At 46.0% G+C, this 71,584-nt stretch overlaps 1 protein-coding gene and 1 pseudogene across 1 annotated transcript; one reads left to right on the top strand and one right to left on the bottom strand.

Annotated features, from left to right (window-relative positions):
• The first annotated feature begins 27,996 nt into the window (after positions 1-27,996).
• On the top strand, positions 27,997-53,958 carry TRIB2 (tribbles pseudokinase 2). The gene is made up of 4 exons (XM_064571794.1): positions 27,997-28,783; positions 28,940-29,684; positions 34,435-34,727; positions 51,484-53,958. The coding sequence occupies exons 2-4, from the start codon at positions 29,415-29,417 to the stop codon at positions 51,950-51,952; spliced, it is 1,032 nt and encodes a 343-aa protein (XP_064427864.1). The 5' UTR covers positions 27,997-28,783; positions 28,940-29,414; the 3' UTR covers positions 51,953-53,958.
• On the bottom strand, positions 49,107-49,214 carry LOC123852253 (U2 spliceosomal RNA; annotated as a pseudogene).
• Positions 53,959-71,584: the final 17,626 nt, after the last annotated feature.

The following is a 71,584-nucleotide window of genomic DNA, read 5'->3' as shown; positions in this document are numbered from 1 at the left end:
GAGAGGGAGAGCCAGAGTACAGGTTCATGGGGAGCATGCTGGCTGACCCCCTCTGCAGCCACACCCCCCACCTGTCGCCTCCTCAAGCTCCCCCTCCCAAGGCCCCTTCCTCTACACACTCAGAACGTGTCATCTCATCTTCCCCAATAACCTGGGCACCTTCCCGTTTCCTACCTTACACTTCAATTAGGAATTACATCCTTCCCACGAGAGATTCTGATTAAATTAGTCTAGGGTGGAACCCAGCCCTTGCATTTTTAAAAGCTCCCCAGGTGCTTTTCATGAGCAGCGGGGTGAAGACGCTGCACTGGGCCACATGCTGCTTAGAGCGAGGCCATGGCTGCCTTACCAGGTGTCCACCATATTTGGTTCAATGGGTGCCCCGATAGGCGGGGGTTAGTGAGTTGCATCCCAGGTGACAGGTCAATACAAAACTGCAATGCTCCAGACCGTATTGGACCCATCTGTTGGTTGTGTGAACTTGACTATGAAAGTTGTCTGACTCCTCAACACCACTCTCCCCTCCTTTCCTCCCATGCTCTGTGCTCTACAGGGCTGCCATCCTCCTTGTATCAGATCTCACTTCACTGTCGCTCTCCACCATGGGGCTTTGATCACCATACCTCCATGTTTTTTTAAATTTTTTAAATTAAAAAAAAATTCCCGTTTATTTTCATACCTATCCAGAAGTGAATGCAAGCCCTAGTGTGGCCAGAGTGTCCTTTCTGAAGTATAACAGTAATAATAAAGCAATCAAGAGTCAAAAAAAAAAAAATCATCTCCCTCTTAAAAACAGTTGAGTGTCTAGGGCACCTGGGTGGCTTTACTGATTGAGCATCTGACTTTTGGTTTCAGCTCAGGTCATGATCTCAGGGTCGGGGGTTGGTGGGGAGGATTGAGTCCAGAGTCAGGCTCCACACGCATCAGGGAGTCGGCTTGAAATTCTCGTTCCCTCTCTCTGGGCCCCTCCCCCCACTCATGAGCTCTTTCTCTCTAAAATAATTAAGTCTTAAAAAGAGAAAAAATTTGAGTGTCTCTCCATCACATACTTCAAAACGTTCAAACTCCTTTTGTGACTTATCACACCTGTTGCTATTCTCACCCTTTTCCCGCTTGCTTCTCTGAAACAAGCTGAGATTTGCTGCCCTAGTCAAAGCTCCCTTTCCACAGCAGGCTTTCTCCTGCCTCAGGGCTTCACTCCTGCTCTTCCTTCTGCCTCACAAACCAACCACCTTTCCAACACTTAGCTCAGGAACCTCCTCCCCTGAACCTGGAGTCTCATAGATGCTCCACCCCTACGGCCCTCCCAGGCAGGGTAGCCCTTGGAGTTCCTGTTCGCTCTCTTGGTTTGGCGACTGTGATTATGCATTCATATTATCTGTCCCCCCAACTCTCTGCAGTCCTGGGAATGTTGACTGTCTTTTTCATGTCTGTGTGGCCATTGCTTAGCCCAGCATCTGGTACAGACTAGATGCCCAGCAAATATTTGTAGAATGAATGAGTAAATCATATTAATTGATATTTACTAGTGCTTTACAGTTTACAAAGTGTTTCAAATGGCAAGTAGTAGGGGTGAAAGGGAAAGAAAGATCATGTAGATCTAGTGGCCATTTCTCCGAGGCTCCCACCAGCCCTGACTCAATTTTTCAATGAGTTACTGTTCTCCAAGGGCCTGCAGGGGGCATACAGCCATTAGGGGAATGTGTTGGCTTTTGGACTTGGACAAAGAAGGATGAGTTCACACATCCTGGTGCAGAGTGGAACTGGCTTCATCCGCCTGTGACTGGATTGACACCATGACCCCTGGCCACTCCATACTCCAAGCAAGAGCCCTGAACGCTGCCATCTACAAGGACAGGTCAGCACAATTAACAGATGTTGCCAATGGCCATGCAAAAGGACAGGTGGTAGTGTGTCCATCTGTCTGCAGAGGCCACATCTTGAAAACAAAAGGCTGTGGTTCCTTGTGGTTCCTTCAAGGGAGTCCTTCCTTATCCATTTTGAGTGCTAAGCCCATTGTCAAGACTTCTGGCGAAGCTATTGGGAAGTGCTGAGGGACAGGGGATTAGGGTCACACAGAAGAAGGACTGGCTTTGAAGTAGCTCCTGGGCAGGACCTCCCTCCTGGGAGCCCCAGAGAGACTAATGGACTGATAGGCAACAGGCATAATCCCAGGCCTGTCTACTGTTCAACTGCTCCATCTCCTTAAGTACACCCCGGGTGGGCCTCCAAGTCCACGTGGTGCCGGCATTAGAAGTCACTACCGTCACCCACATTCTGCCTTTGGGATTGTGCGAGGCTACCTCGCATCCGTCCACTTTGCTCCTGCTTCCAATCTGCTTTCCTTCCAGGATTCATACCGCCTCTTATCTTCATCTCCTTTTGGCTCCAATTCTGAGTCAATCTCCATGGATTGGCACTTGATTTCTGGCTAGCAGTCCCAACTTCAGTGGCCACCGCCCCGCCCCCGCCTCCCACCTGTGCCTCCAGCACACCCAAGGGCAGATCTGCCAGGCTCTGCTCCTGGCTTCCAGTGCTGAAAACAAAGCTAGAGGCTGTAGATTCTAGGTAGTCCTCTTTTGCTCCTCTCCCTTCAGGAACCCCTCTGGCTCTTTACAATCTGTGTTACTATCAATCCTGTCCACATTTCCATCCTTGAGCCCACTCGCTCCTAAAGCCCACTTCTAAGTTAACACCATTCATTGATCGCAGAGCCATGGCGTGGAAAGACACAGTGTGTATTATAATAAACATGCTACTGTCAATAGAAATATATGGGGAAGGTTATTTACCCAGTTGTTTGAGAGAAGAAACACTGTCTCCTTTGTATGATACAAAATAAAATAATAAACTGCCCTGTTAGGCATAAGCCAGAGGCAGAGGTCTTGGGCACATCCTAGCATCAACCCCATGAGTTGTTTGAGTTACCTGGTGAACAAATTGAACAGATACAGAGTGGTGGGCTGTGATGAGCACACAGATGCCACTTGAATCCTGTGCATATGGCAGCCTTTTTCCAGGCACTTTGTTTCCTTTAGCCCCAAAGTCTTCCCGATATTTCAGATGCACGCTGTGATTTTTTAGTGAAATGAGATTACAGCAGTCCAAAATTATAGCAATAATTATATTCTGCTCAGATGAGAATGAGTGTGTTCCAAACTGCTAGCGGGACATCTAGCAACCATCAGGAAAGCAGTTTCTTTGTGCCAAATAATTAAGTAGAGCATTTTAGCAAAAAAAATTAAGAGGAAAGGCTGTGTGTGAGCTCACTCAGACCTGAGGAATTTTACCTCTGTCATCCACTAGCCAAGACTTAAGTCTTTGAAACCTTAGTTCTCTTCTTTGTAAATGAGAAATGATGCTACACTAGCATATGTAATTGTGATGATTGAATGAGGGATACATTGTTACGTATATTATAAATTATATCAGGGAAGATGGTGCATAAGAAATAGTCACAAAATGAAAGATGAAAACTCTTAACTGGGGCTCCCCGGGGATTCCCTGGGTGGGAGATTGAGTTACTATTCAAAAATATTAAAAATTTTCTCTTCTAGTTCCAAGAGCAAACTACCTCTTCACCCCTTCACTCTGGGATTGGCTGCAGGACATGCTTTGGATTATGAGATGTTAATTGGTGTGACGTAAGCTTGAAGAAGAGTGGCAGGGCTGTTCTTGTCTTCCGCTGGTTCTGTTATTGCCCTGAGCAAAACTCTATGCAGGCAGAGCTGCCTGGCGGGTGGGTGTGGGGGGAAAGAAACACGGATCAGAGCCCAGCCACAGTGAGCTGATCTCAGTTAACTGTTAGAAGCATGTGGAAGCCCAGCAGAAATAAGAACATCAGCTGACCCACAGAACCGTGAGAATAAGTGATTGTTATTTATTTGAGGCCACTGAGTTTGAGAGTGATTTGTTTGCAGTAATTTTGTGACATTAACTAACTTTTCCCTTCTCTACCTAGGATGACCATATATCTCTGTTTATGCAGAACGGCCTTGGTTTACGTCTGTTTTAGTGTCTCGTCTGTTTTAGTGTCGCCTCTGTTTTACATTTTCCTAGTCTTTCTTCTTTCTTTCTTTCTTTCTTTCTTTCTTTCTTTCTTTCTTTCTTTCTTTCTTTCTTTCTTTCTTTCTTTCTTCCTTCCTTCCTTCCTTCCTTCCTTCCTTCCTTCCTTCCTTCCTTTCTTCCTTTCTTTCTTTCTTTCTTTCTTTCTTTCTTTCTTTCTTTCTTTCTTTCTTTCTTTCTTTCTTCTTCTTTCCTTCTTTTAAACAAAATATTGCTATTTGTTGCACTGAAATAAGCTCAAATGGGTTTGGTAGACCTTGACTTTGCACTTGACCCTTCTGCATGATCTATCTATTGGAGTTGAAATGAGTGCACTCAAGAGAGACCCATGTTAACATGTGATTAAATCTGAAAGGTGGCTAAAAAAACACATCTCTCTTTTCTTGACCGTCCCAGACAGAATGTAACTAACACCTCTCTTTCAGTGACAACATGCAAGGGACTTGCAAATAAAGCAAAATGTGCTTGGGCACTAGCAGCTAAGGACAGCTAACTGTTTCCATCCTTGAATGGTAGTGGGAGAGAAGCTGGAGCTCCTGCCACCGGTCAGCTGGTATACCATCCATCCAGCTGTGGTAGGTCCACAAGGAAGCTTGAAAGCTGCACAGAGCTCCTAGGCCACTAGTCAGAGGCGTGTGTAGGAACGGGTAAAATACAGGTTAGATGTAGATGAAGTATGTGCAAGAAATAGTTTGGGAAGCCTGCTTTAGAATGTTGTAGGAGAGGAGGATGTCATCTATTAGTTAATACAAATCTACAACTATATTTTAATGGTTTTATTTGACACACTTTTTTTCTTTTGCTATTAATTATGTTGGCACAAAGAACCAAAGAAAAGTGTGTAATTAGTGAAATATACATTATAAATTTCTCTTTTCAAGAAAATTAATTATGCTAAGTCACAAAATGCTTGCAGACATTTACTTTCCACCATGGAGGGCTGCTGTGATGTCACTAACCACAGGGAATCTAAAAGACCAACTGTACTGAAGAAGCATCAGTATCCATTTCAACATAATTTGAGAAGACAGTGCCCAACCACCATGATTTAACACACGAAGTGGCAGAAGGTGTGTTTGTAATCACTGTATGAAGCATGACTTTGAATTTAGATCAAATCGCTCTTCAAATTAAATTGGCTCTTGTTTCATCCTGAGTTTTCTTGTGCACATACCAAATGTGAAACTATGATGGCTTATGTGTTGTCTCTATGAGCAGAAGAAGTTCACAGAGTGTTCAATGATTCCAGTTTTACTGAATAAATACTTCAAATGGAAAGTCAGATTATTTCAATAATTAATCTTTTTTTTTCAATTCATGAAATCAAGGTAGAGCTATTTAAGCGTTACTGCAAATTTAGCATTAAAATTAAAGATCAAGTTATTTGTCTTTACAGGGTAATGTAAAAATAAGATTAAGAAACCTGTTTGACAGAAGCTGGCTTGGAATTGGCTGTGAGGCAAACATAATTAACAATGCCATTCATACACACTGGAAACTAATACAACGTTTTATGTCAATTGTACCTCAGTTTTAAAAAAGCCATTCAGATAAATTATAGGGAATCTACCAATCAAAATAAAAGCTGTAGTTGTCAAAATGTAAAAATAAATACATACACACGATATGTACACCCACAGGCAAATAATCATCCCTAGTAGCTAAACTACAAAATTGTTGACTCAGCTAATGTTGAATATTTTTTTAAAAAATCAATCTATGTACGTCTACATTGTTTATTCCCTTTCTTTATTCAGATTTTAGAAACGTTTGATTTTTGCAGAACTACTCCGTAAATCAACCCAAATGTCCTACAATGCCATTAAACTTTTTGCAAAAAGACCTCTACATTTTGGTTATATTCTGTTCAAAACTAGGTGGAATCTTGAATCAAAGTATTCGACAAATGGCATGCACATCACCACTGCCCAAAATAAACAGCAAAATAACTCCGGGGGCTTCTGAAGCTCTTAAGTTGCAATTAGTAAAACAAAGCTTATAAACAAGAAGATCTTGAAATATCCCTCCAAAAGCAAGGGAAAAAATTAACAATGTCGAAAGTGTAATTTACAAGTTTGCATTCTGAAATTTCTTAATATGTTTGACAAAAAATTCTAAAGAATTATGAACAGAAATAACCTATTTGAAGAGTTTTTTCTACCACCACATCTGACGAAGAAAGGTACTCTGAATGAGGCAAAATTAGGCCCAGGGACAAATTTTGAAGAGTGAAATACTTAGACTTCTCAGTATCAAGGGAACTTTTTAAAGATTTTATTTATTTATTTGACAGAGAGAGACATAGAGAAAAGGGATCACAAACAGAGGGAGTGGGAGAGGGAGAAGCAGGCTTCCCACTGAGCAGGGAGCCCGATGTGGGGCTCAATCCCAGGACCCTGGGATCATGACCTGAGCCAAAGGCAGACGCTTAATGACTGAGCCACCCAGGCGCCCCTGAAGGGAGCTTTTTAAAGTGTGTTCTAGAGAAATGAGTCAGTTGGAAGTGTCAAATGTCAAATTTTTAAATTTTAAAGTAAAACTTTGAAGAAGATTAAAAACAATTTTATTAAAATGAAAGATAAGACTGTCGAATAAATTTTCAGGAAAGTACATAATTTTAAAGACACTCTAAGATTGTTCATTCAACTTAGATTATTTTTTGTTTGAGATAATCAGTGTAAAGAAGTTTTGACATTTGCTTTAATGTACATAGATATATATTGTTTTTTTCTGAGTATGTTATTTTTACTTAAAAATTATTTTTAAAAATAGGTTTGACTAGAATTGGGTTATAGATCATCAATATCATACAGTTAATTTGTCAGTCAATAAATACATTTTAAGGGGTACCTGGGTGGCTCAGTTGGTTAAGCCTCCGACTCTTCATTTGGGCTCAGGTCATGATCTCAGGGTCCTGAGATCAAGCTCCGCATGGGTCTCTGCACTCAGTGGGGAGTCTGCTTGAGATTCTCTCCCTCTCCCTCTGCCCCTTCCTCTGCTTGCACTCTCACACGCATTCTCTCTCTTTCTCTCTCTCAAATAAATAAATAAATCTTAAAAAAAAAAAAAAAACATTTTAAAAAACATATTTAATTTCAATTCTTCCAGTCTCAAAATTTATCCTGGCTCCAACAATAAATTGGAGAGTCAGTGTATTTCAGGTCTCTTTCAGTGTCATATTGTTTGTTTTCTAAGTAAAGCCATCAATGAGCACTTCAAAAGTCCCATTTTCACTGTGCAGAAGAAAAGATTAGAGAACAGTGTTTCAGTATTCAGCTACACTGGGCCCAGTAACCCGGAATGACAGAAGCTTCTGGATGAAAAATCCAGGATTTGGATCAAGAAAGTTCTGGGTAAATACATAGTAGTGCAATAGTTCAGGATTTTGATGTTCTTTTTAGGTACTACTTGCGTTCTTTCAAATGTCCTTAAAAATCACTATTCATGTTTACTTAGGAGAACCTCTCTATTAAGTAGTGAGAAATGTCCAAGTTATGGTTAAAAACGATACTCTTTTGTTGTCACAAACCAAAAAGGTTGGTTACCAATGTGCTAGCTATAAAATAGTATCTCATGGGACAATCTGTCATGTCTGTTGCACTGGCCTGGGGAAGAGACATGTTTCAAGGTCTTTGCTACAGCACGTGGGCAGAGAATGTCAGAATAAAATGGTCACAAAGGGTTTTAGAGAATATTAGGATTTGCTTTCGGCACAAAGACCAAGAGGTTTTAGTGTTTCCTTATTGTTCAAAGTGAACCTGAGTTGTCAGAGCAAACGAACGTGTTACAAAGTGTTTTCTATACACCGTGAATCATGTATGGTACAAGAGTGTACTTCCTTATGGCGTACTTCTATTAGTCATTCCTATCTTCATTGGAGGCTTAACCATTAATGCCTCGGGGTTAATACCTTTAAAAATAGCTCAGACAAGAATGTTGAAGCCGTTTTAATGTGACAGTGTGTAAGTCGTCACACATGTGTCTTTGGATCCCAGGATATGTTTCCTAGTTATAAAACACATATGTTCCAAAGGTCACAGATACTTGTAAGAACTTTGCACCTAAGATGAAGGCAACATGAAGCAATCCAATAGCAAGCATTCATGTGATTCTCAGAACATTCTAGATACAAAAAAAAAAAAAAGAACATTCTAGATACAGCGTTGGCACCTGTGAGCAGTGTCATCACCATTCTCACATGGATGGCTGTGATCCTTTTCACTTTAGATAACTCTCCTTGATATGTCACTTCACTGGATTTAGGAAATCAACTGTGAGGAGGATAGACCAATGTTATAATTCTCTAATATTTCTATAGAAAAATTCAAGAGTCAGATTTCCCTTTTTTCAAGTTTTTTACATCGCTTCATTAGATCCTGAAAACAATCTGATGAGAAAGTCAGCATAAAAATTAGACCCCTTCTCTGCCCCAGGCTGTTGGAGTTGAAAGTAACATCTTGCAAACTTGATCAGTTGAAAGGGAAATTTATTGTAAGGATTGCCTTTCCAACTCACATGACATCCCACCAGCCAGAGGAAGACTGTTCTCTCCCTCCAACCACGGGTCACCTTGAATTTTCTATTTCTGCTTTTCTTCATCTCTAACTCAGCTCAATTGATTTCCTCAGGACCCACAGTGGCTGGCAGCCCCTAGGTCTCTGTCCAACTGCATCGTCCTCAATCCACCACCATCATCTAAGAATTTTCAGGGTCTCCTAAAAACATAGAAAATCTGAATGACCCAACCCTTCCTGTGACCTGGTTCCCTTGGGTTAGAGCATCACCCTCACCCAATCAGCTATGGATGGGGGTGTGGGAACTTTCCAGAAAATGTTGGGAAGTTAAGTATCTAATTAATATCTGTTAACACTCTCTATCTGCCAGACACAGGGATAAATATTTTATATGCATTTTCTTATTCTATCTAGTTAACAACTGTATGTGTAGGTAGTACTATTATTTTTATTTTACACATGAAGAAACAGATTCACTGACTCGTCAGATACCACAGGTTAGAAAGTTGCAAAGCCATTCTTTTCATTCTGGGCATTTGAATCCAAAGCTGTGCTTTTATTCACTGAGCCATATTGCATTTCATAATCTCTAAATTTAGTACTATCTCAACTTCAGGAAATCATTCTGAGATGTTGATGGAGCTTAATCTTAAAGCCTAAAGTTTATCTGGCTCCTGAAATGTCTAAGGATTACTGAAAAATGCTGGAAATTAAAGGAAGACAAATGTGGGATACACACACTCACAGACACACACAGATGAAAACAGTGTGGCATTGTTGCAAGGTGCAAGGTAATAAAATAAGGATTTCAGAAAATGATCCATTTTACATATGAGTACTTGGTATATGAATGAAGCTAATAATTCAAATCCCAGAAAAAGAATAAACTATGTACAAAAGGAGGCAAAGATATTAGCTACCAGGATAGAGTGATACTTCACAACACATAACATTTTTAATTTTAAATTCTGGATGCATTAAAGGCACACATTATTTATTTAATGCATATTTATGAAACATCGCTATTAGCTAATGCTACGAGAGGTAGCAGTAACTCATATCCGAAATGGTTCTTATATCAGTTTTGTTATGTCAATTCTCCTTGAGCCCAAGTTTTTCATTTAGCAAACACATGCTAAGCACTTTTTCTGGGTCATGCAATAGGATTACAAAGTTAAAAAGCACCATCTCTGCCCTTAATTATCAACTGTGTTATTCTTCTGTGCTTCTCACAGAATCCAGTTCAATTCTGGTCAACAAAGAGTTTTGAATACTCATTGGTGGCCAAGAACTTTGCAATACTCTGAGTAGAGAGTGGAAGAAGAAGAAGAGGAGGAAGAAGAGCAGGACCAGAAGGAGGAGGAGGAGAAAAGTAAAGGAACCAGGAAGAAAAGAAAGAAGAACGGGAGGGAGGGAGCTATGATTAGTTCCTGCATTTAGGAAAAGTATATTCCAGTTGGAAAGATGTACAAACAAATTATTTCAATATAATACAACAAATGCCATAAAGGATGTCATGGCTGACTGCTATGGATGCACCAAGGAAGGGCATTTAGCCGGGTGTGGGCATCCCAGGAAGACTTCCTGGAGGTGGTGATGCTAGAGCAGGGAGAAGGCCAGCAGAAGTCAACCGACAGCATAAAGAATTGGTACATATTGAATACGTACTGAATTGATTGAATAAACAATGAATGGTTCATTGAACAGTAAGTGGATGGAGGAATCAAAAACACCTAACATGTGATGTCTGACCTCTAGGCTTTTAATTCCCCACTGGAGAAAAGAAACAGAAGCACAGGAACTCAATTATTCTTCCAGAGCAAATCTGAAGAGAACTTGTCTGTCAGAGTGTTTTTGGCAGCCTGGAACAGAACACAGGACTGAAGCAAGGCACAACCCCGAAGTGTTCGTAAATGAACCTCTAGGCACATGAATGCTCCCAACAGGGGTTTGGTTTTTTCACAGCTCAATTAGACCAGGGCAGCTCTGGGCAGCTTCTCTCCGGTTCTTCTGGACAGGAAAAAACAGCACCCCTGGGGTGTGTTTCCTTTGCTCACAGGACTCTCCCCCAACACTACTTCACGTGACACTAGAGGTGTAGATTATCCACACGTCAGGCAATTCTGTGACGCAAACTGGATGTCCCTACTATTGAACTCAATTCTGACCCAGAGATGGGGTCAGATTCCACGGATTCAGGGCTCTCTTCCCCAAGATAGCCCCCACCCACGCCTGACTGCCATACACACACACACACACACACACACGCACGCATGCACACGCTTCAGATGCCAATCCCAAGTCTGGTAGTCAGTCACCAGTGCTTCTGACAGATAGACTATATAAATCAGAGGTTCCTACAACCCCCTCCTAGGTTCAATTTAATTTGCCAGAGTGACTCACAGGACTCGGGAAACCAGTTTAGTTACTAGATTAACCGTTTATTACAAAGCATATTAAAGGATACCACTGACCAGCCAGGTGAAAAGATACATAGGGCAGGGTCTAGAAGGGTCCTGAGCACAGGAGTTTCTGTCCTCATGGAGTTCAGGGTGCACTACCTTCCGGTACACAGATGGTTCACCAACCTGGAATTCTCTGCATCCACCTTCCTGAGTTTTTATGGAGGCTTTATTACATAGGTATGGCTGATTAAATCATTGGCTATTGATGATGAACTCATTCTCCTTCCCCTCTCTCTTCCCGGGAGGTTGGGGGTGGGGCTGAAAGTTCCAACCCTCTAATTTTGGCTGGTTCCCCTGGCAACCGGCACCCCCCCATCCTTGGGGGCTTTCCCAAAATCACCTCATCAACATAAACTCAGGTGTAATTGAAAGGGGCTTATTATGAATGAGAAAAGTCACCCTTTCATCTTTATTGTTCTTGCAGCTATTTCAGGAATGGAGGACAAAATAAAATATTCTAACAGAAGATGCCCCTTTGGCTCTTGCATAGGAAATTACAAGAGTTTTAGGAGCTGTGTGCCAGGAGCAGTGGAGGAAGACCAAATGTCCATTTCTTATTATAAGTCCCACTATCCCAGCTTGGCTTTCTTCCCTTTGTGGTCCAAGATGCTGTTAAAGCCTCAAGCATCACATCCTCACACAGCAAGACAAGACAAGAGAAGAGCTTCTCCTTGTGAAGCACTCTTTTTTTTTACCAGAGGGAGAGGAAAACCTTTTCTGGAAGTTTTCTCGAGTATACCTTTCCACAGTTCCCCTGGTCAAGATTACATCCTATGGCCTTGTTTAGTTGCAAAGAAGGCTGGGGAAAAAGCATCTGGCTTTTCAGCCCCCAGAAAGAGAACCCTAGAAGAAGGGTAGGGGAATGGCTGTTGGCTCTGCAGACAATGGTGTGTGCACATGAGCTAAGCAAACACTAACGAGAATTGCCCGTACCTGTGATGATGCTTTGCATGCTAAGGGGACACAGGTGAACATCAGTTCTTAAATATGAACAAGTAATAACAAGTCTGTAATTTATACTAACTCTTCATGTTTCTTTTATGCACAGAGTTGTCCCCATAATAAAAGAAGGGTCTTTCTTTTAAATATCCTATCCATAGCAATGCAGAAAACACCTTTTCTCTTCCTTGGTCAATACCTCACTTCGACTCCAAAGAAATCACTGACTCCACTAGAAACTTGGAACTGAGAAGAGATGAACATCCATTCCATGCGGACTCTTTACTAGATGCCTGTCACACAACCTGTCACTCCTCATTTGATGGAAATTTGATGCAAACTGTGGCTCACTGGGTCAAGTACTTGTCTCAAGTCAGAGAGCCGAGAGATGGCATAGCCTGGTGTCCATTTTTGGCTTGTCCAACTCTGAAGAGCATCCCTCCGTTGGAGCACCTGCATGTCCGGAGGTGATGTCATGAGGGTTTGAATGTGCCAGACATCCTTCTCTTATAAGCACTCCTGCTAGAAAAACTGATGGTAGGCAGAAGATGTCTCCTTTAAGCCCACTCTTGCTTATTAATTGATTACATCACTGGGCCTCACACTGTGGCGCCCATTTTCACAGCCCAGGAAATTTACGTGGATTGTGCAATGACAAACATAAATCATAGTCGAAACAACTCTGAGAACAAAAACACCAAGGGTTTGCCTGAGGTTTGCAGAACCTTTCATCTGAAAGATTACGTAATTTGTTTTGAACCTACACATTCATTATTCATTCAACAGATATTAATGAAGCATCCACCGTGCATCGTGCTCTGTACATTTGAAGTTGTTTATAAATGCAACACATATTTCCTGATTGTCCACTACGTGCCAAACAACGTGATAGATTCCACTGGGTTAAAAAATGAAGCAAAACCTGGTCCCTGCACTCCAGAGCTCTGTCACTTGAGACTCATTCTTCAATCGCTCCAGGAAGAAGAAATGTGTTCTGCCCTTTTGCCTATTGTAGAAGCATAACGACATGTATAACGTCATAGAATATGTGCTGGTATTTTTGTTTTCACCCCCTCCGGATGTATTCTCTCCTCTTTTTTTCACTTCTCTGTGCCACAGGAGGCCAGTTCCTATGTGAGCTCCCTTGCCTGATGTCATGGGGTCTGAGCCAGGGGATGCACCAGTGACAAACTGGACTAGGAAGGGGATAAGATACCATTCAGGTTATTTCTTCTCTGCTCAGTCCTGGCATCTATATTGCGTGTCTGGGAGGGGCTGTGTGACCCTCTGGACTGGGGCTCCTCCCAAGTTCTGAGTGGGTCTCCTCCAGAGTTCCAATTCTCATCGGGCTTCAGGAACCCTGTTTTCCTTTTGTCCTTTGGCCGTGGGAGTGGTAACTGCCTCCTGCCTACTCTCCAGTGGTCCCTAACTAGTTTCTGGGTGCCTAACTAACTGTTCCTTATTTGTTCTCTTAACCTGGCATGCACATCTACAAGGGGTCCCTGTCCTAAAAAAATCTCTTCCGGTGAGCCATCTGGATCAAATTCTTTTCCTTACTGGGACCATGGCTAATCAGAATATCAAAGCTGATGAAAATTTAGAACTCATCTGATCTCTCCTTTTCATTTTACAGGGACAGAAATCAAGTGCCAGGAGAGAGCACAGCTTGCCTGAGGTCACTGCGTCTGTGGGGAGAATGAGCACCGGCTCACCTGCGTCTCCAGCCAGTGTTCCTGGAGCGGCATCCCAGACCACCTCTCCGTGTGTGGCTAGTTTCTCTCTGGGGTCTGACCTTCCAAACTTTGGACAATGGCCCCTTCTGCAAGCTTTTGAGCTTGCAAGCTAAGGACATGAATGAACTGAGTCATCCCCACAGAGCTTCATTAATTTTAAGGCAATTTAAGATTTCTGAGTCATAGGTTTCAGTCATTTAGACTTTCCCAGCTGGTACTGTGCTTGCCCACACACATTTTTCTTTCAAGATTGCATCTGTGTCTAGATGTGTGGCTCTGCCCACTCTTCATCAGTGTCTGAGAGAAACGGCCTCGTAGAGCAATCCGTGCTGGGCTGTGCTTTTTCCATTTGCATGTGCATTTTAGTCTCTGCATGTCTTTAGTCTTTCGTCTTAATGGAATTAGCAGTCTACAGCTTGATCCAGACTCTATCCACCAGAGACCTGCCCAAGTCCAAATTCTATATCCAACACAATATTTTACCCAGCCTCCTGAGGAAACTCAGTTATGCCATATGGCTGACTCCACTCACTGAATAATATTTAGCAACTTGATGAACAAGGACTGAATCATATCTTAACCATCTTGGCCAAATATTGTTTTATATAGCAACAGCATTAGTAATATATATGTTTTATTTTTTTTTACACTAGTACTTCCTGCTACACCCACTGAAAATTAAGAGCTAGACCTCACTGAAAGTAAACTGCACAATAAAAGAGTCCTCACTCATTAGCGATCTTCAATTCAATATTGCATTGTATGTATGATACATTCAGAATGTCTGCTTTTTCTTTTCCTCCAGAACAGCTGCTGGGATTGAGCAATAGTCTCCCGGGGTAACGCAGCAGGGAATCCTGGGGCATTTCCCAGACACTGAAAACAAAGGCTTTGTATCCATGGGGAGGACAGGGCTCAAGCTCTCTCCCTCCTACCAGGGAGAAGTCCCAAATTCTCAGGATGTGGGAAAGAATATTAGCAAGCCTCTGTGTGGGGGCCCCTTTGTGTGTGGCTAGATGATCTTAAGAAAGTCACTTTCCTCTTTGAGCCACGGTTCAATTGTTTAAGGGGGATAATAAAGAACACCCTTTATAAATTGTAACAGTGCTGGGTCCGTCAGTTATAATGTGCAGGCACTGTTCAAGCCTTATAGATGCAACCATGAGTAAGATGCAACCCATGCTTTCAAGGAACTGACAAGTCGAAAATAGGAATATATGCGGAGGTCATCTCAACAAAATATGACTGGGCTAAGATAGAGCTGTGCACAGTGGAAAGACTCTTAGCTCTTCCTGAGAATTCTTGAAAGAGATGGTGCTCAAGATGAATCCTGGCAAGATTTATGGAGATGTGAAGGGTCTTCCAGAAAGTCAAGACCATGGGCTTCAGTTACTGGAAAATATATTGCATTGCACAGAATGATAAAAAAAATAAGCTATATTTATCGCTATTAGAAAATATTAGTTATTACTACAAACATCAGTATTTTCTGAAAATCAAGAAGGGGATTTTGGGGAGAGTTTTCATACAATGGCAGTTGCAACTCATCTTCCCCGGCCCCCACGGCAACTACTGTGCCCATCTCCAAGGGAAATTGTTTGCTGTAAAATGCTGAACTTATTAGAATTAAGAGAAAGGAAATCATCCTACTTTATCTAGATTCTCCTTAGTACGCAAATCCCTAAAGAAAGGAACCCACTATCTTCATTATCAGAGAAACATGTGTTGCTTTCCATGATCTAGTAAAGTTTTGTATGGCAGCTGGGCTACCAATGTTTGAAAAATGAATGATTAAAAAAACTCCTTGTTGGAATACAGACTGTTAGAGATAGAAGGAACTTGAGTGTCATTTAATCTCATGTCCTTATGTTACAGATGAGGCAACCAAGCTCTAGTGAGAAAAATCATCTGGATCACAGACCCCTGATAAATTAGTGGCAGAACAAGAGCAGACATGAGGGTCCCTGAATGATGTCAAGGCTCTTCTAAGGACTGGATGAATTCTAAAACCTCTAGACCAAAGCAACCGTGGTTTTCTTGATGGATTTGCATTATCTTGGCATGCATATGTACCCAACACTGTGACAAGTGCAGAACGGAGGAGAGGAGAGAAGAAGACTGGTCCTTGCCCTCAGAGAGCTCCTGATCCCCTGAAAAAGTCATGTTCACTTCCTACAAACATGACAGATTAATCAGGATTCATTATAAAATCATTGTCAAATGATGATATGCACATCAGGAAAGAAGATATTTCTTTAGCAGATTTGTCAGGAGAAGGAAGGCTTAAGATTCATTCAGCCTATGTTTATGAAATATTCTCTCATTATAGGGTTTTTTTCTCCCCCCCCCTCTGGATAAGTCTTCCAGAGGAATTGCTTTAGCCGACTGAGTAAGAGGACTATACTACATTGTTCCAGTTTTTTATTACTGAGTAAAAAATACCAACCTGACACTTAATGCAGTAAAACAACCACAACTTCATTAGACTGTGTTTTTGTAGGGAAGGGATTTGGAAAGATGGCATAACTGGGTCATCTTTGTGGTACTCTCTTGGGTACTGCTCTGGTGTGGAAGAGTCAAGTCAGTTTCTTTCTTGTGCCTGGAGCTTTGTCAAGGTTTGGTTGGAAGGCTTGGTTCCATTGGGCCCCCTCCCTCTCCAAGTAGTCTTTGAGGCCTTTCTGTATGGTTTCTTCAGCAGGATAGTCGATTGGACTTAATGCATGGTTGCTCAGGGCTCCAAGAGGCCAATGAGGAAGCCTCCAGTCTTCTTGAAGGCAAGACCTGGGCCTGGTCACCCATAATATCCACCATTCTCTGTTGGTCTAAGTAGTCTCAGACCAGTCCATATTCAAAGGGAGGGGAATGAACCCTACCTCTCAACAGGTGGAGAGTCAAAAATGCGTGGACATCTTTAACTGGCACGTTTATCTTTCTACTGTGTTACTTCGTGTGTGTAAGAAAATCTTGGTGATTTATGGCCCAAGTGAAAATGTGATAGGAAAAAATGCAAAATCTCAGATGGGAAAGCAAGGTCATGTTTGAGCAGCTTCCGTCATTAAATTGTGAGTTCCTACCTGATCCACTGTGCTCAGTCCAGCACCTAGCACTGTGCTTGACACATAGAAGGTGATCCATCAACAGAACTGAGCTAATGGACAGGCATTTGTTACTATATTTCTTGTTATGTGAGTGAATTTCTCACACTAAACCTCCCAGGAAAGGTGCCAGGGGAATCTTATTGCAAAACTAGCAGTTTATTGGGTTGACAAAGAGAACATTCAATTAAAGAGATTTTCAGAACACAATGGAATCATTTTAGTTGTGAAATGTGGACTTAAAAAGTAATCATTTAGAAACATCCATAAAGTATTTGAAGACTGGATGACACCATGCGGCCCCTTTCGCTTGAGCACAAACAGCAGATTCTGGATGGGCACAGACATACAAAGGCACAGACAGATTTGGGTCACTCCCAGGTCCCTCTGCCCCACTCCGAGGTCCGGGTTCTTTTCATAACACCAGGTTTCTAAGAGAACATCAGTCCTGGATTGACTTATTGAGAACACAATGATAACAACCAACATCCATCACTGTCCTAGCACTATGAGTATAGAGGGAAATAAAATATGGCCCTAAGTCTCAAGGACCTCCATGTCTCCAGATTGGGGCATTCTCTGCCCATTCTTAGAATCCAGGGAAATTTTCAGGTGTCTCGAGGTAGATCAAGATAGTAGAGGGGTAGAGAAGCTGAGATAGTCCATTGCCTAGCCATGGAGCCACCATGTCAGAGGGAAAAGTCTTTGAAGGATATCAGAGGGCTATCAGCTCTTCCAGTGTGGGTCAACAACTTTTAGCTTTCACCCCTTCCAGTTAAACATAATAATCTCCATCCCAAGATTCTGATATGTCCCCCTAGAGAATGCCAAGGCAGGCAACTTCTAAAATGGCCTCCACTTATCCCTGTGCCCTGGTATTCACATTCTTGTGTAATTCTCTCTTGTCATTTTGGGGTGGCCCTGGTGGCTTGCTTCTAATGAGTCAGATATGACAAAGTGACATGGGATATCACTTCCAAGATTAGGCTAAAAATGGTTGTGACTTCTGTCTGGCTTGTCCCCTCCCTCTAGCCCTTCTCAAATATTTGCTCTCATGAAGCAAGCTGCCATACTGTGAGCTACCCTATGGAGAGGCCAGTGGCCCAAACTGAGAATGGTTTCCAGTCAACATCCATGGAAGAAATGAGACCCTCAAGCCAACAACATACAAGGGCCTGAATCCTGCCAGTAACTCCATGAGTGACCTTGGAGGCAGAAGCTTTGGGGAGCTACTGTAATGCAGCCATAGATAATACAAGTGTATAAAAGAAGAAGAAAATTCAACTAGGTCAGTTCTGAAGCTAATGTGTTTTCTACTACACCATGCGATTTCTGGCTAATAGGGATCTTTCATCCAGAGGCCAGGGGACCATCTAGCCAGTGGAATGATGTCCAAGCATTTTAGCTCAACATTCGTATTCCCCCATGGTCTGATAGCAGCCGTGTCTCCCTCCCTGTAGCCTCTGCCTCTGCCTTGAGCAAACCTGGCTGTCTTTGCCTTCCTCCCTCCAGGACTCCGCATGGTACCTTTTCCTAGACACTCTTCCATCTTGACCCGCTGATGTTCTGCTCAGACTTCAAGGCCGGTTCAAATGCTTCCTTTGCTTCATTTCCTGGTGGGAGAAATTATTTTTCTTCTCCAGAATTTTATATACGTATGTATCCCCTACTTTGTGCCACGGACTACTCTAAAGGATGAAGGGGCACACAAAATCCCCTGTTCTTTACTCTAGTTTATATTTTACAATTATAGTTTTTAGGACTGATTGTATAGTACAGTTTATGTATACCTTGCATGCCTCAACTCAAATTATTAATTTGGAAGCCAGAGATATGATTTTAGTAATCTCTGTGATGTTTATGGTAACAAAATCCCAGAGCACAGTGACGGCCTGTTAGGGCCTAAACTGTGTCCTCCCCCTCCCCCACACCACCAAATGCATACGTTGAAGGTCAGATCGCCAGTGCAACTGTATTTGCAGACAGGGCTAGTAAAGAGGAAATAAAGGTTAAATGAGGTCATCAGAGTGGGGCACCAGTCCAATAAGACTGGTGCCCTTATAAGAGAAAGAGGGGAGCCTGTGTGGCTCAGTCGGTTAAGCATCCCACTCTTGGTTTCAGCTCAGGTCCTGATCTCAGGGTCATGAGATGGGGTTCGGCATAGGGCTCTGTGCTCAGTGGGGAGTCTGCTTGGGATTCTTTCTTCCTCTTTCTCTGCCCCTCCCCCTACTCACTCTGTGTCTCTCTCTAAAATAAATAAAGAAATCCTAAAAAAAAATTTAAAAATAAAAAAGAAGAGAAAGAGACACCAGGAGTGTAATACACTGAGAAAAGTCCACAAGAAGACACAGGGAAAAGGTGACCCTGGTCAGGAGAGAGGCCTCAGGAGAAACCAACCCAGCCGACACCTTGATCTTGGACTTCTAGCCTCTACAACTGTGAGAAAACAAAATTCGGTTGCCGAAGCCACCCAGCCAGTGGAATTTTGTTATGGTGGTCTGAGCAGACTAATACACTGTCTTTTGACAAGAACTCAGCCAGCACCTCAGTAGGCTCAGTGGATCCATAGTGGTGTGAAAAAGTCAGAAGCTGTGGGCTCAGCCTCATCTGAATTTGAATTCTCTTTCTACCTGGTGCCAGTCCAACAAGAGCAACTCATCCTTTTCCTTTCCCGTAAATGCGGTTAATCATGCCTATTTTACACTGGAATCTCAAGGAAGACAGGAGATAGTGTTTGCAAAGTGCTGGTCATAAACTAAACGCAGAAAAAATAAATAAATAAACTACTTGTTTCCTTTCTTTTCTTCCGTCTCCTGGGGAAAGCCCAGATCAATCAGTAAGAGGGCCAGAGAAGCCTTTTGGAGCCTGAGGCAAAAGGAAACATCACAAATTCTGATCTACTCTTTATTTAAAATCTGTATATATTTTTCATCGTGGATTTTTTCCCTTGATTTTTATTTTTTTAAATACTGCCTTAAAATATTATTTCTCTTGATTACTGAGGTTTTTGGTGTTCTTTAAATTTTGTACCTGAGATAAGGGCTTTACTCTCCTTACTTAGTTTGGGCCCTGGTTACATAACTCACAAAGAAAGCCTCCTTTGGCCTGAGCAGAAAGTTGATTCAAATTCTTTGGGGATTGTCCCTATTTTTGAAATAGCCCCCCTCCGGACTCCGACAGGCTGTGTGAACAACACTGGTGTCTGGAGAAAGTGCTGACTCTGTCTTGTCATCTGGGGATGAGGCCTTCCGACATACACTGGGGCATTTTTTTTTTTTTTTTTTCCCTGAGAGGGGCCCTGCAAGTGGGGAAGATGATGAGCTAAGTAAAGGTTTTTCAAAATGTGATCCTTTGCCAGTTTTACCTGAGGAATTTTAGGGAACTTTGAGAAAAGGAATGGGTCCAAGCTGTCAAGGCTTGGCCGGCTCCCGATGGAACCAAACTGAATTTCTGGCTGGGATTCCCAGCGGTGCCTTTGGTCTTTATACCTGTCCCTGAGGTGCTGTCTCCTCACCAGGCTGACAGCAGCTCAAGGGGAGGCAGGGGACCTTAGTGTACCTTTACCGGTATGGTCAGAGAGGGGTCAGCGAGGAGAACAAAGAGGAGGGGGAGGCAGGGAGAGAAGCAGGGGGAGCAGGGGAGGGGGAGAAATGGGACCTGGCAGTACTGAGTAGTGATGGTGGTGGTGGCGGCCCTGTGGTGAGTTAGGGCCCACCTGAGCACTTCACCTACATCACTGAACCCTCATGACGGCCGCCATTTTATTTATTTTTTTAATTTATTTATTTGAGAGAGAGCGAGAGAGAGATCATGAGCAGGGGGGAGGAGTAGAGGGAGAGGCAGACTCCCCGCTGAGCAGGGAGCCCGATGCGGGACTCGATCCCAGGACCCTGGGGTCATGACCTGAGCCGAAGGCAGACGCTTAACGACTGAGCCACCCAGGCGCCCAATGGCGGCCATTTTAAAGAAGCAGAAACTAAGGGTGACTTATGGATGTCCCGGAACTGACCTAAGGTCACAGAGCTCCTGAAGTTCCAAATAAGGGCTCACTAAATGTCTTCTGGACCTATTGAGGGAGGGTTGTTTGACTTTTGCACTGAGCTCTTTCTCAGACGCTGTTTCCTCAAGTCTGTCAGGGATCAAGCCTCACAGTCACTGAGCAACCCTGGGGCCCATACAGAAAACGCCTTACTTCCCTGTGGCAAAACCCCCTAAAAGTCATATTTGTTAGCAGGCTCTTTTATCATGCAAATGGAAAGAATGACCCCTGGGCCCTGGGGCATAGCTCATATTTACAACAAGGGATTTTATTTCAGCAAACTCTCCTCCAACTTACACACTCAGGACCTTGCACCATCCCCCAGGCCCACACTTACAGAAAGACTCATTTTCTCAAGTGTTGTGTGAATTGCTAGGAACCATCCATCCAGTGCCAAACAAGCCTCAACCTTCGAGTTCTGGGTCCCATAGCGAAGGATATAAAATTTCATGTTGTCTCCAGTGATGGCAATTATGCTGAGATATATTTTTAATTGCCTACATGGGAAACTGTATTATGAAATCAGTGATTTGTTTACATTTTGTATTTTATTAACCACAAAATCACATATGCATATTTGAAAGCGAATCGCATGGACAAGGGTGAGATGCATCATGTGCCTTCCCCGGGGGGTCTGCTGAGTGGGCTGCCCCAGGTGGAGCTGAGTCCCCATTGCTGGGTTGTGCTCTGCTCCAAGCCCACCTGGGGATCCAGGGCTCACAAGGTGGAAACTGCTATTCCATCGATATCACCTTTCTATTCAGACGTACTTTCCTTGTTTGTAACTTCATAGTTGTCATCAGATGAAATCCCATGCAAGGACCCCCAACATATGATCCAAAAGTGGCTTTAAATTTAAGATGATATGTGGACACAGATGGAAGAAGAGAGAGAGGAGACACGCAGAGGAGGAAAAGGGACAGAAGGGCCGAGGAAAAGAAGGAGCCATGGTAGGAAGCAGATCTGGATTATAAAGTGTATGCAGGCTGTGCTTTCAGATGGACCGGTTTTGTGCTCATTAGCTGGCAACTTCAGTTCCTTGAGACTCAGTTTCTTCTTCTGGAGCTGATAATGAAGCCTCCTTATGGAGCTGTTGTGAGGTTAAAGGGGACAAATCTGTAAGAGTGCTCTCTAAGTTGGCAAGCCTGTTGCACATATTAATTCTTAGAAACCTTAATCTGAACAATCAGGGCCATCCAAGGCCATGCTGCTAATTGGCTGAATTGGGGCCCAAATAGGATGAAAACTCAATGCACCATTGTTCAGACATTCGTCTACTGGTGAGGAGCCTATTTTCCCCTGTACTGAAGTTTGGATCTTAGAAGCTGGAGGGGGACTGAGGCGATCATCTGATTTCTCCTCTTCCCTCTCTCAGCAAAGTATTATTATCTCCACGCCTCGGAGGGAAGGAAAGGTAAGTACCCTTCCGAGCCCTACAGCCTGTGGGGGCTCCTCCTGCCACATATGGAAACACACTCTCGATTTACCAAAACAGCTTCAGGCTGAGTTCGTCTGGACGGAAACCTAGCAGTCTAATGACTTGTAAATGGGGACTTCCTCCTGGACAAGCCGGTTCATTTTACCTGCTTTCACTTTTCTGTTAGCTGCTCAACAATGGGTAATAGGACCTTAGACCATCAGCAAGACCCAGAAAATTCCCAGAAGCTGGAGCTCCTACACTCCTCTTAATGTAACAGTAATAATTCTCTTCTGCTCATTTCCCTGGTGAGGACTCAGAACTACTTTCCTGTGTGAAAAGAAGAACTATAAAACCAGGGCTTGGGAGGAAAATGGTTCCTACATGGCAATTTGTTTTGTATTTATACACTGGACTTGCCCCAGTGGACCATTTAACCAAAAAGAAAAACACATACCCTACCTCGCTGTGATAAAACAAACAAACAAGAAGTCACCTTTTATTTATTTATTTATTTATTTATTTGCTCATGACCCTGAGATCAAGACCTGAGCTGAGATCGGGTCGGACACTTAATTCACTGAGCCACCCAGGTGCCCCAAGAAGTCACCTTTTAATAGGTACTACTAGGAATCATCTTGTAAATAAACAACTGCTTTCTGAGCATGAGTGGTTTAAAAAAATTGAGAAAAGAAGTCACTGTTATGGGAAGGTTTTGAGTTGGGCATTCAACCCAAAGATTTAGAACTCTCTAGAAAGCCTGGTGGCAGGCAACACGATGTAACAAAACATCATAGAGTTTCAGAAGAAACTCATTGCCCTGCTCCCCCTCCTCCCCAACACACACACACACACACACCTACACAGCCACTGAGCAATAACAGGCCACCGTGGAAAAAATTAATTGGTCTATCTGGGTCCTGGTTCCTTCATCTATAAAGTGAGGGTAATAATACTTATTTAGAAGCATTGTGTAAGAACCAGAGAGAAAGAAAGTGGTACTCAAAAGACATAATTAAATATAACTAACATTGAAGTTGGTAATAGAGAAGATTCCAAAGTAATGGGACAATTTATGGCATGGAACCTGCAAGCAAACAACAGGCCTCATCGCCACTGGAGATCTGTCTCCTGGTCCCGACTACACTTGAACCCCAGATCACAGTGAACCTGGCCAAAAGCATTTCAGTGGCTGTAGTAGTGGATGTGTGCACCTTCTTCCCTGGATCTTTTTCTTCCTCCTTACACCAATGGAGGACAGAAACCCTTTCTAGAGTTGGCAGAATGTTTAAGGAAGGCAACAAGGGATATGAAGTTGAATACAGAATAATGAAACGCTTCTAATGGAACCTGGAGAGACAGTGAAGGAGTCAGTGTAAGACAGGGAACCTCCTAGAACCACTGCAGAGCAGGATGTGGGAATGGCATCCCGATTTGGTCTTGCATATACTGGCTAGTTAAACCTTGCTTGGAGGAATAGTTAGGGGCACTTATCTTGGTTACTTTTACTGACCCTCATGCTAAGGCATCTGTAGATCCTATCAGGCATATCTAGATGGCAACTCATACAAGAAGACCACAAATCTCCCCATTATTGGCCAAGCACACCCATACCTCCTTGACTTTGACCACAACATTCGAAAGCTGAGGAATCTATAAGGCCAGCTAGAACTGGGAACATGAACTTGAGCTGGAGTAGTCGAGCAAGGTGGAAAAAAAACCTTGGCAGGGAGTAATTCCTGGGAACCAAGGAGGCACCAAACATGGAGGAAGGTATAACTCAGGTCACAGCCTCAGTGGTGGGAAACTGCAGTTCACAGAGTGGTGGGTAGCTGCTGGGTGTGTAACAGATGAGAGTGGGAGATGAGGTGGTTAACTGCTTGAATTCCAGCCCCATGAGTCTAAACTCCACGCTCCACGTATGGCCAAGAAAACTGCTCTGTATTCCTCCAGGGCTGCCATTCAGAGACCTCAATGGAAATGGATTGTTCTGGAGTTGTGGAGTCCACAGTCTGCGTGTCGGCGTACGGTGGCATTCTCTACAATTTGTCCTGGATGTTGGCCACAAATTTTTGAGCTTAGCTATGGCTTGCTGTGAGAGCTGCTTCAGAAAGATGAAGGTCATCACATTTGGTAGATGTTAGCCCTGAAGTGATACAGTCGTTTTAGGAATTCTTTTCAAAAACCATTTATCTGATCAATAAACACAGCCCTTAGCTTAGGACTTCACACTTAGCAGGTACTTACTACCACATGCTTGCTGAATGAATGAACTAATGAGCACGGACGTAAAGGAGTGAGCAGTTAAGTTCATTGCAAAATGGAGAATGTTCTGGAAAGCATGCACAGCAGGCTAGTAAACTAAGGCGACTGGATTTGATCCAGTCTCGATGAAAGTGGGTGGGTTAAAATGTGCCTCCCTTCTCTAATTGCCACATATTTTATCATAGCTGCATATTATATGTAGCCATTCCTACCACTGTATATTTAACCACTCCCACACATCTTACTGATACTCTAAGCGTTTTATCTATTTTATCGATTATTACTATTTTTTAAAGATTTTATTTATTTATTTGAGAGAGAGAGAGCATACCAGAGGGAGCATGAGTAGCGGGGAGGGGCAGAGGGAGAGGGAGAAGCGGGGCCACCCAGGCATCCCTATCTATTATTATTATTATTAATCATTGCATGTTGGATTGCTCTGTATATGTGTATTCCAATCATAATAATAGTAGGAATAGTAATAGTAATAATAACTATTTCTACTACATGCAAGACATTGTGCTCGTTGCTTTATACACATCTTCCATAATTTTCATGTGTTAGGTAAAATTCAGATAATAATTTCACCTTAAAATTAAGATATTCTAAATTCATCCAAGATCGTATGGCTAAATAGTGAATGAATGAGAAGTCCCACCCAGATCTTCCTACTACTTGCTCTTCTTCAATCTGACCACGATTACTGTTAATAAGCATAAAAATATTGAAGGCACTTGGTATAATTATCTAATTTATCCTGCCTTGTAGTAGCTTCCAAAGGACATGAATCTGGCCTTTGAGAATGAGGAAGACTTAGCCATTGCATACTCTACATCAGAAGTAATAAATACACCATCAATCACGTAAGCATCACTTCCACACCACTATCAGTTTATAATTTTCTTGATCTCTCTGGCTACAGGGCTCTCTCTTTCCTGGGAGGCTCGCTAGAATGTTCCTCCAGCGAGGGTTTTTCTAAAACCCCAATCGGACCCCGCCACTTCCCAGTTTAACTCCAGACTTGACCCTATATCTCCTCTACCAAGAAGAGCATGGTGTCTAGCTGGTCTTCCAACCCCTTCCCATTCTAATTCCAAGCTATTTGGGCAGCCGCAGGCCTGGCCACTGCTCCTAAACTGACGATCCTGGAGCCGTGGCAAGTTAACTAGAAATTTCAGAGGATCCCACTGCTTTGCTTTTGCACATTTTTCTTTCTGCCTGAAATGTCAACGAGGATCTCTTATTCATGTTATTTTATGGCTCATAGAATTTTTTCAAGGTCCACCAAGACAGGAAATGTATTTTTTTAAAATCATTGTATCTCCATACCCAGTGTCTGGCACATAGTAGGTTTCAGTAAATATTTGCTCTGGATTAATTCAAGTTAAAAAAAAAAAAAAACCCACCACATTTTCTGGGAAAAGTCCCTGAAGTCCAGGAAAAGTTGCTTCTTCCTGTGTGCGCCCTTGATATTCTGATTGCCACATTGTTATGCAATGAAATGATGTATTTCCATGCCTTTCTCTGGGGCTAGACTCTGAGCTCCTGGGTGGCAGAGACTCATACGTGGGTCCTTAACAACCAGCGCAGGGCCTGGCTTATAGTAAGCCTGCATAGATTTCCTGGAATTGAAAATGTAATTCTAAAGCAATCACGTGAGCTGAGCAGGGCGGGTGTTATGCTTCTCATTTTACAGTTGAAGGAACAGGGACCCAGGGAGGAAAAAAGTCTTGACTCAATTTTCATTTAAAATCGGAGGCCCAGACGGGGCTGGGACAACGCCTCCCGGCCCCTAGTTATAAAGCACTCTTGGTGGCCACTGAACAGAGGAGGCCAGTGTCGTTCTGATCCATCTGCAGAGGCTACTTCAGGCTGCTCCTGAGACCAGCACAAACACTTGAGTATCTTCAGGGGACAGAACTGGATTAAAGGACTCTGCTTAGCAGTAATGGTAATAGTCGGGGGGAACCTGTGAATTCCCCTGGGGCCAGGGACCAAGTCCTAGGCAGGTTTGCCAGCTCTAAGATGGTGAGAGGTGCCAGGACCCATGAGGCCACTTCTTGACCTTCTTTTCAAACTCTGGCCCTGTGGTGACCTGCTGTATAGTCAGTGTCCTCTCTGGCCAATTTCCCAGGAACTTCTTCCCACTAGAGTAACTCAGTTGTGCATAGTTATAAATAGGTCCCCTTTCTACTCAAAACAGTCCTACTGTGGACAATAAATTGTATGGCCCCCTTCCCTCCTGTATTAGAAAATATGCGTATGTCCATATAGAAGCTCAGAGGGCTCCAGAAGTCTTTTAAATTCACCTTTCCCAGTCCCTTGCTTTTTTTTTTTTTTAGATGTTCATCCCCCAACCACATTGCTTCTGGTTTCCCAAGATACACTAGGTTAAGGCCTTGAGTTACAAGCCTCCGAAGGAGTTCAAGACTTTTGCTGTGCTTCTGCCCAAGCCAGAGGACTGGAGCCTCTCTAGAACGTTGGGAATAATTGGCGGGGAGCGGCGGGCGGTAAAACTGCGCCTGATTCTCAGTGTCGAATGCCTTCGCGGTACTTGCGTGTGCTGGGGCCAGGGGTGGCTGGCAGACGAGATCTTGTGCAGCCCCGCACTCCGGTGGGAGCCAAGAGCACTTGGATGCGTGTGCGCAGGTGTCTGTTTCACTGGGTTACCAAGGCCCTCTGGGCACTGCCCCGAGAGGGGAAGAATTCGTGATTAAAATCGGTCTGAGTCAAAAGGTGTCCTCAGGCTCAAAACACTCCAAGCCCCGGGGGCGGAGAGTGGAGGGGTAGGGAGGTGGCGACACCAGGGTGACAGCAACCCAAAGCAAGCGATTGTTTTCTTTTTAGATGGGGACTAGGGTGTCGGGGAAAGCTAATGAAACTAATTTTTGAAACTCCATGCGGCACCACTGATGCAAGGGATCACCAACAGGGAACGGCTCCTGGCTCAGAGCAGCATCCGAAGCGCGGTGGCCTGATGCTCTCAGGATGCCCGGCTTTCCGGGGCAAAGCGCCAGCAAGAGGGACTAGGTACGCAGAAGCACACTGAGCACCGGCCGAGCCGCTCGGGGGCGACGCGCGCGTGGCTGCGGCCTGGCGACTCCACAGACGCTCGCGACGGGGCGCGCGCTCCGAGGCCTGCGGCGACCCCGCGACCCTCCCGCTCCGTTGCGGGGCCGCCTTCTCCCAGCCCGGGCCGCGGAAGGATATGGCACTGCCGCCGAGCCGCAGAGCCGTGAGGCCGGCGCCAGCGCCGGGGCCGAGAGCTGCGATGGTAGTGGCGGCGGCCGGCGGGCGCGGGGAGCCGCCCGAGGACTGGCAGCGGCGGGGCTGATTGATGGGCGCCCGGCTCAATGAGGGGGGCCCGGGCGGGGGTGGGGCGGGGCCGGCCCTGGGCTGAGCCAGTCGCGGGTGCCGCGGGGGGGGGGGGGGGGCGGAGGCTCCGTGGAAATGTGTCGGTGACATTGAATGGGGAGACGGAGCGCGAGCGAGGCGCGCGCGCGCACACACGCGCACACAGGGCCCCGCTCGCTCCGAGATCCCCGGCCACGTAAGTAACTATTAATACCGCCTCGCCGGGAGTTGCGGGCGTGCTGAGCTCGGGGATTGGCCTCGGGCACCATCGGCCATCCCCTTCAATTTTAAATACACATTCTTCTTACCTCTGGGGAAGAAAGAAAAAAATAAATAAATAAAAGACGAAGAAGAAAAGCCACCAGTTTTCTCCAAAACAAACCCCACCGCGCAATTTGGGTTTAGGGTCGGGGGAGACGGAGTGGTTGTAAATTATTCCAAGGCAGGGTCCAGTTATCCAGCGGGAAAGGAACGCCGCAGGTTGGCTGGGGGCGCAACCCCTTCCAGCGCCCGGAGGATTCCCCCCCCCCCCGCCCGGAAGCTCGTGCCGGGGGAATCGGAGACCATTGATCTACTCTCGTCCGTGCCCGCACTTCTCGCTTTATTCGGAGGACGATCTGGAGCACGAGCGAGCTGCGACAGCATGAGCCTGTGCTGACCTCCGCCCGGCGGGCCAACCCGGGCTTTGTCGCGGTACCTGCGCCCGGCCCGCGCCGCAACTCTGTGCCCGGCTTTTGCAGTCTTTTGTTGGCAGCGGTGACCGCTCTAAGTTAAATGCTCCCTTGCTATTCTTTTTCTTCTTCTTCTTCTTCTTCTTCTTTTTTTTGTCTGTTTGTTTAAATTTTGGAGAGCTCTTGCGATCTTGGAAAAGCCTCAGACGCCATCTACAGTTAAAACGTAGGTAACTACCCTCGCCGGCGCCCCCCCTTCCACGCCCCCCACCCTTTCCACCAAAAAAAGGGGTGCAGCGCGGATTCTGTCTGCCGTGCGGCGCGAGCCGGTAGACCCGTGCTTATTTCCTTTTTCTTTTTGTTTGGTTTCTAACGCGTTGAGACCCAGCTGCTGCCGTGCGCTCCTCGAAGATTGCACAAACTACAGCAGGGCTCCTCCGCCCCGTCTGCGATTCGGAAGGCTGCGTGGGGATCGCTTCGGGAGACCTGGCGCTGCAGCTCCCCACCTTAGCAGTCCAGTTACTCGTCTAGACCCACGTTGGAAAGAGAGGGAGAGAGAGAAAGAGAGACAGAAACTAAAAGTGCGGAGATTCTGCACATCGCTGGCTGCTTTGGGGTAACAAAAGGACCCGAGTTACTGCCGACTGAGCACCCCCGGGAGCCGGGCTCGGAGCAGACGAGGTGCCCGGCGGCGCCCATTTGGGGGCTTCTAACTCTTTCTCCGCGTAGCCCCCTTCCCGTCCCCTCCCCTCTCGTTCCCTTTTAAAATCCGTGGCACGGAGGCGCCTGCAGCCGCACTCGCCAGCGACTCATCTCTCCAGCGGGTTTTTTGTTTGCCGAGTGCGATCCCCACACTCATGAACATACACAGGTCTACCCCCATCACAATAGCAAGATATGGGAGATCGCGGAACAAAACCCAGGATTTCGAAGAGTTGTCGTCTATAAGGTCCGCCGAACCCAGCCAGAGTTTCAGCCCGAACCTCGGCTCCCCGAGCCCGCCCGAGACTCCGAACTTGTCGCATTGCGTTTCTTGCATCGGGAAATACTTATTGTTGGAACCTCTGGAGGGAGACCACGTTTTTCGTGCCGTGCATCTGCACAGTGGGGAGGAGCTGGTGTGCAAGGTAAAGAGCTCGGGGTTTGTTTTTGCTTTTTGTCTTTTAAAAAGATTCCCCGGGGCCGTTTGGAGGGGGCGGGAGGTCGCCAAGCTGCGGAGCCTGGAGGAGGGAGACTCGCGGGATAATTATCCGTGGCCTCGTTAAATGGGTTTATTTATTTGTTCACGTTCGACTAGTTGCGAAGTTTTTAGAGCGTTGCAGACAATGGGGCGGGCTGCGGCGGGGGCGTTTTGGGGAGAGCCCGGGTTTGGGGAGGGCGGCGGGACTGCGCGGGGGCCACGAACACGCGTGCTTCCAGAGGCTCGTGGAGCGCCTCAGCTCTAGGCCGGGTCCCGCTGCCCAAGGGGTTTCTCCTTGTGTCTAGCCCCCTCCCCTTCCACCGTGAAGTAGGGAATCCCCCGCTAATTTTAAGGCACTGATGACTGGGTTCCTTTTGCAGCCATTGTTCTTAGAAGCGTGCAGGTGTTAAACCTTTGTTCAGAAGGTGCCCTTTAAAAGAGACACACAAAGGTGTCCCCTCTCGCTGAGCCAGGGGCCCAGCGCGGGGAAGGAGTTTACAAAGAGCTCTCTGCTCCTTGCAGCCTTGAGAGGAGGTATTGGGGGTGGAAATCAAAGCCACCAGCGCACCTTTGGGTGTAGGAAAGAGTGAGTCCTTTGGGTCCTCCTCTCTTGTCTCGTTTCTTCTCATCTCCAGACTTCCGTGCGCGAACACCCCCTTGCGCCCCCCACCCCCAACACACACCTTTGCCAGTGTGGTTTACAGGCCGGCCTTTGGAGGCCCAGGGATTCACAGTGCTAACACCGAGATGGGCACTTCAGCTTCCTTTTTGTCTTTGACCCCCAACAGTGACTGTCTGTGTGTCTTTGTGTGTGTGCACTCCAGACAAGGGGATGAGGACAGTTGCAAAAAAAAAGGAATAGAGTAGAGCATAGGGGATACCCAGGCATTGGACAAAGATCAAGAATTCATTGTCAATTTTACATTTGGTCCCTCTTGGTTTTTCTTGGGGGAGGGGTAAGGGGATAGTGAGGAGTGAGGACCTCTGCTGTCTTTGAAATGGGCACTCTGCACAGCTGTGCTACAAATAATACATCACACTTTTTACCATTAACCACAGATTGCTTTATTTCCTGGCGGACTGGAGTCTTTCATTGTAAATATGCGTTTTGTGGAGGTCTTCAGTCAGTTTTGCAATTGCTCAGTTCAGATCTCAGGGGAAAATCAGAGACTCTTCAAAGACAGCTCTCTGCTTGTACTGAGCATTTGGTATTTTGCATCTTCTCCCAAGTTACTGAGACCCAGAGCAACTGTGCCCGGTTAACCAAAATTCCGTAGGCTATTCAGAGCTGGATTGAATTCTCAGAAGACCTACAAGGTTGCACAATAGGGGAGTCATCCTTTGAAATGAATGAATTCCACAGAGCTGCCACTCTTCTATGAAATATGCACAATCGCCCAGCAGTGTGTTCACTCCTTTTGCTCAACTTCGGTACAGCATTTTAATATTTTTCAAAGGCTGGGGATGCTTTTAAGTAAAGGGACTCTGCCTTCAAATTCTGCAGGAGCATCTTGCTGTTATTTCTTTGTTTAAAGGCAGAGGTGACCTGCCCCTGCTCTTCCTTTCTCCCTCCAGATTCTTCAAGACATATTTCACTTTGGGCTGACCTTACGGTGTCATTCGTAGACGTGCTCTTTGGCCTGAAACTGTACTTAATCTGCTGGTTTAGTTCTTGCAAAGATTGAATCAGCCCTCACCAATTACTGTGGGGCTGAAAGTGGATTTAAGTGCAGTATCATTGTTCTGCTTGGCAGAGGTCATCCCTTTAAGACACAGCAGCCTGTTTTCCTGCCTTTTTACCAGAGGTGACATGGGTGACTTTTTATGCAAGCATAGCTGTGTATATCCTAGGAAGCTCCAAGTGGTTTTTATAAGGCTGCTTCTCTGAGCCTCCCTCAGATACACAGTGTGAACTCAGCTTACTGCAAGGCACTGTGAAATCTACACATTGAATCAAGTTCCTTTTGATGTCTCAGAATATAGAGTTCCTGTCTCCTAGCTCTATGTTGACCCAAGGAAAAAGTCTTTGCAAAAACAGATCGAATGTAAAGATGCCATTCCTATAGAGGACTGTCAGGAGAGAATGCTACAGGACACCATTTGGGGTCGTTTAACCAAAATAATCAAGCCTGTTTATTGTCTCCCTGAGCCCACTGTGAGCTAGGCAAATGAAGGAAGGCAGCTTTAGGGGGTCTTTACCTTATTATTTTCATGGAAATGCTGGTAGCTACTATGCACGTTGACATAATTACTATTTTGGCAAAATGGGCACTTGGTTTTGGGTTTTTTTGGTTTTTTGTTTTTTTTGTTTTTTTTTGCAAATGCTACTCATGATGGCCTAATCTTCCTACCTTATCTCAACTGTCACATTATATAACTTAGGCTCCAAATTAAACATTTAAAAGAAGCTGGCAACCAGGCTTATGGCTTGATTTTGCATTTGAAGGTGATGGTTTAAATATCAGTCCAACCCCCGTAAATGCCTGTTATAACTGCTACTAAAAGTTTGGTACCTACCCATATGGGAGAACAGAAGTAATTGCTTTATTTTTCATACTCTGTCCACCATCTTGGAATTTGATCTCTTACAGAGGGTATTGGCTATTTCGTGAAGCTGCCATGAATATGTTGTTTTTTTGTTTTTGTTTTTGTGTTTTTAAATTTCTGTGTCCGTTCAGTTTTTCATCAGTGGGACGGGGTAACTGACTGAAGGTGCTGAGCAAAAATCACCTTTTATTTTTTTAAAAATGCACTTGAAGGAGGAAGTATATGATAAATCATCGTAACTCCACGAGCACTGGAGAGACCAAGCCTGCAGCCTCCTGCTTCAGAACCCATCCCCCCCACCCCCGTTATATAACACGGGGTGTTTACATTAGCCACTGCAAAACGTTTATTACTCTCTGTGAAATTTTTGAGGCTTTCCTAGGTTTCTGCTGCCCGCAGCCTGGGTGTTAAAGTTGACTCAGGCATTTCAGATTCCTAATTGAACGGACCTCTGAGGTCACTGCTCGTGGGTCATCATTTGACAGTATCAGGGTGTGATTTGTGGTCTCTGGAGGCATTGAAGTATTCATTCTTAAATTCTAGCAGCTGTGCCGCCTTCCTGAGATGCCTCATTATGGTTCATTCACAACGTTACTTTGCTTCCTCGCCCTGGGTTAGCACCAGCCCTCCTGAGGTTCTTACTATCCTTGTTTGACGCACAGATTTCTTTTGGTTTTTGAACCGAAGGGCGACTTAACTTCAATCATGGATCTTAAATGGCAGTCTGTGTCCCTGGATGGGTTTCCGAAGGCCTGTGAATCCCCTGAAAATGAATCCAGTATTGTGCGCGCATTGGAGGATGGGCATTGTCAGCTAGAGGGGACAGAGCTTTTATCAGGTTCTCACGTGGGATCCGGACCCAAAAAGGTCAACAGGGTTCTAAATCAACGTCTCCAGGTTAGGAAGAGGAGGGAGGCCCAGTGACCCTGAGTGCTTTATCCATCTTATCCAGATTATTGGTGGCCAAGCCAGGATTAGAGCCTCAGTTGGGTGATTTCTAGGCCATGCTGCAAAATGAGGATCAAGGAGAGGATGTTCTCACTAATGAAAAAGATTTAAGAAGCTAAATGGTGGTGCACGGGGACCATTTAAGGGTTTGTTGCTGGAGCCTTCTTGGCCTGCAGTGCTTTCCAGCAAAGCACCTCATGGCTGCCCCTCACTCATGCAGGCACAGAAGGGAGTCATGCGCCTACATTCCCAGGCAGATAGTAAAACCACATTCCAAACCCAGGGATTTGTATTCCTGATTTAGTGGAGGTCTTGAAATGAATGAAAGCTTTTTTTTCTTATGACCTCAAAGATTCTCTGTGGCATTAATTCCTCTTAGGATGGTTTCCAAAAGGTATTGAGGATGGATTTTCTTTTTAAATAACCCCACAGTGAGGTGGCATTTCACAGGCTAATTTTGATTCATAGGAAATCATTGCATAACTGATTCATTGAGCTAGATAGTGTGGAGGGAATTGAGAATTGTGTCTGCTTTCTTTCCTATTAAGGACTGTGTGTCCTATTCCTTAGCTCTGCCGCTGGGGCTCGATTTGACTTGTTCTCTGAGCCTCGATATCCACATCTGTAAAATGAAGGTTTTGGATTAGAGGACCTTAAGGCAAAGTCTGCATATTTGCTCTGTTAATTGCTAATATGTTGTAGAGCACTGTACAACACATTTGCATAGTGTAAAATATATTGTACATAATCGCTATCATTGTGCAGTGATGCCCGCTTCTGTCCTGTTTCGTTTTTTGGAAGGAAAATAAGGCTTTGTCTGCGTAGCTTGGGGTGGGTCACTTTCAGATTTTGCCTTAGCTCTTTTATAAATAGGCGATTGGGGTAGAGAGAAAAAAGTGGTAAGACTTAACCATTTGTGTACCGTGTTACGTCTTGCACAGCATTTTTACCTCCACGTTGTCAAGTAATCCTCCCAGCCCTGTGAGTCAAGGGTCATTTGCCCATTTTACCCGTAAAGATTTGGAAGCTCAGAGAGGTCAAGCAGCTTATTCAACGTTGCACAGCTGGGAGCAGGCAGGGCCAGTGCGGTCTGGGTCCGAGTTCGGTCTGCCTTCTGTCTCCTCAAAAGCCTGTTCCATTCTGTGATTCCGTGGTTTAAGACGCACCCCTGACCCTTGGTCTTGTCGTGAATCCTGTCCTAGGTGTTCGATATCAGCTGCTACCAGGAATCCCTGGCCCCGTGCTTTTGCCTGTCTGCCCACAGCAACATCAACCAAATCACCGAAATCATCCTGGGGGAGACCAAAGCCTATGTGTTCTTTGAGCGAAGCTATGGGGACATGCATTCGTTTGTCCGCACCTGCAAGAAGCTGAGGGAGGAGGAGGCGGCCAGACTGTTCTACCAGATCGCCTCGGCTGTGGCCCACTGCCACGACGGGGGGCTGGTGCTGCGGGATCTGAAGCTGCGGAAATTCATCTTTAAGGACGAAGAAAGGTGAGTGTCGTTCCTGTCCAGAGCCCGGACTCCGACGGGCTGCTCGGGAGCATGCTTGCTTGAGGGGTTGGAATGGACAGTTTTTTTGTTTTGTTTTGTTTTTTTGCTGCCTGCCTCCAGGTGAGAAGGAAGGGTGAGCAGACAGAAGGAGGTGAATGGATGTTGAGATGTTTTAAGTGCCCCGGGAAACTAAGTTGCTGCTACTCCAGCCGCGTTAACGAATGCTCAGAGGTCGGGTGCCAGGATTGTCTGTGACCTGGTGATTAGGGTTTTTTTTTTTTGGTTTTGTGAACTCTGAAGATGGCTGCAAGCCTGCGTGACATTTTCAGTGCGAGTAAGGCACGATTTTGCTTTTGAAATAATCCTACCTTCAGAACGCTCGGTGCCTGTCCTCACTGATTTCTAATTCATTCATTCATTCCTTCACTCGGTAGATGTTTCATAAGTGTACGTGTATGTACGGCTAAAGTGTGTGTGCATTACTCACATTTCTCAGTACTGTGAATATCGGGGCGCATTAACTAGTCAACTCACCTACAAAGGGATGCTCTAAGCCCTGAGTGAAGACTATATACGGGGTTAGATGGGACCCGGGGGCTGGGATGTCCGTTTTAACTAGGACGTGGAAGTCAGGAGAGGTGCTTTTGGAGCTCATTTGAAAGATGAGTATGTTACAGACAGTGTGGGAAGGACCGGCGTTGCAGGTAAGGAAGGTGTCGATACATACACACAGCAATGCGCAGGTCTGGGTTATTGTAGGAGACAGCTGGGCAGGACACTGGGCATCTGGGTTCCACTCATGGTTCTTCTGCCCACTCATGACATTCTGTTGAGCAAACCCACTGGGGCCCGCTTTCTCTTCCAGCTGACTTCTCTTGTAAAACTCTTTCGAGCCACTCTTTTTCTTTTGAAGAATGTGCTTTTTTAGAGGGGTGGAGGCAAGTGATTTATATTCATTGCTGACTATTCCAAAGATCGTTCTAGAGTTTCTACCCACGTGGGTCGTGGAATTACCATGAAGGCCTTGGGCATCCTGGACTCCTCCTAGGGAAGTGGTTGGTGAAGTGGAGGTCCATGGGCACAAAGCTACTAAGGCCCATTTGAGTACAAAGCTAGTGCATGCCATTCATTTACTCACTCAACAAACATATCTGGAGTATTTTTTTTTTTTTAATCTGGAATATCTTTTATGTGTCTGATGATGAACTGGCTAGCAACCCTTTCTACCTACCAGTTACTGTGCCATGTATCTAATGGCCTGTGATATTTTAGGCTATTGCTTAGGGAAGTCTGTTGATGTCCTATAGAAAAAATATATAATGAGATCTAGTGGTGTCTGCTTTGGTTTTTTTCATTTTATGGTTAGAGCTAATTGGGAGGTAAATGTCTGGGAAGCATTTAGGGATTAGCAAAGGTAAAGGGCCTGTGTTTACTTAATGCAAGTGGAATAATTTGATGACAGTTTATATATATATATATATATATATATATTTTTTTTTTTTAAGATTTTATTTATTTATTTGACAGAGAGAGAGATCGCGAGAGCAGGAGCACAAGCGGGGGGAGTGGGAGAGGGAGAAGCAGGCTTCCCGCCGAGCAGGGAGCCCGATGCGGGGCTCGATCCCAGGACTCTGGGATCATGACCTGAGAGCCGAAGGCAGGTGCTTACTGACTGAGCCACCCAGGTGCCCCTGATGACAATTTATAATGCAGCTGAGTATACAAAGTGCCGAGGGCCACTGGCCACAGAGATTGGTTATTGTTCCATATTTTTTCCCCATAAACAGGTATCTTAGGCATTCGTGGTAGCTAATAGCCTGGTTTTTGAGAGTGCATGGTCTTGACCCTTACTAACAAATGGAACAAGAGGGAGCTATTCTAAGATCTCGAGTGTGGGGTGACACATATTCTCTTCTTCAGCTCAGATGCATCTGCCCTTGGAGCCTGGAGACTCAAGTTATTACTCTGGTTTCACCTTTAATATCCTCTGTGACCTTTTAGTTTGGTCCCTTCCTCCTGGCCTCAAGTTTCTTATCCTTTTATTGTCCTGGCTCTGTCTTATTGGTTCTGAGGTCTTTCTGAGTTATAACATCAGGTGTGTGCTTCTTTGAATATTCTCACTGGAAGTTAAATATATACCTGACCCCCAGCAGAATACTGACAAAGATACTTTCTTTGTCCTTCTGCATTCCACCTTTCTTGGAAATGTAATAACTCTAACTACAAAAATAAGAGGTGATTGTTTGGGAGTACTTTAAGGTCTTATTATTAGGTTATTGTTAACCTTACTTACTTCTCTCTGCAAATGGGGGTAGGGTGGGGATCATCATGTTCATTTTATGGAGGAGGACTCCAAAATCTTGTGTGAGGTCTCAAAGTTATAGATAAGAAAGAGCAGAAATAAGGACATATTCTCTATTAAATCAGATCTCAACAAATTCACTTGCCTGCCACAGGGAGTAAGGGCGATGAATGCCCTCTCTCATGGGGATCCAAGTTTTTAAACGTCCCCTTCGATTGTGTCTCTTTCGAGAGGAATTTCAGGTACCAGTGAGTTGACGGGGTGGTGCGTCCAGGGATAGAACACACATGGTAAATACATATTTATGAAGTGAGTCATAGTAGGGTGGACATCCTTAGGTCACAGAACATGGGAGCACAAGTGAACTCCAGGGTCTCCAGAGGGCCCATCCTTCAATTTTCTCCTGTTGCTGCCTGGAATCAGAACAGCAGAGGTGAGGGTGCCGGCCCCAGGGCCCACAGTTAGCTAGAAGCAAATAAGGGGCTGAGTCAGACCTCACATTTGCTGTTGAAGGCCTTTTCCTCCAGGCCTGTCTTGTCCTTTATGGGAAGTTGAGTTAAGAGTGCCCAGGAGTAGATGGTGGCAAAGCTGAAATCCTTGATGTCCCAGGGCCTAGAGAAGAAATCCCAAGATGTCGGAGGCTTCCAACACAAGGACTGTGAGTCTCTGGCACTGAGTTTGGAGCTGTGTTTGACTTTTGCAAACGAGCATGACCCTTTCTAGAAAGATCTAGAAAGAAGTATCCTGTATGAATGTGAAACCAGAAGACTTCACTGGAGTAAGCATGTCAGAGCGAAATCCTTTTTAACTTTAGAGAGCATTTTCCTTCTGAAAAAGGAAGCGTCAGTGACAGGGAGGAAGCTGCTCATCATCTGTCCCCGGCATGTCTGACGGCACCTGAGCCCATGCAGCCCTGCCTCCCTGCGGGACCAGCAGGGAGAATGATAGCTCCTCATCCGACGGGCGAGGTGACTGGGTTGCACAGGAGTTAAGTGACCTTGCTTACGGTCATACAGCATGCATGCCGATGGAGCCGGCCTGGAAATCCTATCCTTTCAGTCCAGAGCTCTTTCCCTGCCCCTCCACCACGCTGAAGTCCCGGAGGACTTGGCTGTTCCTAGCATGACAAGTGTCTCTGGGCAGCTCTGAGAAGGTCACTCTCATTTTCAAGGACCTTCCAAATGTTCTCATCAGTAGCTGATAGGAACTTTTCCCCCAGCCATCTGTCAACTTTTTGTGAAAGAGGGATAATGCCTTGTAGACTTCCTCCTTGTTGTTTTGCCTTTGAACGTCTTCGATTTCAGAGTAGGAGACTCTGGTTTTGTCACTCAGATTATTTCTCCCTCCGTGTGTCCCTGCAGCCATTGAGTTTCGTGGCAGTTTCTCTTTGTTGGTCCACACAGTGGCTTGTGTGAAGGAACCTGCCTGTGTGTTGAGGGGGACAGCAGTCTGGGACCTCACTGGGCTGGCAGCCCCCACCATCCATCCTAATCAGCAAGACCTCATCAATAGGTATTTCAATAGGACTAGAGTCTGTGTCTCTCCTGACAACACCCAGCGTGTGAGAAAACAATGGGTTGAATTTGAAAGGCTTTTGAAACGTTGAAGGATGGAGTCTGTGTCTGTTTTCCGGCCCTTTATGCATTGGTTTTTTGGAGGGGGGAAACACAGAAGAGGCTTTTGGAAGTACTACTTTATTAAGCCTCAAATCACCAGACCACACTTTTGTGCATGGTCTTCTCTCTCTCAAGGATGTGCACCTTTTTGTCTGATGCTCTTGCAAGGAACTGAAGGTGAAAGAATTACATAGTGAAGTTGGCTGAGCCCCACCAGGTTCAGAATGAGACCAGCCCGTGTGCTGACTCTTTATGCATGGATTTCTGATATTGGACCATCTGTAACTGAATCCTGACCACCCATGAATGTGTTGTTGGTAGAATGATCAGGTCCATCAGTCCAGTTTCCCATGAGCAGCGTGAAGACATGATACATGCATGACACCCCATGTTACGTGAGGGCCTGATACCAGTGTGCCTTCTGCCTCTGTGTTGAATTAGTAGCACCACCGATTTCCTTTGCTTCCGTTTTATTTTGATCTGGATTCTAGATTCGGATTCTGTCTCTACCCCTCATTAGCTACCTGGTCTTGGATGAGTCCTTTAATGCCTCTGAGCTGCAGATTCCTCCTGGCAGAAATTAGGACTGCATCCCTGTGGGTGATTGTGAGAGCCCAGTGAATGAACCAGAGGTGCACAGGGTGGGGCAGGTGCTCACTATAGCCCGCCGGTCCTAAAGTCATTGATAAAGTGGTGCCATTTTCGACCAGCTGTTCCCAGGGTGCGGGAGGCTCTTGGAGAATGTGCTCAACCTCTTGGGCAGCCATTTCACGAGGAGTGGAACTCTTGTGATGCGAGGGTTCAGATTTAAGCCACATCCTCCTTTCTTGTTTAACTGCAATATTGGATCAGTGCTAGAAGGGTGACTGACAGGGCAAGCACCAGGCTCAGAAAGGCCAGAAGGTCGACCAGATGTACGCAGGGGAAGGCGGACACCAGGCGCATGCAGGGAGTGAAGGACCCCGCTTCCCGGGCCTGAACTGGCCCCGGTGTTCCCAGCCTTGCACTGCTGCTTCTCCTCCATCCCTGGGACGTTTCTGCAGAGCAGAACTAAGGTGATTTTTTTTTCTTTCTGAGGATGTTAAACCCCTACCCTGATTGTACTCAGCGTGGACACACCCTTTGCATCCACAGTTTGTTCCCGTAGTAAAATCAGAGGTGGGCTGTAGAGTGGGAGGGGCCGTGTGTGGGAAGGGGCCCTGAATCTGATAGAGGGCAGTGCCCAGGTCCCCCAGCCTCCCCCTCCCTGCTGTGGTAGTGGGCTGATCTGCCTGGCCAGCAGATCTTCCAGGAGGCCCCCAGTTTCACTTTGAGCCTCTAAGGGAAGGCCTGAGCTTTGGGAGAAGACCCGTTACTCCCATGTGGAGGATGAGTCACTGTCTGGATTCTAGGCCCTGCTCCTGCACTGATTAGCAAACTTAATCTTGACAAGTTGCATAACCTCTTTTGTCCAGATTACCTCATCTGCAGAGTGGAAATATCCAGAAGACTTTCCTCATGAAACTCAATGAATGAATGCAGGTGAACCCAGAGCTTGGCACATAATCGGCCACGGACAAGTGGTAGCTCCCACCGTCTTCACCTCCTGTGCACGTAGTGTCTGGCGCCCCGGGTGACATAGGGCAGCTTGCTGAGTCAGGATGTGAAGAGCCCAGGAAGCAGGTGCAACCTCAGGCTGCCCCGGGAGCGAGCCAGTGTTCCTATAGCGGCCCGTTTGGCCAGTTTGCTTTCTCTTCTCCCTTGGGACCAGGCTCCTTGCCACCCCCTGCCCCCCACCCACTGCCCCCTACCCCCAACCTCGATTCAGTATTGACATTTCCCTGCGCAGAAATAACCCCCCATGAATGGAGAAACATGCCTCTGTACATGTTTCTTCTTTGGTTAGAAGATTTTTATCTCTTTGACGTCACAAGTTGCATTTCCTCTGCTTTGTGGAAGCTGAACAGTGCCTGCTTCTGCAGGAGGGAGGCTGGACCCTTTGTAGCAACCCAGCAGCCCTGGGCCTCTCAGTGTCACCTGCCACCATCTGCCCAGGCACGGGACCTGTGTCTCCGGTGTGGTGGAGGCCTTTTCCCTCCTCCCACCAGCTGAGGTCTGCACACCTTCTCTCTCTCCTCAGATTAGTTTCTGTACTGGCTCTTCTTGTAGATCTTCAGCCTCCACTGAGGCTTTAATAGCTAACAAAATAGAGAGCCCAGACTGGAGACCAGACCCTGCCTTCTTTCATCAATAGCGATTCACATGAAGTTGTAGGCTCATTGTATTTTAGCAAAAGACCTGACCTTTTTGCTTTGAAGGAGACAGAGCTGGAATTCCCTTCTTTATGTTGACCACTTCTCTGTGCTTCCGGCACTGCCAGCCCTTGGGGGAGGCTTACTCCCCCACTTCTCCCTGGATGGGTAAGTGATCCCCCTCCCATAGCACACTGATAGTCTCCCCTCTACTCGAATCGTCCATGTGCATCCCTCGACTGTCCTCATGCCTCATCTCCTGCTGGGCTGGGAGATTCTTGGGGACAGAGGCTGTCTTGTGGTCCCTGCTGTGGGAACACAGTGGCATTGAATGAATGAAGATCTCCCTCATTGAGTATATGCATCTCAGATTGGATTCTCATGACAGAATGAGAGAAGTGGGAATAAGTATGGATCGTTGGCCTCTAGGACATTGCCCAGAGTGGGGGCCCTGGAAGACTAAAATGTATAAATCTCCCACGTAGACACCTTTTCAAAAAGAGCTCCTTCAGCGTTCTGCATCGAATGAGAAATTAACCCATCGTTCCCATTTTGATTTAATGATTTATGCAGAAGTGACATTTAAGACACTGTTATCAATGTCTGTGGGGTTATTTTCATTTATGAAGGACTTCCCTAATCATAGAAGGGAGAGCACCCTCAGGGTTCTTTGCTTAGAAATGGGATTTCTGGCTGAGCTGTTTCCTGTTTGTGCTTAATAAATTAGCTGATGGGCTAGACTGAGACCCTGGGCAAGCAGAGCCAAGGGCACAGCAGTAGGGTCTCCTACTCCTTCACTGAGCCATTTGACCTTGGCCTACCTTCTCTGACGTGGGTCAGAGATCATGAACTTAGAGGATCCAGCAGGGTCCCTGCTGCACTGCAGAGCCTTAAAAAGGCACCTGTCATGACTGCTCTTGATGATCAGCCGTTGGCTTTGGCCCTCATCACCCAACAACCTGGAGATTCATTTATTTATTCGACAAATAGTATTGAGCATCTGTCATGTGCCAGGCACTGTTCTAGGCTCTGCGTATCCTGCAGTACCCGAAGAGACGGAACCCTTCCCCCACGGGACTTACGTTTCAGTGAAATATTATCTGGCTTCCACCATGGACCAGGCCCTGTTCTAACTACGACACTTAAAGGAAAACTGATTTAATCCTACTTAACTACTGTATTTACATCAACCAGTTTAAAACCAGTGAGTAAACTAGTGCTATTCTCACCATGTTATGGATGAGGAAGTTGAGGCTCAGGGCCTCACAGCTAATCATTGGCAGTCCTGGGGGTCTGCGCCCAGGACACTGGAGTCCCGTGCCTAGGCCTTCAAATACCACTCTGGCTCTAGGAAATAGACACCAGGTAAAATACCACCCCTTGTGTCCGATCCATAGAAGGAATTTTCTCACGCAATTGGGCAACAAGTGAACACCAGGAGGACCTGACCAGCACTGAGTACTGAAGCTCAGTACTTCCTTTTCTCTGAGGGGTCATGGGCCACCAGTTAACCAACCCCACGGGCAGTCCTGTGATGCCCTGTGTTTCCATTTTATGGAGTGGGTTTTGTTTTCTCTGCGGAACTGTAAAGTGGGGTCCAATTCTCTTTCTGTCTTCCCTACCTAGCACAGGACTAGCCTTGTAAATACTTTGTGAATGTCTGGCAATTGACTAAATGGGTGTGTGAGTAGCCCCTTACGCTGCCCTGGAGGCATAAATATTATAAGAAAAATCCCCTAGATATGTTGATGGCAGAAGGCAGTGGATGGAAACACATTTTAAATGCCCTTTATCTGGGACTCTCAGGAGTTTCTCTAAAGCATGAAGTAGAGTCAAGCCTATTTGAAATTTCTTTGGACTTGAGAGAGTGCAATTCTTAAGCAGAATCACGCCCAGATACCCTGAACTCTAGGCAGCATGTTGCAGCCGGGAGCATCTTCGACATGGGATCCACACTATGTTGCAAATATTTATTAAGCATCTATTATGTGCTACGTTCGGCGCAAGGTATTGAGGGTACGAGAATCACCTCTGGAGAATCCTTTTCTAATGGAAGACATAGTGTAATAGTTATTTTTCATACCATGTTACAGAGAATGGGTGTACATTAGAGAACTCTCTGGGAGCAGAAAGAAAATGTCCTAATGGCAGAATGGGGTGTAGAGAATGAGCGTGTCAGGAGGAGATGGGCTCCTTCTCGGGTTGGTCTGAGTGAAGTAGAAGGATGTTCAGAAAGTGTGAGTAAAGGCCAAGAGACAAGAATGAGCCCTGGGCAGGGAGGGGCGTGCTGGTGGACAGCACTGTGGGGGATCAGAGATGAGAATGAAGAGGCAAGAAAAGGCCTAGGGCCTGGATGCATGCCCATGACCTTGAACTTGACCTGAAATCCAAGAGGAGCCATTGAAGGGTTTTTTGTTTTGTTTTGTTTTGTTTTCGAGACAGGATGGGACGGGGTCTGGTCGTGATTCTGGAAGTGTATGTGCAGGATGGCCTGGGCATGGGTATCGACTTCAGGATGCTGACAGGGACAAGGACCCAAGCAATGGGATCAAGGAGGGGTGGGTAAGAGGCAGAGTTAAACTCAACCCTTTGATCTCTACAGATGAAGAAATGGGGAGGAAATGTCCTTCTCCCAAGTTCTAGAACATGTTGGTGGTGTGACCCAGAGCAAGAGCCCAGATTTTCTGGCTGACGGAACGTGTGTGGTATGTGCCTGGGCCATCTGGGTGAGCCCAGTTCAGGACTCTGCCAAGTGGAATCCCTGTCTGGCCCAGGGCTGCACTGTTGCTCCCAGTGCACGCTGGGTCGGTGGGGTCATAGGGACCGGCCCGAGCCCGGCTCCTGCCCTGCCAGTGGTGCATGGGTAGGAATGTTCTGGACTCTGAGTCCGCCTAAGCAGCAGGGGTGGGGCAGCTCCTCAAGGTGCACCTGGCTCTTCCTTCCTGGAAGAATCCAGGCTGGGTGGGCCCTTGGAGCAGTGGTACGTGGCCTGCAGAAGCTTCTCTGAGAAGCTGAATCAACTGACTCGGGGCCAGGGGATCCTTTGGGACCAGGGTCACACCACCAACATGTTCTAGAACTTGGGAGAAGGACATTTCCTCCCCATTTCTTCATCTGTAAAGATCAAAGGATCAGAGGGGCAAGAGGTGAACAGAGTCCTGAGGGGGGGTCCGGAGCTGCCCTGCCTTCCTTCCCTGTCCGTCCCTGTGGAGATGCAGGCTGCGCTCGAGGGGTGCTTTCCTGCGGTGTGAAGGCCTAGGAGGTGGGAGGTGGGATGGTTTCCTGCTGTCCCGTAGCCACGATGAGTCAGGGCACAGACAACACAAGCCTTTCTGTCGTGACGGGGCAGCGTGGGAGGACACGCCACCTAGTAGAACCAGCCAGCCCCATCCCTGGAGACTTCCCTCACCCTGAGCTGAAGTGTTTCCCTGTGGGTCACCTGCTGTTCTCCTGCTGATGTGGAAGGAGCTTGACCTGGGTGTCGGGTCTGTTCACTGCATCTACAGGACCTGGCATATCAGTGGCTCGCAGAGGGAAAAAATCTATGCACACAGGAAACAGAATTACAGCGACGATTTATTTGGCAGAGTTTAGCTTCATTTATTTGTCAAGTCCCAGTGGTGGCTGTCGGGTCAGCTGGATGCGACGTAGGGTGCTGGGACAATCCTGTTCCTCCCCCATTAGCCCCCCGGGGGGGGACCCTTGCTCATATAACCGAACTGACAGCCAAGGGTAGCTTTGCGGTATTGGGCAGAACAAGGCCAGACCTGGCAGTGGCTGACCTTTCTCACTTGACCCTTCTCCTGCTTGGACCCACCCTGTGGAATGGCCTTCAGTGACTTCTCGAATTCCACTGACCTCAGGCCACCGGACTTCCCGTCCCGGCCAGGCCCACTTGGTCTGGCGGAACTCCCAGCCCAGCCCCACCCTGGCCCACCCTGTCCTGATCTCTTCCTGCTGCAGGAGCCCAGGGCGGTGTTTAAAGGTTTCAAAGCAGAGCACGATTTGCTGGGGTAGGCCCTGTTTGATGTTTTGGATGGCACACTAATTTGGAGGTTGAAAACCTGCTTTTGAATCCCAGCTCTGCCCCTCATTTGCAAGGTGGCCTTGGACAGGTCACCTCTTTGTACCTCAGTGTCTTCTTCTAGCCAATGGGCAGGTCCTGCCACCTCTATCCAGCTCATGAGCTCCAGCAGTTAGGTCATGGATGCCAGGGTTTTGTCTGTGCTGAATAAACCCGGGGCCATGTTTGTCTCCAGAAACCCAGAATCTTCCTTTCACAGATTCTGTCTTTGACACTGAGTAAATCTGTGATGCTGGTGCTCCTGTACTTTGGAGATGACAGCCACATGACGATCCTCCTGATGTGGACTCAGCTGAGTTTTTTCAGGTACCCCGTATGTGGCCTGGGACCTCCCAGCCTCTGTGCCTCGGTTTCCTTATTTTGTAGGAAGTTGGCATGTATCGTAATATTTGCCTTTCAGTTTTGTTATGAGAAGTAGAGATAGCGACTGAGCAAGTCCCAGCACATAGTAGGTGTTGAATTCATGGCTGCTGTTGTTGCTGCTCTGTCACTATTATATACGTTATGACCAGGGTGTCGTAGAAGTGTTGCAGTTCCTGTAGTTTCAGATTAAAGGAAACTTAAGCTCAGGAGTTTTGAAGCTAAGAGAGCCCTTTTCAGGCCATGTTCTCGTTTTACAGAAGGGAAACTGAGGCCGAAGGGGCCCGTGGTCACACTGCTCTGGCGACCCCGGGGCCCGGAGGGAGCCTCGCGGGCCTCTGCTGAGAGGGGCCGGGGCACTAGGACTTCGAAGCCTGCTGCTCTGCGGAGGAAGGAATAGAAGCGCATCCTGCTGGTCCTGGCTTCCTCACCTGGCTGGGGATCCGATGGCACCAGGAATGGTGCCAAGTCCACAGGCTGCCCCCGTGTAAGGTTTTTTCATTCAGAAGTTAAAGCAAAGCAGGCTGTGCCAGGGACAGGTTGCGAAATGCATGCAGGGTGCAGCTTCTTGGCCGAGTCGGTCCCACCCCAGGCTAATGGCTCTTTCCTCCAAGAAGCTGCAGGAGATAACCACTGTCATTCATAGCTTTTTGGTCACAAAAATTCTCCACCAGCCCTCCCTTGTCCCTTTCGGGAATCTCTGTTCTTCGTGTGCCGTCTTTGTTCCCGCCACCTCCACAAAGCCCACTCTGATTGCCTTTGTCAGGACCGGATGAAGTGAGCAGAATGAGCTGGGCACATTTGGGGGCGGGGGGAGATCATTCGGGGGAGGGGGTGGGAAATAAGTGCAAAGTGCCTGGGAAGGAACATGGGCACAGAATTCACATCCACTTGGATCGTGTTCATCTGTCTTCTCGTCTAGACTCTGGGCTTGAGGTGGGCGCCTTATCTTACTAATAAGATCAGTTAGAGTTGCCACCAGATTTTTGCAGATTTCCTATGCTGGGCAACTTGGTAGAGACTGTGCTTGCATTGTTTCATTGTTTCAATCCTCACAAAAACCCGAGAAGGTGGACATTACTTGTCATGTCCTTATCCCTGGTGGGTGCCTAGTTTCAATGCCCTAATGATTAGTGGGACATTTGAATTACTAGGACCACCGATACCCTTAGGGATTGTTACGAAAATCAGTTTCCTTTGACTGGGAATACATAATCCCCAGACTGTTCAGGGGACAGCAGAAGTTCAAAGACTGTTCGTTCATATCGTCCCATGCTGACACGAGCAGGTGCTCTGCCAGGCGCGCCCCCCACCCCCCCACGCTCTCCAGAGCAGACAGAGGCAACCTGCTCCCCAGAGCGGGAACCAAGCCCCGGGGACCTTCTGACGGTCCCTGCAATTGTCCAGCAAGTCCACGGGGACCGGCACTGGGACTGGAGCATGGCCTCGGGTTCCTGACCTGCGTGAACCCCGGAAGGTCCTTGTTTAAAGACATAATCCCGACCACTTGCCTTGACCCTTGCCTAGGAGTGATACAGACAAGTTCAGGGTGTTCCGAGCAGGAAGCAGGGTCAGAAGCATGCACTTCCTCCCCAGCTTTCTCTAGGCCCCTCTTTTTCTTCTCTCCTCGCCTGCCCGGGATGTCCGTGCTGCTCCATGGGAGGAGCGGGTTCCTGCCCCATGGGCTGGCTCTTCCTGACCCTGGGCGCATGTGTGCTCCCCACTTTGAGGAGGCCTCATAGACGGGGACACCCCGGCTGTGGTTTCCTGCACCCCCTGCTCAGGTGGGTGGGCCAGGCCTGCGGGCTGGCTGCTTAGAGCCCCGGGAGGGATGGGCGCTCAGCCCCTGACTGGCCTCACTAGCCATAGGGACTTACTCACCCTTTCCGAGCATTAGGCTCCGTGTCCACATAAAGGGATAATAATTCCTGCCTTGGACGTGGCAGGAAGTTTTATAAACTTTAAAGAGGAAATCTCTGTCGATACCTAGCACCTTTTTAGGTACAGAGATGGTGCTTGCTCTTTGGTACTTAGTAATTTTCAGAGCCAGAAGCGGAACCCAGGTCTCTGACTTCAAGACGGAGCTGGCCTGGTATATGTGGGGCAAATTTGGCACAGTACGCGCTGAGCCGGATGTGACGAGCAGATCCAGACTCGCCCCACCTGGAGTCTGGCTTCGGAAGGGAGGAGGCTGACGTGGCAGGTGGGTCAGCTCCGGGGTGGCCGAGCGTCTGCAGCACGTGTGATGCACTTTCCACTGCACTCTCGGGTCCACTGGGTATTTGCACGGCCCCTGAGGCCTTGCGGGGGGAGGAAAGAGGAGAATGCCAGGAAGGGCATTAATTGACAAGCTCGAACCCTTCCAGTATAGGGGGGTCAGGCTGGAAGTAGGGTCCCTGCCACCTAGGGGAGGGGGTGGGTCACAGGGGGAAGGTGAGAGTCACAGTGTAGCGCTGTGGCCTGGAGGGAGGTAAGAATGGAAGAGGGCTTCGGGTGTGGTTTAGCATCAGGAGCTTGAGGTGGTGACGTCTGTCCCCTGTAAGGGCTGAGCTAGCAGCAGCTCAGGTCTCCCGAGGCACATCCGCGCCCGCCCTCACCCCTGCCAGGGACTGAGGTATTGGAATTTACAAAGCCTGTTCCCCATGGATACTTCATCTGACATCCACTTAATCCTGGCGAGGGAGGCAGAGCAGGGCTGTTGTTCCCTTAAAGATGGGCACACCGAAGCTCCGAGGGGTTAATGGTGTGACTGTCCCTTTCCCTCTCAGACTGAGTGTCTGCTGGGTGGCTGATACTAGTCTCCGTGCTGGAGAAACAGCAATCAACACAGAAGATGTTCTCTACATACAGAGCGACCTCAGCTACCTGCTCCCGAGCTCCCGAGCAGAATGAGGCGATCACCCTGCAGTGACCATGGGAATAATACAGAGTATAAATGCGTGACCATACAAATACAGATGCATAGTATTCCAGGTCTCCGCGCAGGGCAGGAGAGGACTGGGCGTGCAGTGCTCCCCTATATAGGATGGTCAGGCAAGGGCTCTTTAGTGAAGCTCATTTGAGCAGAGACCTCTTTGAAAGAAGTGAGCGGGAATGAGCCGTCCACGTATCTGGGGGAAGAACGTTCTGGGCAGAGGCTGGGAGAGAACCTGCACAGAGGCCCCAGGGAGGACTGTGGTGGGTGGTCGGTGCGTTTGAGGAACAGGGAAGGGCTGGAACAGAGAGGAAGTGGGGCTGCAGGTGTGGTCAGGAGGCCTGGGGCTCACCCTGCAGCCGCGGGGAAGATGTCAGCCCCACATGCATGAGCTGGTGGGCTGTGGCGAGGAACCCAGCTCCAAACCAGATTCCACGTCTGGTGCTCCTTCCACCGGACTGTCCCTTGTCCCACAGCTAATTACAGTTTCCACAGCTATAGTTATTCCTGTCGCTCTCCTGCTGCCACGACAGTGGCCGTGGAGGCCAAGAAGCTGGCCAGCTTCTGAGGCTGCTGCCGGGGAGGGTCCGGCGAAGGAAGCTGTTGAGAGAACCCACTTGGCCCCATTGTGTGCGCCCCCTCCCCTCCGCCCTCTTGGGTTTCCCTGACTCACCTCCAATCTTAGAACATCTAGGGAAGTTGGTGTGGGTCCACCCCACCTGCTGCCTTTGGTTAGAAAGAGCAACAGGAAGAACAGGATTTGCTTTCCCTCAGCCCAATTCCAGATGAGCACATCTAGACCTTTCCTGCGTCTGTAGATCGTTAGCTGAAGGGGGAGGAGAAGAACGTGTGCACTACAGGTTATAGTAGAATTGGGGTGAGCGAGTAAAGAAGACATGTTGCTGTATATTACAGAATCCCAGAATGTTAAAACTGGCAGAGACTTTCACTTGATCTTAGCCAAAAGGCCGAGAAGCGATGGCAGAGACTTTCAGACTGTCTTGTCCAGATGGATGCCCAACAGTGGGAATGTACTTAATGCTCCTGAAGTGTACAGTTAAAAATGGTTAAAAGGATAAATTTTATGTATATTGGACCATCACAAAAAATTAAAATTAAAAAGAAGACGGCCTTGTCCAACGCTCCTCTTTAAGTTTGAGAAACAGAGAGGTTGAGTGACCTCCCCACAGCCACACAACAGATGAGAGATGTAGTTTGGCCTGGAATCTGCTCTCGGAGCTCCCTGCCCAGCACCTTTTCCAGAGACTACCACCATTCATTGCTCATTGGCAGAAATGAGTACAGGGAAGTAGTTACTCCTTAGTCTTTGAAACTTCTGTAATTCAAATACGAGATCTCATAATCAACCCAGGCTTTTTTGTCCGATTTTTTTGCTATAGAGAGCTAACTTGATTAACTTGAACCTCACCTTCCTTCTGTGGCTCCCTGAGTAGCCGTGGTAGTTGCTCTTTTCAGAGCAGGCTGAGACTAAGGCTAAGACCTGTAGCCCCGGGGGAGGAGGAGGAAAGCAGCTTATGGACCTGAGTCACAAGCTCTGATTTAGGCAAATGCCTCAGTGTGGTTTCTCCAAGCACTTTCCTGTTCTCCCCTCATTGGAGCCTCGTCACCGCTCGGGACAACAGGGTACAAACTATGATGTGCATTTTTGAGACGAAGGAACCCACTGGTGTGAATAATCGTGACCTTGTAGGCCCTTGCAGGCACCGTCTACAAGGCCCTGACCCCTCACTCCAGCCCCTCCTCCCTGGCCCACGTCACCTTTGTGGCAAGCCTTCATTCGTGGGATGGAATGAGACTGAGTCTGTGGGGTTTAACAGCTCTGAGAACTCTGCTGTTAGAGGGTTCTGGCCAGGAGAACAGGAAGAGGATTTCCATTTTAAGCCCTGGAAGGTCGCAATACCTAGCTTTCCACTCAAGGAATGGCAGAACAGGGAAACAGGATTCTTGGGAGTCCCCTGAGCCAAGGAGGTCTAGAAGATTCTGGCACTGGGTGGGGGGCAGCCGTCAGTCTTGAGCAAGTCATTTCGTGTCCTGGTCCTCAGCTTTCTTCACTGCAAATTAGTATAGTTAATTTTAAGAATTTAACTTATTTCCAAAAGTATTTACCAAGTGCTTATTTTATGCCCAATGGTCATATCAAGCTCTACTGTATAAAGAAGAGTGCTGGGCCCCAGGGACTCAGAATTCAGTGTGGGTTTTCTCCTCCTCCGTTCATGAGTGCAGCCAGGAGGCATCCTGGAACCTGTCAGCCAGCTCAGTCATCCTTAGAAGGCAAGGGGAAGATTGACACACACACCCCTGCACACATGTGAGAAATCAGATTCACATATGTACATATGTGTACGTGTTGGCACAGGTGGAAGTTAGAGGTAACTAAGTCAGATAAGCATCAGGTCAAGGACCAGCCCCTGGGAGTGTGATGGGCCAGATAGGAGGCAAGTTCAGTGGTAAATCTTGGAAAGAAGATGGGCTTGCTATGAAGATGTCAGCCTTGGAAGGGCTTATGGCAATGCATACCTGCTCGAACATTCCCCAGCTCTGCCTATGTCCTAAAGAAAGGCAGCTTGGTAGTGGGGAAGGAGCAGCAGGTTGACTTCCTTAAGGAACGTGTGGGACCAAGTCTTCTCTGTTGCCCAGCTAAAAGGCACTGGACAAATTACTCAAACTCCATGAGCCTTGATGTTTTTATCTGGAAAATGGAGTCATCAGATCTTCCATGTCTGTTATAAAGCCAAGATGCCATTGAGTAAAAAGTCCTTTCAGACTGTTATATCATGTCAGCCAGAAGCTTGCTGTAAGTTGTAGACAGAGCTTCTGGGAGCTTCCCAGTTGGTTGGATCTGAGTTCAAATCCTGCAGATCCCCATCACTACCTACATGTGTCTGAGAATAGTACGAATCTCCTATTCCGTCATCACTGACATGGGGGAGATGATGATGTCATTTATGGTCTGTTTACTTGCTGGAGGTGTGGGTTCACCCCAGTAGGAAGAGGATTTTAAGCATCATGCAAATTCCCTGTCAGTCTTATTCACTCCTGGGCCCCCCACCCTGGAACAGTGTCTGGCGCCTAGAAGGCCCTCAGTAAGTCATGTTTGGCTGGTTGAATGAATGAATGAATGAATGTGTGCATGGTCTTGGAAATACTAAAGCGGGGGCTGTGATTCAGTGATGGGACTCACGTGCCTCAGCCTGCCCGTAGGAGCTCACGCTCTCCTCTCTCTTGCAGGACTCGGGTCAAGCTGGAAAGCCTGGAAGATGCGTATATTCTTCGGGGAGATGACGACTCCCTCTCTGACAAGCACGGCTGCCCTGCTTACGTGAGCCCAGAGATCTTGAACACCAGTGGCAGCTACTCGGGCAAAGCAGCCGACGTATGGAGCCTGGGAGTGATGCTCTACACCATGTTGGTGGGGCGGTACCCTTTCCATGACATTGAGCCCAGTTCCCTCTTCAGCAAGATCCGGCGTGGCCAGTTCAACATTCCAGAGACTCTGTCGCCCAAGGCCAAGTGCCTCATCCGAAGCATCCTGCGGCGGGAGCCCTCAGAGCGGCTGACCTCGCAGGAAATTCTGGACCATCCTTGGTTTTCTACAGATTTTAGCGTCTCGAATTCAGGATATGGTGCTAAGGAAGTGTCTGATCAGCTGGTGCCGGATGTCAACATGGAAGAGAACTTGGACCCTTTCTTTAACTGAGCTCGTGCCCCACAGAGACTTAGCAGGTACCAGGAGCGAGAGAGGGCAGTGGAGAGTCCTTCCAGGGGACACGTATCGCCTGGCTTGGTAGCAAGAAAGACACTGACACTCAAGTTTCTCGGTTCAAAGAAGGAGAACCTTCAAGGAGCTGACTGAACATGTAGCATGGGGGTGAGAGATGTGGGGTGGGAGTCTGGGGTCAGGTCAGCGGGGCAGGTGCCCCTGGAGCTTCTCTTCCCTGACGTAGCCCCCTGGAGACCACCCCCATCAGTTGGGCTGCTTCGGCCTACCCCACTTTTCATTTGTCCCAAAATAGTTGCAGATCCCGACAGAATCAAAACTCTCTGCCTCAAACACACATCTTGGCATCGCACTGTTAGCTTTTAACTTCTTGTCATGATTCAGGGAAGGTACAATTGGCCAAGGATTTTTTTTTTCTTTTTAAACAAGACAACCACCTATATGATACTTAATGCGGTTCATTCAAAAAAAAAAAAAAAAAAAATTCGGTGCACACAGACTGACCAGAAACCTGGGTGCTAAGCTAAAAGAAAATAGAAGTCCAGTTTGTGTCTCTTAATTGCTCTTTTCAACTCATTTCTTCTAAATAAACTATTTAATATCCTGGTCAGGAAATAACATGTTGATGCTTTGCTCCCTGAAGGGGGAAAAAAAAAATCTGTCCTTTAACAAGCTATTCTGTTCTGTGTCCATGGGTTTGTGACAGGAAGCTATTAGAAGTCAAACTTCTAGATGCATTAACTGCTATCGTAGTTTAAAGAAAGAAAAGAAAAAAAAGGAAGGGAAAGGAAAAGAGAAATTCACTCCTGAATTTTTTTTTCCTTCGAACGATGAGGGCTGCCTCATTGGGGGTCCTCTCTGCTGGGATGGGGGCAACGGGGTGAGATCACGGGAGGCGCTTGGAGTCTGAAGCTTTTGCGACACTCTGGTCTCAGCTACACCTTTTGTCTTTGTTTTATTGGAAACTAGTGAAACCAAGCAGATTGTCCCACGTGTATGAAATACAGGGCAGCTATTTCCTTTTCTTTAGGAAGAATGATCCTTTTGGCTTGGAAGGCCCTCTGGTTTGGACAAAAATCCTCGGTAGAGACAAGCGGCAAGAAAAATCAGCTGGAAGCTAGGATGATATAAATAAAAACAGCTCTCTTATCCCAATACGCACCTTTGTATTTTCAAGAATTCTTCTATTTATTAAGGAAAATGTCACATTGTGATGTATTAAGCCAGTACTTCAATTACGGGTTGACTTGGGATGACATGTTACATGCTGTAGTTAACATCTATATATTTTTTCTTGTTTGAGTATTTCTGTCCCTGAAATAACCTTTTGTTTGGCTTTTCTAGATAGCTTTATTTGATTTCGAGTGGCAAATGTTTTTTTTTTGTTTGTTTGTTTTTTTTTATTACGGCTTTTCTATTTGCTGTATGATACAGAACTCTTTCGGCATAAATATTTGTTTCCAGTACCTCAGTTGTTTGGATTTTACTGCCTGTATACGTTTTGTGAAATGGTCATGTTTTTGGGTAGGTAACACGTGGACTCTAGTATGTAAATGTTACTTGAATCTGTGCTTTATTATAGTACGTGGCATGTGTGTGCAGATCTTGGATGCTTCATGCCTGCTCAGCAGGAGCCCAGCCTCCACGTTCCCAGGAGGGCGGCTTAACCGTTCATAGTCAGGAGACAAGGCGGCCATGGATTTGCCCTTGATTCTGTTTTGATAATGGAAGACACAAAGGAGAGAGTTTTTTGGTTTTGGGTTTTTTTTTGGTTTTGTTTTTGTTTTTTACATTCTGAAGATGGTGCTGTATCAAGAAGGACCCGTTTTTCTTCCCCGTCCCCTATTTTTTCAGTACCCCGTAGGAGGAAAGATTGGTGATGTGCATGGTGGGAATCTATGGCCTCTGGTGCTTTGTCCTGTATTTGGTTTAATGTTTTTGTCCTAATCTCTTCAATCAATAAAATTGTGCGTATTTAACTAAAATGTTGAGGTCCTGCAAATGCTGAGTCTCTCCCATCTGTGGTTTGTGGCCACCACGCACCAGCCAGGAACTCCTACGTCCTCCCGGGGGTTCACTCTTTTAGGATGAGCCACCACGACTGTTAATACAAAGCAAAAGCTAGCTTGCATCATGTGTGGGCATATGCTGGCCAATTTAGAGGTAATATCTCACAGTGAATTAATCGTTACTACCACGTGAGGAGGTGTGAATTATGTTCCTATCACAGATTAGGAAGTAAGCCCAGAAAGGTGTACCACTTGCCTGGGGTTAAACCACCTGTAAGTGATGGAGTCAGGCATGGACCCCCATCTGTTAAATCCTGAAGCTCGTTATGCTTTCTATGATGTTAGAGCCCAGAGGCTTTCAGGACAAGTAAGGCTAGTAGCTCTGGAGTAGCCAGGCTCACCTGGACTCAAATCGTCCAGGCTTCCACACGATTCCTTTGGAAAAGGAAAGCATCTGCTGCAGACCCCATTGGAAACCTCCAAGGAGGAGACCACCGAACTCCCAGAAACTAATGTCTACCGAGCAGCCCTTCCCCCAGTCCGATGCACAGATTGTCAAACTTGTGGGCTTCGTGGGCAATGCCATCTCTCGTGCACCTCATTTATTAGAAGTAACTACAGCCCAGAGGGTCAATTTGATCCTGGAACGTCTAGTGCGTGCCTCCTCTGTCATTTCAGTGCAGGTTGGGGAACAGACATGAAAGCAGACGAAGGCGGTGGGCAGAATGGAGTGGTGGGTCAGCATAGATCCATGGAAGCCCCTAAGTCTAAACCTGTCAGCAGGTGTCCTGGAAGGGGTGGCAGCTGAATTAGAGTCCAGCAAGAAGTGGTTTTGGGTAATGACAGAAGACAAACAGCAGTAGCACTAAGCAGGGGAACTGTGCGTTGAGAACCTTCTGGAGACCCGCCCAAGTGAGCACCACTAGGGCCAACCTGTGGGTAGATCTCCTCAGAGTCCTTGTGAAGGCTGGGGTTTGTGGCATCCGGGAGGACGTGGCTGAAGGGGAGGATTTCCAGCCAGTCGGACCCATCTTCTAAATTCACAAAGTGTTTGTCACCCTGCAGTGTCACTTCTGTGTCTGTTCCCAGCAGCACCTGACCCTGCGCCTGGCCCATGGGAGGTGTTTAGTCAACAAGTGTAAATTGGTGTATAATTTGTGCGGGCACTCCGTATGCTGCTAAATTTCCTCCCAACCCCAGGTTTCTAAGAGGCACATCGTTAGCAAACAGCCTTTGCAAGTACTGAAGCCCACTGGTGGCTTTTGCTAGGGCTTTTGCACAGATAGGCTGATCCAATTTCTTTGCTCTTTCACTGCCTGTGTTAAGCAGAAATGGGCCTGCTGCCTAATGGATGCCTGTTTGAATTGGATTCCGTCAAACCTTCGCATGTGCGGCGGCTAGGGGGAGGGGGGTGTTGGCACACATACTCCCAGCCTTTATATATTGAGCTTCCACCTTGGTGGGAACCCAGAATCAGCAGGCTCCCTCCCTCTTCACGTCTCCAGGCTTTGCCAGCAGAAATCTTTTATATTTCTCATCCCTTTGGGCACTGGTACTTCACCCCCTTGCTATTTAATCTGGACCTAGGTCAGGGCAAGGGGCCTGGGCCGCTGGGAGTGAGGGCAGGGGTTGGGGAAGTGGTAGGCCAGGGCTCTGAAGCTTTACTATTAGCTGTGACTGGGAAAATCTCTTAACTTTTATAAGGACCAAGGGTGTTGTGAAGATGAAACTGACTTAGGGTATGACAAGGGAGTGTCTTGTGCTTGGCTGGGTTAGAGACTTACTGTTATCAGCCAAGGGCATGACTGGGTGCAGTTCTTTTGACTGGGGAATGCTACTGGAGTTGAGGATTATCGAGCTTTATCAAGGCCATCAAGAAGAGGTGACAGGGGCCCACTGAGACTCCTCCCATGCAACAATGAAAGCAGTTGCACTCCCAAGTGTAGTTCTGATGTACACTTATAGGTAGGAAGATAAGATTTCTGCAGCAAGATAGGTTTAAAAACTATCGAACAAATCCAACTATTGATAGAGAGTTGACAAAGGAACTTTGATAAAACATCCAAGGTCCAGAGAAATCAAAGGCATCGCTAGAATGACCCAGAAAGTAGTATCAGACTTCAAACTGGAGGACCAAAGTGTGAAAGAGCTTTGTAGGTGGGTGGCCTTAAATGAACATCAGGGGATTTGTTATTCACCTGACTTCTCTCACTGTGATCTTAGGTCCTTTCCCCAGTGGCCCTTGTCCTTGACCCAGCCCGTTCTCTCGGTGACTAGCTCAGTGATGGATCTTTAGGTCATTAATGGGTGTCAGATGATAATCTGCCGTAATTACATATTATATACAGGTAGCTCAATACACAGGTACACAAGGGCCAGGTAGCTCAATTTTGGAGATGGAGTCCCTTGCTGAGCCCACAGGTGACCCCGCCAGGTCTGTGTAATTTCTGTGTATCTTGAGTCTCTCTGTATATGTTGTCATTTCAGGAAACCAAACTTTGAAACAAACACCCGGCCAGAAAAAAATGAAGGGAAGGAGGAAATAGGAATCAACATTTCCTATTTAATCCACTGATAAGATTTACAAATGAGTAGTGAGCTTCCAAGAGATTAAATTAATTGAAGGATGCCATCCAGGTAGTTAATGCTGAATCCTGTGTTTGAATCCTGGTTTTACAGTCTATAAATCCATTCCACCCTGCCAGAAGGAAACACTGCATCTCAGCACAGAGACCTAAATACTAAAACTGGGGAAGCTGAGACTAGCCCTCCCCCATTCCCAAACCTTGCAGAGAATGTTTCCTGCAGCTCCCAGAGGTGTGGGACTGGAGACGAGCTGAGGGTATCATATTGAAGCTAGATGAAGGTTTTGCCTTTTCCTGAACTGAATCACAACTCAACCGGATTTGGACCAGCAGCTTTTGCACACCTGAATTTCCTTCCTTCCCTGACGAGAAACTTCTCTTCATCCAGACTGTTGAAGCTTTTAAAACATGGGCATGTAGGTTTAACGAAAAGACAGCAGGGTTTGCAGACATGGTTTCAGTTCGAATGCCCATTTCCCACACGATCTGTGGCAAGTCACTTCCATTGTTAGAGTCTCGGCTACTTCGTGTGTGAAATAGGAACAAAGGGTTGTTGTGGAGGTAACTAGTTTCTTGTTATTTTACATGCTATGTAAACTGTAAAGTAGTCTACACGTGCTTTTACAAGGACAGATGGCCCGAGCCATGTTATATCTTTTAGGTACTAAAATTAAAATTCTAAGTCGGATGCAAGGGTGGGGGCCAAACAGGACTCCAAGAAGTGGGGAAGCAGCCATGGGCACAGCCCCAGGCTCCCCTTCCCAAGATGCCACTGCTACACCAGTGAGGCTATTCCTCCAACACCCCCTCTGAGCTCCTGGTCTAGGAGCCCAGGCTCTGAGACCGCTGCGGAAGCTGAGTAATAGGTAGCGACTCAGGGAGGGCCCCCAAAGAAAGGGGCTTGGGCCATCAGGCTGATCCTCCCCAGCTATATTGTTTCTGACTTTAACCTCACAAATCCTTAGCCCAGGACATGCTTGCAAGAACCTCCCAACCCTTCTTCATTTATCCGTGATGAATTCTCAACACGTTACCTCTACCTGGAAGCCTAGGAGACATTGTACTTTCTTTTAAGTAGCTGATGAAAAATTGGGCCATATATAGTTTACTTTGAAGATGGTGTCCCAAAACATCAGATCTTTAAAAACTTTGGTGAAGGGGCAGGCCGTTGAATCTTCAGAAGGTTTATCTCCCATCCTTTAATTAGAGGCATCTTATGAAGGCTAGCCAACCCTTGCTCCTCCTTCCTGACTGCAGAATGTTATCAATGGAAAGGCTGAAGGCGATGCTCTCCAGACAATGCTGTGAAAAAAACAGTAGCATTAGCAGAGTTCTAGGCAAACGGGTGAATATATATTGTTGTCCCTTCCATGTCAGTGCAAACGGCTTTTTTTATTTATGAGCCACCATGAAATGTAGTCTTCTGGTGGATCTCCTGGCTTCACATAACACATCTGTTCCAGCATGTTTTCTTCCATGCAGCTGCAATCCCTTTCTCTACTGTTTTCCTTAGTAATTTGGGCATCTTAACTCCATTCGGTGTTGGCCTTTGCTTTCTCCAGGGTTCTAGGAACACTCACCCTAATAGCATGTTTGCATCATCCCCAGGACCCTTGCTGGGATGGTGTAGGAGCTTTCTATTGCTGCTGCAACACAGTGTCACGAACTCAATGGCCTAAAATAATACAAATCTATTATGTTATAGTTCTTTTTTTTTAAGGTTCATTTATTATTTTTAGTAATCTCTACACCCAACATGGTGCTCAAACTTGTGACCCTGAGATCAAGAGTCAAGTGCTCTTCCAACTGAGCCAGCCAGGCACCCCATTATGTTATAGTTCTATAGGTTCATCAAATACAGAGGACTCACTTGGTCAAAATTAAGGAGTCAGCAGGCCTGCCTTCTTTTCTGGAGGCTCTGGGGGAGAATCCATTCTTGCCTTTTCCAGCTTTCAGAGGCCACCCGCTTTCCTTAGCTTGTAGCTCCTCTCCTCCTCCAGCAACACACCATCCCTCTGATTCTGCTTTCATTATCATGTCTCTTCCGCTGACCCTCTTTTGCCTTCCTCTTCCTCTTTTAAGGACCTACCTAATTAAGTATTAATTCCTTCTGCAACCCAGTTGCAGGTAAACTGACATATTGAAAGGTTCCAGGGATTAGGACTGGCACATCTTCAGGGGCGGGTAAATATTCTGCCTCCTGCAAGTAGTAAACCTTATACCCAAGAAGAATATCCCCAGGTTAACAGACTCCCCCTTACCTAGTTTTATGTTCTAGTCTCCTTGATCAAGAATCGCTAAACTCTGGGACCATAAATACCCACTGGTTCCCTAATACATGCTAGCCAGTAAGTATAGCTATTTTGGGGTATAGTCCCAGTCTTCCCTTATCAGGTGCCATATGGAGCCATGATGACACTTTGTGCTTCTGGCTATCTTTGTCAATCCTACTATGTGACCAAAGGTCCTTAAAATGTCTAGGAGATCATTACAGTACATATTTGTAGCTGGGTGAAGCAGCTGCTACACATAATTTATTGACTTGGTAATTCCAAAAGAAGAGCGTTTGAAGGAGGCCGTGTTGTCTTGAGGTGTCTCCCCACACAGGAGGAGGGTGACTTCTTCGGACTGTGAGACATCAGGATTCTAGGGAGCCAAAATCTTTGGGGGAACCCACCAAGATGTTCAGCGACCCAGATTTTCCCCACCAAGGCCCTGACTTTGGTACAATGGGCCTGCCTTAGCTGCACATTCAGTTGTCTTCGAAGCTCTCTACTAAGTATTAAATCCCGAGTCTAAACTTCATTATTTTGTGTGCTCTCACTAACCCAGATATGAACTTCCAGAAGGGCCCTCAGGTCTTCACACTGTGTCCAGTTGTTTGTTAACTGCCCAAGACTTGTCACTGTCCTCCACTCTGCTGCGCAATCTCCCTCTCCCATGCACTCTTCACCCCCACTTTCCAAATGTCTGAATCAGCACTCTGGCCAGGGCATACCTCTTCACCACACATTCTTTGAGAGTTACCACTCTTGAAAGTTTTAGTAGTTGGCCACCACTTTGTACTAGAAGCCATCTGTGTTCCACGTACCACCTGGTATGGAGTCCTCGATGCAGCTGGGTGATGAGTGATCCAGTCTTCAAACCCCATCTTAACACCCACTTTCTCAGTACCCTGTACTTCTGGTACCACTGTTCCAGTTGGGGCTGCTCAAAGAAGAAGCTAAGTCAGAATCACACATGCAGGATGTCACTTGGGGTGAAATTCCTGTGGAAGGAAACTGGGGAATTCAGGATTGGGCAGCCCACCCACAGTGATTATTATCATTGTACCGCCATCTTGCTTAGTCCTCAGTTGGGCCACCCTGAGAAGGACCTGGGATTGTTAAAAGCTGCAGGCTGCCAACCAGTCACACCTGAGAAATCCTTCCCTGAAAGGGGATCTGAGTGGGAGCCTTCCTGGGTTCCCATTTGTGGGGTAGATCAAGTGGATAACTCCTAGGGAAATGTAAATTCCACTCCGAAGATCTGGCTTCTCAATTTAAATATGCCCCTTCTGTGAGACTGGCATGAGGCATGGCTCTTACCACGAAGGAGCCTTTAAGCTTGTTCGGGAGACACAGGTTTAAGGCATTACATTTTCAGAGCCTATGGATTCCCAGTTCTCTGATTGTTCCTCATTAAAAAGTAATAAATTCCAGCTTCAAAGGGAAGTACACATCCTCCCTGGAACAACCCGGCCCATAGCAAGGAGAAACAATGGGTCACATCCTTGGGTCAGCTTTTCCTCTTCTGGGAAGGAAGTGACATCTCTGGGGCCTGGCAAGAATCTGAAGCTCCAGGTCCTCCCTCTCCCTGGCTGTGGTGGTGGAGGCTTGGGGCCCCAGAGTAATCTGGAGAGGGGGGTCTGGGTGGACTTCCTGGTGATGGGCCTGGAGGAGGTTTGGGAGGAGGAGACCCACCCCCTGAGTGAGTACTGTTCATCATCACCTTCTGCTGTTAGCACTGCTATTCCCACAGGGCCCTAGAAAGTGGAGTAGGAGATGAAGAGATTTGTCCTGTGAGACCAGATCTTGACACTGATTAGCATCCTTTCCCAGAAAGACACCATGCCAGGGCTGGTGGACATGTCTTTTGACTTCTAGTATAATGAGCATCTAACTGAACCATACTTAGGGCATGAAAGGAAATTCTAAAATATAAGATTTTTATTAGTGATAAAAATGAACACATATCTGAAATCTTCCATTTGTCTTATCCTGTACAATTACTGTCTTTAAATATTTGCTACTTGGATGACAAAGAAACCTAAGAATTATCTAGTTTGGCCCCCTTCTTGCATGGTTGAGGACACTGAAAGTCAGTGAAAGAAAGAAACTGTTCTCACATCAACCTTCAAGAAAGGGCTCTACAGTCACTTCTTCCCGGAAGCCATGCTTGAGCTGCCACCTGCCTAAGGGCTCTGCTCTACCTCTGGACTGTAGTCTCCTGGACAGCAGGGTTCAGCCTAAAATGTCTCTATCTTCATATGGGTCTTAGCACAGTCAATACGCATCAAATGAATATTGAATGACTGAAGATAGATCAGAGACATTCTCAGGGTCAAGGCAGAGAAATACGTCGAACACAGTTATTCAGAGCACAGGAGCCTGATATGTATCTCACAGCTGAGATGATAATGCCAAGGTAGGGAAGGAGGACAGTTGCAGGGAGGACAGTTGCAGGGAGGACAGCAAGGAACAACTGGTGAGTAGAAGAAAATATCCTTTCTAAAAATTACCAACAATTTTCTTTATGACAAAGGAAACTTTGTAGGTTTTACCGTATTGAATCCAGCTGGCAGCTGGGGTGGTGTACAAAGTTGTAAATACTAAAGTGCAGCCACAGTCTCACTGAATGTCTGTATTATTCATACCATTTAAGGGACTCAGATCTAGACCTTATAGGCATCTTAAGTAGGCGCCATGTTGCATCCTTGAACCCTCACAGGATCTGGTAAGTGGCCATCAGCCAGTATTTGCGGAGAGAATGAACACTGGGTTTAACAGACTTTTGGATCCTTACAAAGCTGAAGCAGCTGGATACCTTTGTTCCAAGGATGTTATTCTGGAGAGTAATTTTGAAGTCCTCTCAATGTGACTAAGACTCTTTTAAATTATTTTTACAATGTTCACCAGTGTCAGTATGAAATCTATTGAGATACTTAGAGTAATGGTCTGGGGATGTTCAGTGCAGTATAAATATGAGGCCATTCTTGCTAGATAAACTTCTCAAAGGACAGTACTCCTTCGGATAAAGCTTAGCAATCTTTGCACCCCATCCATCAAGCTGGATTTTCTGGTATTTTCCCCAGGAGTGTATTTTCAGTTATTTTCATGATGAGATTTTTGTTAACTTTATTTTAACAAGGACACTTTTGTTCAACTGTATTAAACGAATATATTTCTAGAATGCATATCTCTCTAAATATAAGTTTGCTTTGTTATTAAACAAGCTTTTTTAAGCCACACATGTATCATCCTCCTCAAATGGCTTTCTGACCTTCCCCCGTGGGAAATGTCTCTGTAAGTCTTAAACCATCCAATCATGAGAGCAGAACCCTGGACTCAATAACCCATATCATGGAGTCCCACAGAAATTTCAGGGGCCCTTGGCAGTTAAGAGGACGTATAATGAATGAGAGATGAGAAAGTCATGGCTCAAATTCCAGTGTTGAGACTCTTTCAATATGTGAATTTGGCTAAATCTCTTAGACTCTCCAGGCCCAAGTGTGATTTATAAAACTGGAGTATTGACAACTGTTTTGCTGATTTCTAAAACACTCTGTGAATGGAGTTAGCCTGGAAGGGATGGGGGTGGGGGTGCGGACTGCAGACATCAAGGCCAGGAGGAGGGCCAGGCTGACAAGTGCACTTTCCTCCCTTCTTAGTTTGAACTGCTTAGTTGTAGACTGTCCCAAGACAGTCTCCACAGCATCAATTCTCCCTCTCCCCCACCCCACCAGCAGGGTAGCAGGGAGAAGGGCTTGAAAATTGCAGTTGCCTCTTCGATATAAGTTACAGTTTTGCAGTTCTGATCCATAAATGTTATTGACTCAGTTTCCCTATAGTCCATTTACCTCCCAGGACACAGATGTCCCAACAATTCACATCTCTGTGATTCTGGGCTATAGTGAGTCCTGGGGTTAGCAGAATTATCAATCGCATTGGTATTATTATAACTAAGTGACTCCACAGAGATCTTATGCATATTTATAAATTTACTTATATCACTCACCTCTTTTTTTTTTTTTTAGAGAAAGCATGCAAGGTGGGGGAGGAACAGAGGGAGAGGGAGAGACAGAATCTCAAGCAGACTAGGTTCAGAGCTCAACGCGGAGCTTAATCTGAGGACCCTGAGATCATGATCTGAGTCAAAATCAAGAGTTGGATGCTCAGCTGACTGAGCCACTCAGGTGCCCTCTACTCTTTCTTAATAAAATATTTTTATACAACTTTAAGAATAGAAACCAAGAATAAATGGATAGAGGAAGATGCTGGAGTTACTGTTCTTTTTTTGGAGAGTGCATACATGTAGGGGGGGTCTTAAAAACGTGTGATGAAATCTTTCAGATTTTAAAGAATGTGCAGAATTTGTATAACAAAAACCTGGATACTCACCCAACCTCAGAAATAAAACATGGCCATCATGGCTTAAAAAAAAAAAAAAAAAGATAGAGGAAGAAAAAGTAAATAGCTGAAAACTCTAGGGTGATCATTTTTAGGATTGAACATAAATTTAATTCTGACCTCCCACTCTCTTCATTTCCTCCTTCCCTCCCTCCCTCCTTCCTTTCCTTCCTTTGTATATTCATTCAGTTAGACATTAAATCTGCAAATATCCCCGATGACTTGTTCTGCATCATGCATTGTTCAGGAAATGCAGACATGAAGGATACAACATGCCTGCACAGAAGGAACTCAGGGTATGATGGGGAAGCTGACAAGAAACTAGACAGTCACAATGCTCCTTGAGAATTACTATAGCATGGGTAAGCTGGAGGCATTATGGGGCCTCTTGATCTAGCCTAGGGGGAGGTAAAGAAGGACTCACTGAAAAAAATATGGCCAGACTCAGTCCTGAAGGATGAGTAACAATTTGTGAGGCAAGAAGGTAGATAAGTATTTTTAGGTAGAGCGATTGGAAGGCCCATCCGTAGGAGACTATGGTATGGTCTCAGCTGCTGCTGCCCAAAGCTGAAACAATTGGTTATGAAATCCGCTGTGTCTGAGTAAATAAAATTCATGAATTAATCATGAAAAACACACTTTTCCTTTCATCAAACTCTGACAATTCTTTTTCTCAGGTGTTATAAAGAGCATACAGTAATATGATAAGCAATGTTTTCATGATCAATTTTGTCACAGGCATAGACACAAATTTTATCTGATCATATTTCACAGTCCCTTCAAAGTCCCAGTGAGTGAGTGCTCGGCATTGACATGGGTGGCACAACCTCCCAGAGAATATAGAAACTTAATAAAGAAAGACAGTTCCATGGGGACTGAGGTCATCTGGAAAGACATTCTGGAAAGATGCCTCTAAATTTGAACTTTTATTGATTTCCTAGGATTAAAATTTCTGCCAGATGGGATTGTGTGACTCTTGTTACCCGGTTTGCTGACAGCCAGGCCTCACTCTCTAGTTTCAGGATGCTCGTGTTGTAGAACACTGCGGAGGACAGCCCAGATTGGGAAAAATCAACGCAGGAACGTTTAGAACAAATTCCATCCTACGCCATCAGGCCAGGTAGCACTGCTCAAGTAGAATCTTGTCCTCTTGGGCCATTTTGTCCTTCTGGATCCCAAGTCTAACACCTGATCTGCTTTCACCAAGACTCAGTTTATATTGCCCATATCATACCAGTTGGAAAAAATAGATTCATCCTGTTTTTCAAAAAGCTTACTTTCTCACATTTACTAAAAGAAAACATAGCTTCCCATGCCTATAGACATAATGGAGTTGAAAGCCTAAGAAGAGAGTAAGATGCCATTGGTCTGAATTCTGGCTCTGCCTCTTTGAAGCAGAATGATGTTGTCTAAGTTACTTCTCTGTGTTTCAGTTCCTTCATCTGTAATTTGGGGCTGATATTACCTACCTCATTTGTCTGTTGTGATATTTACATGGGATAAGTCATGCAAGAGATGCAATAATGGCATCCCGTGGTTTTTAGATGGCCAGTTTCAGTCTCTCTATCTTAATTTGCTTCTTATGAACCCTCAAAATCTTTGGAACCAAACATGTGCTAAGAAGAAAGAGAAAGGAAGCATGACTACCAATTGGCAGTAGATGAATCCATGGTTTCCCTAGGAAGTCTCTGGATGTTCCGTGTGCCCAATAGATCTATCTGCAGCACAGTGCCAAGGGTTCTGGGCTGAGCAGGGCCAGGGCCAGGGCTGGAGGTGACCTCAGGTGTCCCCATGCATAGCAGTCCAATCACTCAGGAGAGGTCCTATGGAAACAAGGATAGGAATGCCAGGAGGTGTTGCAATGTTATTTTAGAGAATTCATCTGCTTAGTATTATAGTTCCCCTCATTTAACCCTCAGAGGTTTTGGACTCTGTCTGGTGTGAAAATTTTTTCTGTTTAGAAAGAGTTCTACTCATTGCTCATTACTTTAGCAGACTGCACATTAGGAGAACTTGTTTATCCTGCTCTATACTAAGCCATGGAATGATAGATTTGGAAGGATTCTCAGGGCTCATCTAACTCAGCTCCTTCATTTTACTGATGGGGAAATGGAGGCCCAAAGAAGAGAGGAAGTTGCATAAAATCACACCATCCTGAACCTGGGCCTGCAAAGCAGGCCTCCTGATCCCAAGTCCCGTGTGTAATCTACCAAAATTTAGCAGACACCTACAATGTTCCTAGGAGGAACTAGGTGGAAAGGGAATCATGCCAGATACTATACACATCACGTTCCAGCTAAACCTCTCAGCAACTATGGAAGAAATTCATATTTAAGAAGGGAAATATGACACTTAGTGAAGGAGACAAAAATAGAATGTAACTCCATCATTCATTCTACATAAATTTATTTGTGCATTTACTCCCCAGCCACAGTGCTAGGCACTGGGATATGGGAGAGAACAAGACAGATATAGTCGCTGCCTCCACTAAGTTTATGATCTAGTGAGCTCTAGCATCGATACCACATAGACGGGTTTTTTTGTTGTTTTGTTTTGTTTTTTTTAAAGATTTTATTTATTTATTTGAGACAGAGAGAATGAGAGACAGAGAGCATGAGAGGAAGGAGGGTCAGAGGGAGAAGCAGACTCCCTGCCGAGCAGGGAGCCTGATGCGGGACTCGATCCCGGGACTCCAGGATCATGAGCTGAGCCGAAGGCAGTCGCTTAACCAACTGAGCCACCCAGGCGCCCCCCACATAGACGGTTTTAAACCTGGTTACTTGGAGCACTGAGGTCCCACAGAAATGCTTCGTGGTCTACTATGAGGCTGCAAAGGAGATCAAGCTGGGCTCCACATTGCTCCCTCCACTCATCTCCACGTCACCTTTGGAGGTGCCATTTTGTCTCTTTTGATACTAGGACTTCATGTAAAATTTCACTTGAAGACAAGATTCCTTTGATTAGTCCACTAAGTTGATCCAGGCTGCTTCTATTATTCAGAAAATCTTCATCCATAAGTGCAAAAACTCTACTCTTCTTTTCCCTTTTTGTTTCTCCACTTTGCTTATCTCTGCTTGGCTTCATTAGTCCTAATTGACTTCCAATAGTGATGATATATATGACTGTTGACAGCCCTAGATTTATACTTTCCAGAAGAAAGAAATATCTTCTTTCCCTATATGCATATAGTCATCCCAGGGAAGAATATTATTGGTTATGCTTAGGTCCCTTGCTTATCTCTGAACCAATCAGTGGAGCCAAGGGCAGAGGGACACTCTTAGTAGCCAACAATTACTCAGGTGCCAACACGGGTGGAGGGGACTGGGCACTATTATGGACAGTCTCACCAGCATTAAACAAAAATGGAAGAGTAGTTTTATAGAAAAAAAAAAAAAAGGATGAGAATGTGCAGGTAGGAAGACCAAAGCTAAGGTATCACAGTCTATTATATTGCTTCTTTCTCTCTGATTGATTCCTTGATAACCTATCACCTTATTCTACCTATTTTTTTAATATTGACTAACTTCAAAGATGCTTCCAAGCAGCTCAAACTAGAGCATAGCAAAGCTAGAACTCAAATCCTTGATTTCAAGGTAAAAGGCAAAATGGAGTGACCATTACACTATTCCTAGATGATGTAGCTGGAAGAAGACATAAAAACTGAGAATACAGGCTTCACTGTGAGTTTCTAGAATTCCAGACTAAAGAAGAAAGAGAAGACGAAGACGAAGACGAAGACGAAGACGAAGAAGAAGAAGAAGAAGAAGAAGAAGAAGGGGGAGGAGGAGGAGGAGGAGGAGATGCAGGAGAAGAGGGAGGAGAAGAGGGAGGAGGAGGAGGAAGGAAAAGGAGAAGGGGAAGGAATGGAAGAAGAAGGAGGAGGAGGGGTAGAGGAAGGAGAAGAAAAAGAAGGAGGAAGAGCAGGAGAAAAAAAAGAAGGAGAAGATTGTGTGCATGATTTTCATTGTCTAATATTAGAATCTAGTTGCCAAGGTATAACCAACTTTTTTTCTCACACTGAGATCTAACTTTGGTTTGTCCCAGACACTTTTGTCTACGAGGCATTTGTGTAATTCGTGTAGGTTTGTTTGTTTTATCAGCAGATAATCTTTCTAGCCAATGTCTACAACCTTGGAAGGTTCTCTATCCAACCTTTGTGAAAAGTAAACAGAGCCAGAATCTTTTAAAGATGTGCTTCAGGGGTCCCTGCGTGGCTCAGTCAGTTAAGCCTCTGACTCTTGGTTTTAGCTCAGGTCATGATCTCATGGGTCATGAGATCAAGCCCCATGGAGATTCTCTCTCTCTCTCTCCCTCTGCCCCTCCCCCCACTCACATGTACACACACTCTCTCTCTCTTTCTCTAAAATAAATAAATAAATCTTTAAAAAAAATAAAGACATGATTAAATGAGGGTGCCATGCTACTGAGAGCTGGAGTGTGTTGAAGAAGGTAACAATGCTGAGGGTCAGCTGATCACTCTAGAAGTTTCTGGGCTACAGGAAGTACCAGCCACAACTGTGTTCTCCTCAGGTGGAACTGTTTTCCTTCTGTCTCAGTAAGAATATAGGGACCATGAGAACTCATTGTAAATTAGGACAGCTTCATTGAGAAAGTCACTACACAGGAGTCACCTTCAGATAATTTTGTTACGGTATAATGCTGGTGAATTATTACTGCATTGTCATTCCTTGGACAAGGAATGCAAAGAAGAAGCAACCTCTCTATTTTCCAGGTAGGAGAACGCACACAAATTCCACAAAAAGGCAAAAAGGGCTTAGTGTACTTAAAAAATAATGTTCCTCAGAGCCAAGGAATGTAGATTCTGTTTCTGGCTCTGTCCTCATTTGCTGTGAGGGACTGTCGAAATCTCTTTCTATTTGGGCTTTGTTTTCAAAATCTGAAAAATACAAGTCTTGGTTTACATGATTAGTAAAGCTTTCTTCTGGCTTTAGATATCCATATCTAGATCATATTTTTAATAATACAAATTCTAGAAAAGCGATGCTTGTTTGGTTAAGTGAAAATATTGTTTCCCACATGTAGTTTTTGGAAGTTGGTCTTGTTCATTGGCAGTCAGCTCTCATATTTCCAACATATTCTTGTTTTTTTCTGTTTTTCTTAACAAAACTTACATTGTGCTGAAAAAGATGTTGAATGTCCATCTCTCTTAATGGTTTCTCTTTATGAACAGCCCTCCCCCTCAATATGCAAATATAATTTAAGATTCATAGCGTTCTTTTTTCTCTGTAGCTTCTCCTTATGATATGCACTTGGATCGGTCAGTCACCCTAGGGGCTTGTCCCACACCACCCTGCCTTGTAGGAGGGCATCTGACAGTCACAGTCAGCTTTCCCTTCCTCCAAAGAAAGGGACAGAAATCTCAACAGAGGAACAGCCATAATCTTGGAAGGCTAGTACTTCTACCTACATGAGGGTGTGTGTATATTGAAAATAGGAATAAATGCTTCCTCTGAAAATATTGAGATTCTTCTCCCAGTTCAGCCCATAAACTAAGTATTTAAGAATTGCTAATATTGATATGCCATTTTGCAGTTTCCAATACCCTCCCAAATGTATTATCTCACAGGATCTGCACAAATAACCCTGCACGTCGGCAGTACTCATCGTGTTTCCTCGATGAGGCAATGAGGCCCAGATGGTTTAAATGAAGTGCCAAGACAGCTAGTGGGGAAGGAGGGGACCCAGGGCTGGGATCCAGCTCTCGCCAACCCACTGCGGGAGCGGGGGCTAGCACTTTATGGCCCTGGGACTCAGTCTCCCCACTGGTAAGCCAGGAACTGTGACCCCAGCTTACCTAATTCACAGGTATGAGTATGTTCCGAGAAAATACAAACATCATTCATTTCTTATTGACTGAAATCCAAGACTATTTCAATAGTTCAGCAACGTGGTCAAATATCAAAGACCCGAATTTAGCAACTCCTAAAGTCAAAACAAACCCAGCGCCACACACACTCTGCCTTCTCCTCGGAACAAGGTAGTAGTATTAAGCCCACAGCTGACCTAGGATTCTATCCAGTGGGACTCGAAAGGGAGAAATGAGCTTTACATCTGCAATTTTGGTGTGGTTTGAGACCTCATTTGCAAAAAAGAAGTTACTTAGCAGGGAGGAGGAGAAGCCTTTTTGCGGATACAGAAACTGGAGATGAAATAGGAAAAAGAAATCAGAGATTTGAAAATTTTACAAAAATAACAAATGAATAATTTACAGCTTTTCCTTCATTTATTGAAAAACATTGGAACGTGTTCTTAATGCAATTCTTTAGTTCTCCTCTTGCAGCTAGTACTCACTTAGTCATCATCTTTTTTTTTTTAAGACATTTATTTGGAGTCTGTTGCTCCTGGCTTTTCCTAAGACACCAGCAAAACATCGCCCGCAATCTACCACCCAAGCTTTCAGCCTTCAGAGGTGGTGTCTACTTGCCTCCTCGTCTCTCAGGCTCCCCCCGCCACCCCACGCTGACTGTCAGAACCGCCCCCACCCCCCTTCTCTGGCCCTCCCCAGGAAGCTTATAAGAATTCCTAGCTTAGGGGCACCTGGGTGGCTCAGTCGGTTAAGCCTCTGACTTCCGCTCAGGTCATGATCCCAGGGTCCCGGGATCAAGCCCCGCTCGCAGGGAGCCTGCTTCTCCCTCTCCTTCTGCCTCTGCCTGCCGCCTTCCCCCTGCCCCCATCTCTCATGAATAAATAAATAAAAATCTAAAAAAAAAAAAAAAAAAAAAAAAGAATTCCTAGCCTCCGATTATCATCAATTCACCTTTAATTCTACCCTTTGAAAATTCTCAAGTGTCAATCCTCTGACCCAGAGTGGCCCGGATACCTGACATTTTTTTGATCCCTGTGGTTTACACAGGGCTGTCAGATTTAGAAATGCAAATACAGGATCCTCAGTTAAATATGAATTTCAGATAATAAACTTTTAGGAGAAGTATGACCTGCATATACTTGCGATCCCACACTTGAGACAGGAGCAGAGCAGGGATCACGACTTCTTTACAGAGCAGAACGCTGAGATCCACCAGGGGAAACACATTGCCCGAGATCACACTGGAATGGGAACTCAGGTTGGCCAGTCTCAAAGCCCATGCTTTTCTACGGCAACGTGGTATCTCTATTACACATACTGGCACATCTACAGTACTTGACGGTTTTCAAAACAGTTTCAGATGCATGATCTTAATTAATCTTCAGAGGAGCCCCTCTGAGATAGGTGCCACATTTCATTTGTTCTAACATGTTTCTTTCCCCCCCGTTTTAACACTCTGACATCTCTGATATCAGGATGTATTTTATTGTCAATAGTGTGTCAGTATAATTGGCAAGAGGTTTTTTTTTTTCCTTTCTTAGAAGTGCATAAAATAATGGCAGCTTGGATTCAATGAAATGCAAAATTATTATGTATTTTCTGCAGCTGAGAAAACAGGCTCAGGGAAGTCTGGTCTCTAGCTTAAGGTGGCAGACACTGCAATTAAACCTATCTTCCTGACCTTCTACGGCCATGTTGACAAGAAATCGTACAGGCTTTCTCCCCAAGACACACGATGGAGATAAGATGGGTTCGGGGAACTCTGACAGTTATCGGGCTTCTCGCAGGAGGGTAGAGCTCTGTGCTCCCCCTTTCCTCAGTTTTGAGGTAAGCTTAGCGCTTTAAGACTGAGCAGGAGACATAAAGAACCTCCAAGGGATGGCTTCTCCCTTTTGTCTAAACCTTCCAGAGGAACCACACAGAAAAACCCACAGCTAGCTGCAATGTCATACAGATGCAAGAAAGATTTGAAGAAGTGAGAGACACAGTCCACCTCCCTAAAATCATCCTGTGCCTGGCTCTGCCAGCCAGAGAGCATTCCTGAGAAGAAAGGCACAGGCTGCTTGCTCTACGCCTGGGTCCTGGCTTGAAGGCTTAGTAACGACTCAGGAAGCATTGCTACCACTACTTCTCCTTGCAGCCCCAGTCTACAGTCTAGACGGTGCTGGAGGCGATCATTCTTGATATTGGGCCCAAATGTCCCAGCATGTATTCACAGAACATCATTTCAAATGTTGTGTTCTTGGGCTCCAACCAGCTAACATCAGGAGGGACACTTCACTAGAAAAGAGAAATGCATTTTGCAGGAAAAAGAAGGAGGAAGCAAAGGAGGAGGAGGAGGGAAAGTTGGAGAAGGAGGAGAGGAGGAGGAGAAAAATTATGCACTGATTGGAAGCAGGCAGGTCGGAGATTGAACTGATTTACTTGTTCAGAGCTTAAGAGGCAAGAGGCATCTGCCAGACAGATGATCATTTCAAAAGAGATAGAACTGAAGGCATTCAACATGGTCCTATCTTTAAAAA

The sequence above is a fragment of the Mirounga angustirostris genome, unplaced genomic scaffold (genome assembly GCF_029215605.1).
Source record: "Mirounga angustirostris isolate CCGP_5_RB_7025 unplaced genomic scaffold, mMirAng1.0.hap1 SCAF_10, whole genome shotgun sequence".
NCBI classification, from domain to species: Eukaryota; Metazoa; Chordata; class Mammalia; order Carnivora; family Phocidae; genus Mirounga; species Mirounga angustirostris.
This window is presented reverse-complemented; position numbering and strand designations above follow the sequence as displayed.

What these genes read in the sequence shown, in the direction of transcription:
- TRIB2 (XM_064571794.1), top strand. Translation starts at nt 29,415, where the DNA reads ATGAACATACACAGGTCTACCCCCATCACAATAGCAAGATATGGGAGA. An exon ending in GGGAGGAGCTGGTGTGCAAG is followed by an intron (nt 29,685 to 34,434) that starts GTAAAGAGCTCG and finishes ATCCTGTCCTAG; the next exon opens with GTGTTCGATATCAGCTGCTA. An exon ending in ATCTTTAAGGACGAAGAAAG is followed by an intron (nt 34,728 to 51,483) that starts GTGAGTGTCGTT and finishes TCTCTCTTGCAG; the next exon opens with GACTCGGGTCAAGCTGGAAA.